Here is a 72089-nt window from a genome sequence, read left to right as displayed (position 1 = left end):
TTTGTATCTGTATCTCTTGTCTGTCTGTCTGTCTCTTTGTATCTGTATCTCTTGTCTCTCTCCCTCAGACTCCCACTCTGCTACTGACACCCAGTCCTCTGCTGTCGAACATCCACTTCTGGAGCACGCTCAGTCCAGTGGCCCCTCTCAGTCCTGCCACCCGGCGCCAAGCTGCACACCTGTTCCAGGTCAGAACGCACCTTATTTTCATTTCTATCAGCCTGTGCTTGTTTTCTTCTTTAGATTGGTCTTCAGATAGTTGTGAATATTCCACCAATTACAGAGAAATGTTTTAAACATAAATAAATAAATACATAAAATACAATGTAAAATTGGTTAGGAGACCAAGCAACCTTATGCATTATCCAAAATCCACAGTGTGGCCTTGACTGTCGTACATAAGAAACCCAGTTTGACCACCAAATCTGTAAATCTTTTAGCAAAAAAGTGTTTTCCCCCCATTATTTATATTTCATTAAAGGTGCTATAGATAACATTCAGCCACTAGATGTCGCACACTAGAGCACCAACATGTCACTTATCCAGTCAGGTTTATTCCACTTGGGAATGGGAAGTAGGGAGGGGAATGGGATACATGCCTACAACAAGTAAACAACAACATTATTTTTGTTGTTCATGAATCAATCATTTTTTGGAGGGAAAGGCAATATTTTCTATTCTGCACCTTTTCTAAAAGCTCTGTGGATGTATTATTTAAAAGATTTAAAAATATTATTACATACAAATGTTATCTATAGCACTGTAGAGTCGGAAAGCAGCCAGTGCCTAGTGATGATTTATTTTGAGCAGATATCAGAATACCAAACAAATGTTAATTGAAGTGCTCTGGATGAAAGTCAACTTTACCTAAAAAATAAAAGTGTAATAAAAAAGGTATTTTCATATTAAATCCAGGGTTTTGTACATCTCTTACCAGAAATGTCTTATTACTGGATATGCCAGTGATTGGCTTCCTGGTTCCCACACATTCTCCAGCACTTTGCTCAAGCACTTTGCTTTCTGCTTTGGGGTAAAACAAAAAAAATCATCCTGAAATGTAAATGAAATGTATCTTGCAATTATTTTTGTTGGTGTGTAGTTTAATGTCAAAATCTGGGTTTTCTGAACATTACGTTAATATCCTGCTATTTACCAAAAGTGACGGTTCAGGAAATTAATTGAGTGTTCACTCAAATATACCAAAACGTCTTCTTCATACAACATAATCTTAATGTTATTCCCCATTGATGGGGATGTCTTTAATGCAGTCTGTCTGCCTTATCTACTGGGCGAGGGCTTCTATATAAAGCACAAGTAGCAGTGGCGACAATCCGCAACCTTGTCTTGTGCTTCATTCTAATTTAATAGTGTCCGTCAAGTACCCATACATTTTTTATTCTTTTTGACAAAAACCTCCAACTTACGGAATCGAAGACCGTCTCCACATCTTGACTGACCAATAAGGCTTGTAATACACATTTTCGGATATGACTCGATGTGCAATGAACGTCTGATAGTATCATGGGTTTGTCTCTGCAAGATAAACCCGTCTGGTCAGTGTGGATAAGCTGGGGAAGGACCATATCGACTTTCTTGGCAAGAATTGATGTGTATAGATTGTAAGTGTTAAGAACCAAAATTGGTCTAAATGCAGTCTTTTCCCTCCTTGGGGATAACACGGATCGTAATCCCTCTCCATGATGGTGAGATTTTCCCATCTTTTAAAGATGTGTTAAATGTCTTCTAACAATTGTTAAATTTGTTGTTCATCTTCCAAAGGTGGCCATGTATATAGTAATTTATTAGGGTTAGGGTTCAACAATTTTCTATTACGGTAGTATTTAAATAGATTAGTATTTGAATAGTTCCCAGTGACTAGTAATTTTGTGAGTTTTGCCCATCCCTGATATAACCCCAAACTAATGGTTGAAGGCTGCACTGGTCATGGATCAGTACTGTCAGTATAGACCACTGCACTTCCGCGTTACATTGCGTTCATGGGAGAGAGAGCGGGGGGAGAAAATGAATGAATGTGGATGAGAGCCTTGACATTAAGTGGTTGTAGCTAAGGCTGTGGGGGTGCTGGAGACATGATCCAATAAACTTTTATATACGCCGCGGCCCGAGTCTCCTGAATACAGAGAGACCAGTCCCAAGTCGAACGGCACTTTCTCGGCTGAGCTATAGTCACTTTTAGGAGTTCAGGAGACTCTGGCGTATAAAAGTTTATTGGATCATGTCTCCAGCACCCCCACAGCCGTAGCTACAACCACTTAATGTCAAGGCTCTCATCCACATTCATTCATTTTCTCCCCCCGCTCTCTCCCATGATTTCAGAATACCGGAAGTGTTGCGGTGGTCTATGGGTTCTAGTGCCCTCCTGTTTAAATGTGCTTTCTAATCTTTTCCAGTTCCCGTCGGTGCTCACACCCCAGTTTCACATCCCTGTGCACAGTCTGGAGGGGATCAACACCCCTGGGCCGATCTCTCCAGATCCCCAGAAGACATAGAACTAACCACCACCTCACCCCGACCCCCGCTCCTCACATCCCTGACACAGAGACACTGACTTGGGACTGGAGGGCGTCTCTTCCATTCCCCGGTACACTGGTGGTCCCAGGTTTAGGATGTTAAAGACTCAAACTACTACATAAATCACACTACAGCCTGATGTATTGAGGGAAAGTCTATAGATATCTTTTTTGGCGTATGTTGAAGATGAGATTAACACTTTTAATGGTAGTTTCATGCCATTTTAACTGACAGTAACAATGATGCTATTTTCAACACACACACACACACACACACACACACACACACACACACACACACACACACACACACACACACACACACACACACACACACACACACACACACGCACACCTTAATTCCTCACATACATTTGTATTATTTTTCTTTGACTTTTGGGGTTCTTCATTCATGTCTCTTGGGAAGAGGAAGGGATTTCCATGGCAACTGTTGCTGTGCAGCCAGGAATGCCTGTTGTGAATGAACAAATCACAATCCTTTTGCGACTCTGCATCAATGCCCTAAATTCAGTAGTTAATTTTCTAACTCCAGTTTTCTGGGTTTTGAATGTATTATCTTCCCTGGCATTGTTTAAACCCCATAACAGTTAGTAAATGCTACTGTTTAACTTTAGACCATATAACAGTTAGTAAATGCTACTGTTTAAACCCTATAACCAGGTCTTGCTCGAAAAAGAGATCTTTGATCTCAAGTGACTACCTGGTAAAATAAAGGTAAAATAAAATAACAGTTAGTAAATGCTACTGACTCGGTTTTTAACCGTGAAGTGAAACAAAAACACTTGTTGGTATTATACAGTGAACTAGTGTTAAATTTATTTTTATAATAATGTAAATCACAATGTATTGAATCCAGAAATTGTGATAATCGTTTGATATTGAATCATAGCCCTAATAATCATCATTGAACCGCGAGGTCCCTTTGGTGACTCCCAGCCTATAATGGCGGACATTCATAAAGCTACCGTGATGTCATTCAGGTTTCTCTGGGAGTCCACCGGGCGATCTTCTAGCCCCCCCTTTGGAGAGCGCGGTGATTGATTGAATGAAAACTTTATTAACAGATTGCAGAATGGGTACAATGCAGTACGGCTCAATACACACAATTGTTAAGGGGATGCAGACCAGAGAAAGACTTTCGTCTTGTTTACATCAGGGTCCCCCATTTTCAATTCATAATGAATTGTAAGTAAGGGTGCAACTAGCACCGTGCAATCCATTCTTTGTGGATCTAGCCCCTAGAATAATTTATATTTCAACTTGTAAGACCCTCATGAGGTTACCCTCATTTACAGCGACGACGAGCTTACAAAGCAAGACAATCAGCAATTTCATACATATAGGCACGATATATAAGAATAAACAATGGAAAATCAGCTAAGACGGTTACAAGTCGACACACGGTGGTCGGAGATCATACTTTTAAATGCAGCAAGAGAAGGAAGAACTTCCGGCTTCAGAGTCAGTTGGGGAATACTTCTTATTCTAGGCCCAAGGCAGGAGGGTACTGACTAAAAGGCAGCCTACCTGAGACAGAAGAACTTCTGAACAGAAGAGCGCTTTGTGCACGTTTCCTTGTGGACTACCTGAATTTCCCCAAGGGGATCAGTAAAGGAATATCTTATCTTACTCGAAAAACCTAAACAGACATCTCGGCAACTTTACGAATGACTGTCTGCCGTTGGATTACAGAAAACTGAATCTGAATATTTTCAGGATTTCCTTTTTCTTGTGCAAGCACGTTACCGCTAAAAGGTAAGAACTTTATATGAAACTATTAAATTCCTTCCAAGTTTTGTTTTTAAGGAGATTAATTTTATTCTCGCTTTTGTGTGCTTTTAAATGTTTTAAGCAGCCGACCTTCGTTTCCCCCGTTTGCTCTTTAATGAAGGGCAACACGTTATCTTGTTTACCTCAACTACTCTTTTAACATGGCTCCCTACCTGAAGTTGAATATCAAACCCACACCTCACCTGCACCAATTAGTAATGTTGCGTTCTTTGTAACGTAATGAGTTGCCCAACTATAGCCATAATAACCAATGAAACCCTTACCATAGCTGTCTTTTTGAGACACGCGATCAGATCTAAACCTTGAACCTTAACCTCCCACGTGTGTAAATGCTCCTAGCTCCTACTGTATCAAGTAGAGGAGCACCGAAGGTCCGTCTCCAGCCAGTAGGTTCTCAGGTATTAAGCAGAGCCGGTGAAGCCATAACCCCCTACCTTCATCCAAACCATACCTCTTCAGCTAGTGGCTAGATTCTGAGAGTCCAGCCTTAACCGCATCCATAAAAACAACCCTGAACCCTAACCTGACGACTGTAGACATGGTGACAGAGGTGTTCAGCGCCGTCTTGATTTTGCCATACAAACCCTAATTCTGAGAGGTTTAGTCGTGAAACATTGATGTCCCTCATTACAAATAATATGTAAATGATAAATGTCTTGGAAGCCATAGGTCTGAGACGCAGACCCCGAGAGCTAGATCCCACATATCTGCTGTCGACGCCTAATAGTAGAACGTGGACGTTGGACTCTTGTTTACATGCGATACTTGGACAGAATGATGACACCTCATGATCGCCACAGTATCTGTTTACCCGAGTGTCACTCTCTAACCCAGGGATTGACGGCCAGTGATTTTTTTATAGGGGGCATTATGATCATTTATACTCTTAACCAATAGACAATTGACCCGTTAGCTCACTATCAGTCATGCTAATATGGTGCCTTAACACAGCCTAGCCCAATTCAAAGATTAGCTGTCGGTAATTTAATAGGTAGGTAGTAAAATAGTGTTCCGCCTGTCTTTTCTCCAGAGCGCATCCGTCCGTCCGTCGTCGTGTTTTCCGTGCCATATCTTTGCCTTGACCAAAACCGGAGCTCCAGAAATTAGGAGTTGAGCTTCAGAGGTATGTTTTTACGTGACAGGCGTTGTCCAGTGTGATTTCTGTTATTGCTAATGTTGTCAGCGGTTCCTTTTATTTTTTATAGAGCTTTGGTTTCCTTTTGGTATACACCGTACTGTAAGTGAAGATGGCAAAATAGATCGGTAGTGCAGTGAAGACTTTGTTCTAGGCCATTATTTTCCACCCGCAAGCTAAAATATAGGCCTGTAGGACGTGCACAAGCTCCCCACTCCGGGCCCCGTTTCTGTCATACCTGCTTGTATGTTTGTGGTGACAAATCTACTCGGAATAGCATATAGGAATTGTTTTTACGGATGTGTTTTGATTTAATCCCCTTTTTATTTCCCTGTGACACCCATAGAATTCTAAGATTACTTTCTATTTTTGTAAAGGCCAGATACGTGACATCTCTGCTACGTTGTGTTTTCCTGTCGTTAGCCTACGTTTGATCTTAATGTTCTGTTCAATGATGTGTTTTTTTTTTGTATATATACACTTAGTATATCTGCGGGAGTGGCGGCGACCACTGACTATTTTCGGTAATCGAAGCCTTATGAGGAGAAACTAAAAATCCATGTCTATATGTATAGTGTTTTGTTTTGATAGTGTTGTTATTGTAAATGCAGATGTTGTGGTTGAACGTTTGCACTTAAAAACTTTCGGGGTTCCTGTAGGATTGGATTCTAAAGCATCAGGTTTCGGTGGCTCAGAGGACCATCTTCTTTGAAGATGCTATGTTGATCTTAGTATATTGATTACAAAAAATTTACATTATTTTCCCAATCAAAAGGATACTACATCTATGCACTAAGTACTTTATACTGCAAATCCAAGATTAAAACTTTTGTATATTGAATGATAGAGATAAAAAAAATTATAAAACTTGTTTATTTCGGCCCTACAAGTTGCCTATTTTATCTAAATAGATGAATTTATACACCAATATAGGCTATATTGTATTTTTGATAACATCTTAAACCCAGTGATGATCATATGTTTTCTCAACAATAGATCTTTTGAACCCAAGATCAAGTGCTTATTACGTCATTTGTATGTTTTCGATAACGTATTTTCTTGAAATGTAAATTTGTGTTTTGAAAATGAATGACAAACTGACCGTTTGCTTGATCCTGTCCAGTTCTGTATCTGTTGATGCTTTTTCAAATGTTTACAAGCTACTTGTCCCAAGTGGCGTATTTGATGTGTGAGAGAACTAGAGGAATCATTTATATCTAAGAGATGAGACCAATAATAATAATAATAAAAAGAAAAGAAACACTCTGATCTCTCTAACCAGCTGTGTCTGTGTGCACTTATTGGGAGTTGTCCAGTATACTTTACCTGCTTGAGGTCAAGGTCTTAAAGGACCATGCCAGTCTAATTTAGACTTTTCGCCATTATTTTATCCATAGTGCTCTACAATTTGTTCCTCGCATTTTACGCATTCACACACCGACGGCAGAGGCAACCATGCAAGGTGCCAACCTGCTCATCGGGAGCAATTAGGGGTTAAGTGTCTTGCTCAAGGACACTTCGACACGATTCCCGGGAGGAGTGGGAATCGAACTGGGAACCTCTGTATTACCAGACGACTGCTCTACCTCCAGAGCCACTGTTGCCTTATCAAAGATTGCCCGTCTTTAACAAATATTAACCACCTTAGCTTGGTTCTCCAACTATTTGTCTGGTTAAATCGGAACACCATTTGTCGCAACCCTTGTCACTAAAGGTGTACCCCAAGGCTCCATTCTTGCTCCCACATTGTTCTCTATACATAAATAACATTGTTAGTATACTGTAGTATAACATTCAAGTATTAATTTGTTTGCAGATGACAGTTTTGTATTCAGTTCGACCTTCTGATGCTGTTCTGCACTCTCAATAGTATACAGGCTGCCTTCTCTAGTCTTCTCATTTTGAACACATCTAAAACAAAGGTTATGTGGTTTGGAAAAAGGTCTGTTGTCCCTCCTGCTCAAAGGCTGAAAAGGGCATTCTACTTGTCTGCGAGCGCGCACAAGGAGCTCACTTATCCTTGAAAGACACTTTTATCACTGACTTAAAAGGCCCATACATCTGACTTACTAACGCAGAAGGTCATTCATTTAACGTTGAATATTGATTGATTGATTGAAAATTTTATTAAGATTGCAGAATGGGTACAATACAGTACGGCTCAATACACACAATTGTTAAGGGGATACAGACCAGAGAGACTTTAGTCTTGTTTACATCAGGGTCCCCCATATCAAGCTTGTATTGCCACATTTAGATGATGAATAAAACGCTGAAGCTTGTAAAGGCATGACGATTAATTAACAACTGCGCACTCTAGTCTACACTGGACTGTTTCTCCCCTCCTCCCATCCCCCTTACTACAGTTGTGCCTGAAACAAAACCATGATGAATATGTTTGTAACACAGCAGAGTACAATAGGCTGAACATTTTCATTGTTTTCTTGTTCGCCTAATAATGATAACCAATGAAAAGACACGCACACACACACACCAACGTTCTTCCGCGCAACTTTCCCCTCACCGAGAAACGAAACGATGCAAATGCACTTTTGCTGATCTGGACCTAAGCTCCTCTCCAGTCGAGCTGCGGTGTTTAAATCCAAAATATTGATAAATCCTCTGCCGTTTTTGTGTAATATGGCACCTCTTCTCCTTCTTTCTCTGCCTCACATGAAGTTAAATCTACGACTAGAAGTGAAAGTGAAACTATACACCGGTGGGGGCAATTAATTTACTCAAGTGGATTCCTGAACACAATGACACCGTTATCACTGACTGACTACCGCGGCAAGCCTAGGTGGAACTAAGTATAACTTAATAAAAAAAAAAATTATATTTAAAAATAATTATAAAAAGGGCACTTTTTTTATGATGGACAAAGGGGCAGGTGCTCGAGCACCCCTTGGGCTCTGTGTGCACGTGCATGCAACTACTAATGGCTCAATTCTGGATACAGTCACCTCTTATAAATACCTGGGTATCTGGTTAGATAATACACTTTCTCAGCATGTGTTACATCTTCAATAAAAAATAAAGACTCAGCTTCTTGTACAGGAATCGCTCCTGCTTTACTCACTCTGCTAAACCCTCCCTAGTCCAAATGTCCATTCTCCCGTTGTCTGACTATGGCGGTGTCATTACATTGGAGGTGTGGGGGGGGGGGTTGGGTAGGGGACACTGTACATTGGAATACTGACAAAGCCATACTTGGTCATTTACTGTACAACTGGGTTAGGACATTTGTAGGGGCCAGTTTCGAATTGCAGTCTCCAACCTCTGCATCGTCAAGGATACTCAGTTGTTTTTTCATTGTCTAGACGTGTGTGTGTGTGGGGGGGGGGGGGGGGGATCCTTGGGGGACATAGGTCCTAATCCTTCAAATGTCTAAATGGGGGAAGATGGGGATTGATTGATTTTTATTGTGGAGTAAAAGACCGCATCCAAGGGATAAAAACATGAGAAAGTGCAAGCACTTATTTCCATCATGGTCCCTGATTTTGGACATGGACAGACATCATAAAAACATAGAGCATCATAATAAAACAGAGCATCATAATAAAACATATAGCAACCCCATAAAACACGCCCTACCCTCTCCTTCCTAGACGTGGCTATTTTATACTTCACTGGCTAGCCATTTCTTTGTGGCATGTCTAAAGCTGCAGAGCTGGCATCCATTTTCCAACACCTGCTGCTTTATGAATGTCACAGTCAGATATTAAAGGCAATACAAAATGAGTTTCATTTAATACAGAGGAGGCCACAATTATTTCCTCAGTCCATCTGGCAAAGACGGTCATGTCTTAATACCCAATGGTGGGTGCAGATCCAATGAACCTTCATGCCAAATTTGGTGTTGGTAGGCAATTGTGAGCGACTTTCCTCTGCTTGGCCGACGGCCAAAGCGTTCCCACAGCTCCCGTGCCGCTAGGAGCTTCATTTAGAAAAAGCCACCTGTTTTCTACCCAGAAGACCACACTGCTTCCTCCTCATTTGAGGCAAGGCTAATAAATGTAGGCTAAGTCACCAGTCGGCTGTCCAATGGAAGATGGATGCTCAGATTGCGCTGGTGGAGTGTTGGGAGGACAGAATGGATGGAAATGTGCAGGGCTTTCCCTAAACCAATGGTATAGGCCATAGGGGCACTGTGCCACCATGGAGCCAGCTTAGGAACAGACACATCATTGTCTAATGTGTGATTCCTCTGTTCCACTGCGTGTGTGTTTTTGTTATTCTTCTATAACTTATTTGGAACTTACCCTTGTGTTTGTTATTCTATTGAAATTATGTATTTTTCATGTTTTTTTTTCATGCTTCTTTATTCAAATGTATTTTGCCTCAGCCCCCCTCTGGACCACCCCCTACTTGAGAGACTAGGTACCATCTTGTTTGAAAGCCCTGCGTGTGTCATACACCCCGATGGCGGTAGGAACACTGAACTTTACTGCCACATTGTAGAAGAAGATCGTCCGACTCAACTGGCATGAAGTGTGCTGTGAAGAACAAGATACTTTATAAAGTGTGTTGAGATCAGAAGCTCTGTGTAGGATTGTTAGTAACTGTCTAACTGTACATATGGCTGTTTACACTAGTAACTGTTTACCTGCATATATAATTGTCTCCACCAGTGACTGTCTCCTCTCCTGGAACCATCACCTTATCGTGGTGGAGAGGTTTGCGTGTCTTTATGATCCTGAGAGCTATGTTGTCTGGAGCCTAGTGCTCCTAGTAGGGTCACCCATGACAAACTGGTCTCGGGTGAGGGAACAGACAAAGAATGGTTCAACCACTGCCCGGTGGGCCTGAGAGGGCAAAGGGCTAAGGGAGCAATACCCTGACAAAAAAGCACCTCTAGGTGGGCCAATCACCCGCTTAGCGGAACAAAATGATTACAGAAACATTCATGGAAAATACACAGCGAAGTTTGGACGTGGAAGGTGTCTCTCCCCAGACAAGTATGGTGCTGGACAACTCAAGCCGAAAGGACGTTGCCCAGCTGATCCCCCTTCTCACAACTAAACACATTACAAAGATCGGCTCCTGGAACATTCGAACAATGTACCAAGCCGGTAAAGCCGCCCAGATAGCGTCGGAAATGAAACAGTACAACCTTTCTTTAATAGGACTCAGTGAAACAAGATGGACTCAATCAGGAAAAGCACAACTTTCAAGTGGAGAAACAATAATATACTCAGGTCATGAGCAAGACAATGCCCCACACACAGAGGGAGTAGGACTCATGCTCTCAAGAGAAGCAGCTAGGTCCCTCATGGAGTGGGAGGCAATAAATGCATGCATCATCACAGCTAGATTTTTCACCAAAAGCAAAAAAATCACAATCATACAATGCTATGCACCCACTAACGAGGCAGAACAGCAAGCAAAAGATAATTTCTACGATATACTACAGCAAGTCATCAACCGGCAGAAAAAGAAAGACATCATCATCCTGACAGGAGACTTCAACGCAAAAATAGGACAAGACAACACAGGAAAAGAGCAAATAATGGGCAAACATGGTCTAGGGGAAATGAACAACAATGGTGAACAATTCACAGACTTCTGCGCATTCCATAACCTGGTCATAGGAGGCAGCGTCTTTCCGCACAAAAGAGTTCATAAAGCCACATGGATTTCACCGGACCACAAAACAGAGAACCAGATTGACCATATATGCATCAGACAGAAATTCAGGAGATCCCTCCAAGACGTCAGAGTGAAAAGAGGAGCCGATGCAGCTACAGATCACCACCTCCTGATAGGAACTCTCCGGTTAAAACTCAAGAAATTCACCAACACTGCAAAAAAAGTCAGTACAAGGTACAATGTCATCCTCCTCCAAGATCAGAACACCAGAGAGAAATTTAAAATCAGTCTCTCAAACCGGTTCCACCCCCTGAGCCAACTGGAAGAACATCAATCCATCGATGAACGTTGGCAGAACATGAAGAGGGCATGGACGGAGACATGTGAGGACACATGTGGGAGGAAGACAAGGCACCACAAGGAGTGGATGACAGGAGAAACACTACAGAAAATTCAGACTCGCAAACAAGCCAAAGACACTCAACAATAGTCGCACAAGAGCTGCAAAAGTAAAAGCACAACAAGACTACACCACGGCAGACAAGCGGGTAAAAAGGAGCATCAAGAACGACAAAAAACAATTCATCAACAACCTGGCAACTCAAGCAGAAGAAGCAGCAGCTCAACACAACATGAAGGAACTCTACGACATCACAAGGAAACTGGCTAATAAACGCAAAACTCCGGACAGACCAATATTAGACAAAGAAGGAACAACACTCACAAAGCAAGAGGCTCAGCTGAAGAGATGGGCAGAACATTTCAGAGACATACTGAACAGACCCAAACCGACAGCGCTAGCCAACATCCATCCAGCGGTACACTCCCTACCGGTCAACACCAACAAGCCCAATAAACAAGAAATAAAAAAGGCCATTCAAAAACTGAAAAACAATAAAGCACCAGGACCTGACGGAATACCCCCAGAGGCCATAAAAGCAGACCCAGAAATGGCAACAACACTACTCCACAAACTCTTTGGACAGATCTGGGATGAAGAAAAGGTGCCAAACGACTGGGCAGAGGGATACCTGGTGAACCTCCCCAAAAAAGGCAACCTGAAGGACTGTAACAACTACAGGGGCATCATGCTCACATCTGTGCCAGGGAAGATTTTGAGCAGGATCATCCTGGAAAGACTGTCCAAAGAAGTGGACAAAGAATTCCGAGAAGAACAAGCAGGTTTCCGACAGGACAGATCATGTACAGATCACATTGCCACCCTCCGCATTATCATAGAACAGACCCTGGAACACATCTCTCCACCTCACATTCATCGACTTCCACAAAGCATTCGACAGTCTAGACAGAGACACTATATGGAAACTCATGGCACATTACGGTATCCCAACGAAGTTCATAACCATCATCCAACACCTGTACCTACAATCATCCTGCAGAGTAATACACAACGGCCAGCTCACAGACAGCTTTACAGTAGAGACAGGAGTCAGACAGGGCTGCCTACTGTCCCCTTTCCTCTTTCTTCTGGCAGTCGACTGGATCATGAAACAAACCACAGCCGAACAAAATCTGGGCATTCAGTGGACAATGTGGTCTCAATTAGAGGATTTAGACTTTGCCGACGACATAGTCCTCCTCTCACACACACAAACACAAATGCAGACCAAACTCACAAAACTTGCCACAATTGCAGCTACCACAGGACTACACATCAATAAAGCAAAAACAAAGGAGATGAAGATGAACCACAATTTAGAAGAGGCCGTACAACTGGACGGAGAAGCACTGGACGAGGTGGACACCTTCACATACCTGGGAAGCATCGTGGGGAAGGACGGAGGTAGCGACAAAGACATCAAAGCAAGAATAGGGAAGGCAAGAACAGCATTTTTAATACTGAAGCAAACATGGAATTCAAACCACATCTCCACAAAGACCAAACTCCGCATCTTCAACACCAATGTCAAATCAGTTCTATTATACGGAGCAGAAACATGGAGAACAACAAAAGCAACCTCAAACAAACTGCAAACCTTCATAAACAGATGTTTACGACAGATCCTGGGAATCTACTGGCCAAACACCATCACAAACGAACAGCTCTGGCAAACCACTCAACAAGAACCACTTGAAACCCTAATCAAACGCAGGAAATGGGGCTGGATTGGACACACTCTGAGAAAACCATCCTCCAACACAACCAGGCAGGCCTTAACCTGGAACCCACAGGGGAAGAGAAAGCCAGGAAGACCCAGAAACAGTTGGAGAAGGTCTGTCGAGGCGGATCTCAAGGAAGAAAGAACATCATGGAAGGAAGCAAAGAAAATCGCCCAACACCGAACCAGCTGGAGAGATTTGAATTTCATGAATGACCTATGCTCCCCAAAGAGCAAAAGGGTTTAAGTCAAGTCACCAGTGACTGTCTAGTTGCATATATATCTGTTCCCACTAGAGGGCGCTCTAGGCGGAGCCACCCAGGTACTCCACCTCGTGGCGAGTATAAAAGCAAAGGTATACTCCCATTTCGTTCTCTCCCCCAATGTCTCTCAGTGAGAGAAGAACATGTATGTTACTGCTGCTCTTTCCATGTGAATAAAAAGAAACCACGCCAGTTCAGGCTCAAGATAGAAACCATGCCTCTTGACCACATTATTGTCGCCCTATAGCCAAATTCTGTTAACAAAGTGCACATTCATCTCTGTTGGTGGAGATCCACTTGGGAGCTTTACGCACGAAACCCACCAGGCACGGGCGCACGCACTCGCGGGTTTCGTGCAAGAACAGCGCGCGTTGCCATCCACACCGAGTCCGACTTCAAAGTGCACAGAGGAAGGCACATTTACATTGGAACAGTTGTCTATATGCGAAGTCAGTCCCCGTTTGAAGATATTTTTTTAAGATTTCCAGTTCCAGTGTTCCATTGTCCATTTGGCATGTATAAACCAGTTATTATATAATTAATTAGTTATTAATAAATTTATTTTAGAATGATGAAATCAGTGTGACTGTACTCCTGAAAAAGTATAGTATGGTTTATTGGGAAATATACAGACACATGAGCTGGTTGAACAACATCTCTATGTGTGGTAATAATGCAGATATTGAGTGTATTTCTGTGAAAATGCGCGTGGCGCACACCTCTGAATCCAACCAAAGCGATTAAATTCGCTTCCCGCCCCGTACGCGGCCGGTGTGAACAGCGACGCCTGTTAACATGGGAGCGAAAGTGAATCACTGATCGCCCTCACGTCTTGCGCCCGCGCCTGGTGGGTTTTGTGCGTTAGACGGAACTGTGTTTCCTGAGAGCTTCATGTTCCCTTTCATCCAGCCAGCAGTAGCAAAACAACACAGTCCTTCTCTCCGTGACCTCTGGCCTCCCTCTCAGTCCCCGGGCTCCCTTCTATCCCGGCGCTCTTGGCTTCTCTGTCATCGGCACGTCTTTTGATGTGTCTGAGAGGGGAAAACACAACGTTATTAGTGAATCTCATTCGGCAAAGGTAGAGAGGTATCCACGCACCCGCCTCGACAAATCTCACAATACCCGCGCCCTGTGTAAAGGACAGCGTGTATCTTTTTCGGTATGGAGGTGTTGACGACTGTTAGAAAATGTGCAACAGTAATATACAATGTACAGGTGAATAAACTGGGTACAAAATATACAAATTAGTACTACTGAATGTAGTGCTAAGCAGATGTATGTACAGAACTGTAGTATAATATGTACATTTTATTTTATTCATCTATTTATTTAATCAATTAATCTATTAATTTAACCTATATGCAACTATGTGACATCTGTGTTGTCTCACTACCCACACCCATTATTGTAAAGTGACTGAGTTCTAGTAAAGTGTTTAAGAAGCTTTTATTATTATTAAAGGTGTATGTGGTATTTCTTTTTTTTAATAAGTGTTAAATAGCTCTACACCCCAACAACCATCACTGATATAGGGTGTGGTCAGTAACATGGGTCTCCCAGTCCCTCTGCTCTGCAGTAAACACAAAATACATTCCCATTCCCACTTTAGCCAATCAGGAGAGAGAACCCTAGATATTTATTTGACTTATTTCAAGAAATCTTGCCAAGCCAAATTTGTTTTTATTTCTTTTTTTTGTCAGACCATTTCTGGTTAGTTCTCTCTCCTGATTGGATAAAGTGAGAATGGGATAGCAGAACATTATTTTCTGTTTACCGTTAGAGTAGACAGACTGGGAGACCCATGTTACTGACCAACACACTCTATACATCAGTGATGGCTGTCGGAATGTAGAGCTATTATTTGAACACAGAAAATACCACTTATAAGTGCGTACCTGATTGGCCATCCCTGTGTATGCGCTGGACGTAGAGGAGGAGCAAGAACAGAGAGAAGGCGATGAAGGCTGCTATGACCCCACACAACAGGAAGGAGTAACTACCCTGACGGTGGATCACCTGGAGAGAGAGAGAAGACGTACGCACTAATTACAGTACATATACAGGTATATATATATATTTATTTGTCTATAGTACTCATTACCTTATTTCTTAAGCATTAGCATTGTATTGTATTTGATTAGTGTGGGTGACCTGGCAAAGCCAGTCACACACTTTTAAAATCTATATTATTATTATTATTCTGTAGATTTTTGTCCGACTACTCCTCCCAGAGCTTTCGCACCTCACACAAGTGTAAGGTATCAAAACGACCGGCTTGGTCCAACTCAAGTTGCCATTACTTTTTGGATAGATTCGCCACAGGGTTTGGGTCATCACACACTTCTACAGGTGCACCATGGAGAGCTTGCTGACGTGCTTCAGCACAGCCTGGCACAGGAACTGTTCTTCCCACAGCCGCAAGTCACTTGAAGGAATCAACCATCAAATTCCTGTCATACCCTTTTGATAAGGTGATAGAATTAAGATGTGATAGAATTAAGATCTTACATTGTGTTCTATGTCTGTTTTCTCCTCTCCTGCATTTGGTTTGACCCGTGGTGCAGGCTAGGGCCCAGTCTGTTTTACACACACAGCTTGGTTTGACCTGCCGACCGTTTGGCTCTGGACCCCTCTCCCCACACACACACACACACGTGCACCCATGCGCACATCTCCTCTTGCTGCTTGCGTCTGACGCCTGGCCATCTCACATGCACGCACACACTCACGTACACATTGATAGACAGTTCGTTTCACACACACTTACACACAGATAAACACACATAGGATTTATGGCCACCACTTGGTTGCTTAAGTATCAGAAAAAATTCATGAATAGCACAAAGTAAAAGAGTGATGATCAAAACTGAGGACATGAACTCAGTCTAGCCTCACACACACTCACTCAAACCCATACACACAGATACACAATCCGCCCAAATGCGGGGGACCCCAGGGACCAATTATCGTTCGGCCCCCACCCTTAGTGAGGGGCACGTGCTGAAGGGACCCCTCCCTCTACCTTCTCTTCCCGCGTGTTTCTCTTTGTCCTTAGACTATGATGGTGACAACTATCAATCATTAGGCCAGGAGGAGGGGTGTCCAACGACAAATGTATAAATGAGCTGACTTCTGTATTATCGGGGCTCCTGTGCGACTGTGCTCTCCCTGCGTGGATGTACATATGCCTGGAGTCCAGATTATGATCTATGCTTATTGTCCTGTGTCTGAGAAGTTCAGTAAACTGTATACTGCCATCTGACTCGTCATCTCTGCTCATCAAGCCGACATTCAATTAAAAGAACCCAGGGTTAATTTACATTATAAGTGGAAGATCCAAGAGTATTATCTTGATCCTTTTACACTACAGAGAGAAGTGGAGGCAGAACGACACATCGCTGGCAACAGACTCCCAGCCACCCGGGATATCAGTGGTGCCTGCGGAAGGCACCGCGCAGCATCATTAAGGACCACAGCCACCCAGCAAGCAGACTGTTCTCCCCGGTACCGTCTGGCAGACGATACAGGAGCAGGGCTGCACGCACCACCAGACTCAGTTTTTACCACCTGGCCATCAGGCTTCTCAACTCATACACCTAAATATTCCACTTTGCAAATTTGCTTACCCGCTGTCTACACTGTTAATAATAATAATTAATAATAATTCATTTTAGGCGGCTGAGTGGCGCAGTGGGCAAGGCGCTCGCCACTAACGCAGAAGATGCTGGTATCGAGCCCAGCTCTCGGCGTTGCTATCGGCTTGGCCGGCCGTCATACTAACACAATTGGCAAGTGTTAGAGGGTGGGAAAGCTGGTGGGTGGGGATTGGACATTGTGGACAGCGACTCCTACAGGTCGGTTTGGTGACGCCGGAAGCAGGAAGTAGCGGGGGCAGCGTGAGCCTCCCACGCGTTACTCCTCGCCACAGAGTTCGAGCTGCTGCGGTGAAAAGATGCGACAGGCTGCCTCCTCGTGTACCGGAGGGGACACGTGATGCAAGGCTTCTATCCTCACTACAGCCGACCAGTGGGAGGCATAGTCTAGCAACGTTCAAGACAGGGGAGGGAAGAATTGGAAATACGAAATTGGGATGGGAGAAAAATTGAAAAAATGGGGAGAAAAAGTGGATACAAAATAAATAATAATTCATTTTATTTATATAGCGCTTCTCAAGGACCCGAAGTTGCTGACAGTAGGCAGAGGAACATAGTAAAACAAAGAAACAAAAAAGAAACATAGGACCACGGGGGAAAGCAGAGCATGAGATAACACAAAAACATAGAGCGACAGGAACAAACATCAATCACGTTGGAGGGGGGGGGGGGGGGGTTGAAGGCTAGGGAGAACAGGTGGGTTTTGAGGCGGGATTTGAAGGTGGAGAGTGTGGGGGAGTCTCTGATTGACTGAGGGAGGGAATTCCAGAGTCGGGGTGCAGTGCGAGAGAAGGCCGGGGTGCGTCTATTCGAAAGGCAACCGGTTCATGCGTTTTGCGAATCTGATTGGCCACTGACGTTTCTGGTCATGTGACATGTGCGCCCAATCGCGTGACGCGCCCATTTCCGCCTCGACCAGCAGCAAACTACCTAACGCCTAGTTTATCACTGGTTAAGCTTAGGCGACTCTTTGAAGTTGGTTAAGGTTAGAGTTTGGTATCAGGGCTGGCGTTCCATCGCCATGCTCTAAGACAAACTCTAACCTTAACCAACTTCGAAAGAGTGCCTAAGCTTAACCGGCGAAAGAACTTGCCGTCACACGATTGGTGCGACCAGAAACAGCAGTGGCCAATCAGAGCGCAAAATGCGAACGCGGAAGCATGAACCGGTTGCCTTTCGAATAGACGCGGCCCGATCACCAAAGTTTTTAAGTTTGGATGTCGGGACAGTGAGGGAGGCAGTGGAGGAGGACCGGAGGGAACGGGTGGGGCGGTAGGGTTAGAAGGAGATCAGTCAGGTAGGGGGGGGGGGGGGGCAGGCTATGGAAGGCTTTGAAGGTGAGGAGTAGTGTTTTAAAGTGTATGCGTTCTTTGATCGGGAGCCAGTGGAGAGAGTGGAGGACAGGAGTGATGTGGTCACAGGACCGGGTGTTGGTGAGGAGGCGGGCGGCTGAGTTCTGGACCATTTGCAGTTTATGGAGGGAGCGGGAGGTGATGCCAGTGAGGAGGGAGTTGCAATAGTCAAGGCGGGAGGAGATGAAGGCGTGTGTTGACATAAAGATGCACCATCAAAAAAAGGTTGGACTGCTACATACCCAATGTGCAATACTTTTGCATTATGCTTGTCACCCTTACACACAAATCCTCATTTTCATATACAGTATGTATAGGGTTATATATTTTACATATTATTCCATGTTTATTTACTCACTTACTCATCTAACACATTTCATTGTACCGTCGACATACTATGACCAATAAACACACACACTTGAATGATTTACTTACATTCACAAACGGTACAGACAAACTTTGTAAATGCATAAACCAAATAATGCTAATTAGTCAGATGGCACGGCAACTTGTTTCAAGGATATAAAAAGCCACATCTGTTACATGCAGACACACGTTCTGCACCGATGTGTGCCTTTTCTGCATCAATTTATGATGGAAATGTTTTATTCATGTAAAAGGAAAAGACATGAACACAAACGGGATCAGTCAATAATAGTGCTGAGAGTAGGGCTGGCAGGTATACAGAATATGAAGGTATACCGTCCGTCATGGATCCTTGCAGAGGTATGGATTCATACAGTCTGCAATATATTAAATGTTGTAAAAATTCTATATTTTTAAATGAATAAAAAAGAAGACCATGTGTAACGGGGAAGCCCGTGGGTATGTCCACAGTCACGGAAACAGGTGTGTTGACGAGTGACTGTGGCAGTGCGGGCTGGTAAATTAAACTCACTTCCCCATAACAGGGTTAACAGACGCATAGGTACGGTAGTTAGGAGTGAATTCACTTCTTAGTGCAGCGGCCTGTGTTGTCGCCCGCGGACGCGGGAGCCCCCTGTTCGACTCCCCCTCGGGACATTCTCATTTAACATCAAACACAACGCAGACCAGTATGATCCGTCACAGTGGTGCCCAGTGACCCGGATGTCCTGAGGGGCGTGAGTTTAGGGAGGTGAGTGTAACGGGGAAGCCCGTGGGTATGTCCACAGTCACGGAAACAGGTGTGTTGACGAGTGACTGTGGCAGTGCGGGCTGGTAAATTAAACTCACTTCCCCATAACAGGGTTAACAGACGCATAGGTACGGTAGTTAGGAGTGAATTCACTTCTTAGTGCAGCGGCCTGTGTTGTCGCCCGCGGACGCGGGAGCCCCCTGTTCGACTCCCCCTCGGGACATTCTCATTTAACATCAAACACAACGCAGACCAGTATGATCCGTCACACATGCAAGTGCTGGACCTGGCCATGACACCTCACGCAGGCGTGCACGGTGGTGCAGTGATTAACACTGTCGCCTCACAGCAAGAAGGTCCTGTGTTCGAATCCCGCTTGGGGACCAGGTTACCGGGTTGCCAGGTACCCAGGTGGGGTATCTCCCGGGCCTTTCTGTGTGGAGTTTGCATGTTCTCCCCATGCTCGCAAGGGTTCCCCCTCCGGGAAAAGAGATAAACCCAAGGGAGGGAAGGGTGACTGGGAAAGGTCAAGTGCAGAGATAAAATTTCATTGGCAATCCAAAAAAAGTAAGTGAGTCAGCCAGCCAGTCAATTAGGGAAATGTTCTATTGCAAAAGTGTCCTTGCAGTAGTATTAAAAAAAGAAAAGCTTTTTCTTTTTAAGGAAACAGCACCTTTATATTTGTATTACAAGATACGTTCATGAAGATTCGCTATGCCCGGCCGCCTGTCTGTGCGCTCCGTCGAGACTGTGCTTACTTTTGCTAATATTTATAGTTTTAAGAGTTTTGTCTGTACCAACAGTAGGTGCATTTAATGTGTATGACCGTCAGTCACTTATAGACATCGGATTACGGGAAACTTACCGACTAGATTACTCCCTGGATCAGCTTTCTGAACCGCAGCAATGGCCTGTTGAGATCCTGAGAACACCAGGACCAGGTCTTGACCCCAGGAACAAAGGAAACATCAGACGGCGTGGGAAGAGAGCTGGGATCCGTAACAGACTGAGAACCAGACGACACCGAACGCCACTACCCAGTATATTGCTAGCCAATGTACAATCGATTGACAATAAATTAGACGACATCCGAGCAAGGATTAAATTCCAGAGAGACGTTAGAGATTGTAATGTTCTCTGCTTCACTGAAACGTGGCTGTCGCCAGAAACCCCGGACCACGCCATCCAACCGGCCGATCACTTCTTCATCCACCGCAAGGATAGAACAGCTGAATCAGGCAAACAGCGCGGAGGTGGGATCGCCTTCATGGTAAACAACAATTGGAGCGATCCAGCTAACGTGAAGGAATTATCAAACCACTGCTGCACCAACCTGGAATATATAACAATCAAGTGTCGTCCTTTCTTCCTTCCGAGAGAGTTAACGGCGATCATCCTTGTAGGAGTGTAAATTTCCACCGCAAGCCAGCGATAGTGTCGCGCTCTCCAGACTTCACGATGAGGTAAACAAACTCCAAGCCGCGAACGTTAACGCAGCCATTGTAGTAGTGGGTGATTTCAATAGCGCCAATCTGAGAAAGGTTTTGCCCGACTTCTATCAGCATGTGACTTGTAACACCAGAGGCGGTAACATTTTAGATCACTGTTACTTGCAATTCAAGGGTGGCTACAAGGCTCATTCTGCTAGTGGCTTTGGTAAGTCTGATCACGCGGCCATTTTCCTTTCACCAAAGTACAAACAGAGAATCAAGAGCACTCCTGTAGTCTCGCGAGAGGTGCAGAAATGGGATGTGACGTCAGAGGAGACGCTCCAGGCTGCGTATGAGTGCACAGACTGGAGCGTGTTCCACGACACAGATAACATTAATGTCTACACGGAGACAGTGCTGGACTATGTTCGTACTTTGGTGGAAGAAACAATCCCCACTACCACAATTAGAGTTTACCCAAATCAAAAATCCTGGGTAGACAAATACGTCCGTGAAGCTCTGAAAGCGCGCACCAAAGCATACAACGACGGCCTGGTGGCAGGCAACATGAATGACCACAAGGTGGCGCGATACAACGTAAGGAGGACAGTGACAGAGGCCAAACGGCGCTACAGAGATAAAATTGAACTCCAGTTTGAACAGGCTGACTCCAGAGCTATGTGGCAGGGGCTCAAAACGATGACAGACTACAAAGGCACCTCCCTCAAACTGAACAGTGACATCTCCCTAGCAAATGACCTCAATACCTTCTATGCAAGGTTTGATGCTGGTAATAACAACACCAGCCCACAAGCCACGGCAATGGGGGGGGGGGGGGTCTGCTGCTGATGGAGACTCAGTGTTCAGGGTAACAGAGCATGAGGTGAGGCGGACCTTTAAAAAAGTGAATATCAGGAAGGCAGCAGGACCGGACGGCATCCCCGGCCGCGTCCTAAAAGTCTGTGCCGACCAACTGGCCCCGGTATTCACTGACATATTTAACCTGTCCTTAGAACAGGCTGTCATCCCCACCTGCCTGAAGAAGTCCACTATTATCCCTGTACCCAAAAAATCCAAGCCTGCTTGCCTCAACGACTACCGCCCTGTAGCTCTCACCTCCATAGCTATGAAGTGCTTTGAGAAGCTAGTAAAGGGCTACATCTGCTCCTCCCTCCCCATCAACATGGACCCCCTGCAATTTGCATACCGCCCCAACAGGTCCACGGAGGACGCCATAGCCCATGTGCTGCACACAGCAGCATCACACCTGGACAAGAGGCAGGGGAACTATGTGAGAATGCTATTCATCGACTACAGCTCGGCATTCAATACCATAGTCCCCTCCAAACTCATAGCCAAGCTCAGGGACCTGGGCTTGAACTATGACCTCTGCCAGTGGGTCTTGGACTTCCTGACGGGCAGACCCCAGGTGGTGAGAGCAGGCAACTGCACCTCCTCATCCATCACCCTCAACATAGGGGCCCCCCAGGGCTGTGTTCTGAGTCCCCTCCTCTACTCCCTGTACACACACATCTGTGTGGCTCAGCGGAGTAGCAACACAATCATCAAATTTGCCGACGACACAGTGGTGGTGGGCCTGATCTCTGCCAACGATGAGAGGGCCTACCTGGAAGAGGTCAAGGTCCTGGCGGGATGGTGCCAGGAAAACAGCCTCTCCCTGAACGTCAGCAAAACAAAGGAGATGATTGTGGACTTCAGGAGGTCGGGGGTCAAGGACTACAGCCCCCTCAGCATCGACGGGGCACCGGTTGAGAGAGTCAACAGCTTTAAGTACCTCGGAGCCTACATATCCGAGGACTTGACATGGACCACACACATCGACAGTGTTGTGAAGAAGGCACGACAACGCCTCTACTTCCTCAGGCGCCTAAGGAAGTTCAGAAGATCCTTACGAACTTCTACTCATGTACAATAGAGAGCATCCTGACTGGCAACATCACCTCCTGGTTTGGGAATAGCACTGCACAAGACCGAAGCAGACTACAAAGAGTGACACGTTCAGCCGAACGCACAATCGGAGGGGGGCTCCCCACCCTCCAGAACATTTACAACAAGCGGTGCAGGGGGAAGGCTAAGAGAATTATTAAGGACTCGAGCCACCCGAACAACTGCCTCTTTGAACTGCTGCGGTCAGGCAAGCGATACCGGAGTCTCAAGGCGAGCACAGAAAGACTCAGAAGAAGCTTCTATCCCCAGGCCATCAGGCTGCTTAACGAACAATGAACACTACACAACAACAACCATCAAACGCACATAGCACACACATCCACATGCACACACTCACTTTAAACAAACACACTGTAGCACCCACTCTCCACACTTTATAGCACACACTCACTTTAAACAAACACACTGTAGCACACACTCCCCACACTTTATATTTATTGATGAAGGATTGCACTACAACTCGTACACCTACACTGTAAATTGTACCTAAATTGTACCTCATCCCATTTCTGCATTTCTGCTCTGCACTATATAATATTGTACATTAGTACACTGCATAGTATTGTATATTATATGGTAACTCAGTTACGTCTATTCTGCATCGAACATTGTACATATGTCTATACTGAACACTGTGACCTCATTTTCTACTTCTAATTTACATGCTATACTATGTTATTTGATACTATCTTGTCTAGCACAGTCTCTGGAGCGTAACAGTAAGAAGCATTTTGTATGAAAGTATTCTGTACTTCTGTATGACAACTATTAAAGAAACTTGAAACTTGAAAGGTCATCATATCACATTGTACTGAAATTGGAAAACAAAACCTTCAAATACCATTAAAACATTAAGACACATATGGTGATATGATATTTTAGCTGTATGGTCAAATACTAGCTGAGCTGCAACAGCTGGTCTGTCATCCACACACACAACACCACACCCTCATCCACACAACACCACACCCTCATCCACACACAACACCCTCATCCACACAACACCACACCCTCATCCACACACAACACCACACCCTCATCCACACACACAACACCACACCCTCATCCACACAACACCACACCCTCATCCACACACAACACCCTCATCCACACAACACCACACCCTCATCCATACAACACCACACCCTCATCCACACACAACACCACACCCTCATCCACACACAACACCACACCCTATCCACACACTATCCACACACAACACCACACCCTCATCCACACACACTACACACCCTCCATCCACACACTACACACCCTCCATCCACACCTACACACCCTCCAGTCACACACTACACACCCTCCATCCACACCACCTACACACCCTCCAGTCACACACTACACACCCTCCATCCACACCTACACACCCTCCAGTCACACACTACACACCCTCCATCCACACCTACACACCCTCCATCCACACACTACACACCCTCTATCCTCACACCTACACACCCTCCATCCACACACACTACACACCCTCCATCCACACACACTACACACCCTCCATCCACACACAACACCACACCCTCCATCTACACACAACACCACACCCTCCATCCACACACAACACCACACCCATACAAACCCTCCATCCAACTCACTCAAAACTCTGCAGCTAGGCTATTAAAAGGAACTAAGAGGAGCGAGCTCATTAGTCCAGTGTTAGCTACTCTGCACTGGCTTCCGGTAACATTTAGAATTGATGTTAAGGTCCTCCTCCTTATATACAAAGCACTAATGAGGCACTAATGGAACAGGACCGAGCTACATTTCCAATTCTCTTGTCAACTATGTGCCCCCAAGAACATTATGATCTTGATCAATAAACTACTGGTTTAATGAAGGTTCCCAACCACAGCCAAAAGAAAATCGGGGATGCAGCCGTTGCTAATTATAATTACACACATTAGGGGGCGAACTCATTAAATCTGTTCAAAAGTAAGCTAAAAACGTATCTCTTCACCTTAGCCTTTTAATGCACTCTGCCATTTAGACTATTATACTGTCTATTTGTATGTCTGCACCTTGTGCATTGCTTTTATTCCGATTATTGTCTATTTTATATTTTATAGGAAAAGAGATAAACCCAATGGAAAAACATGCAGAACAGAGCGCTGACGCTGTCACGTCCCTGACAAAGACGGACAGGAGCACTTGGATTGGTCCCCGGGGCGCGGCCCCACGCCCCAACCCATGTCTGCTCCCGGCTGCCCTTGTGGGGGGAAGGGTGACGGGAAGCGTGAATACTTTCGGCAACCAACATGCCCTTCCGCGTTGCTCTGATTGGCCAGCGTTGGCCAGCGCTCTCCTGCGTGAATACCAGCGCTCTACGCTCGTTTACCCCCTACGCCGCGCATGAGGCTCCCCCCAGGTGCTCGTTTACACGCTACGCCGCGCATGAGGCTCCCCCAGGTGCTCGTTTACCCCCTACGCCGTGCATGAGGCTCCCCCAGGTGCTCGTTTACACGCTACGCCGCGCATGAGGCTCCCCCCAGGTGCTCGTTTACACGCTACGCCGCGCATGAGGCTCCCCCAGGTGCTCGTTTACACGCTACGCCGCGCATGAGGCTCCCCCCAGGTGCTCGTTTACACGCTACGCCGCGCATGAGGCTCCCCCCAGGTGCTCGTTTACACGCTACGCCGCGCATGAGGCTCCCCCCAGGTGCTCGTTTACACGCTACGCCGCGCATGAGGCTCCCCCAGGTGCTCGTTTACACGCTACGCCGCGCATGAGGCTCCCCCAGGTTAATACGCGACGCGATAATCCCCCTGGTTAATAATAATAAATGGGCATCACAGAACACGCCATATTAGCAACGCTGGTTAATAATAATAAGCGGGTATAGCATGATAATACCTAGCTGCATCAGATAATACCTACCTGCATCAATATACGCCGCGCTAATATATACTATATACTCCAACGCCTAACTAAGCAAGATGGACGCCGCGGGCGATCACTGCTATTCAGCCAACGCAGCCAATTCAGCCGCGCCGCAGGCAGCAGATACAGTAATGATGCTACTGACAGCAGATACAGTAATAATATGATGCTACTGACAGCAGATACAGTAATAATATGATGCTACTGACAGCAGATACAGTAATAACATGATGCTACTGACAGCAGATACAGTAATAACATGATGCTACTGACAGCAGATACAGTAATAATATGATGCTACTAACAGCAGATACAGTAATAACATGATGCTACTGACAGCAGATACAGTAATAATATGATGCTACTAACAGCAGATACAGTAATAACATGATGCTACTGACAGCAGATACAGTAATAACATGATGCTACTGACAGCAGATACAGTAATAATATGATGCTACTAACAGCAGATACAGTAATAACATGATGCTACTGACAGCAGATACAGTAATAATATGATGCTACTAACAAGAGATACAGTAATAACATGATGCTACTGACAAGAGCTACAGTAATAACATGATGCTACTAACAAGAGCTACAGTAATAACATGATGCTACTGACAGCAGCTACAGTAATAACATGATGCTACTGACAGCAGATACAGTAATAACATGATGCTACTAACAGCAGCTACAGTAATAACATGATGCTACTGACAGCAGATACAGTAATAATATGATGCTACTAACAGCAGATACAGTAATAATATGATGCTACCAACAGCAGATACAGTAATAATATGATGCTACTGACAGCAGATACAGTAATATGCTACTGACAGCAGATACAGTAATAACATGATGCTACTAACATGACGAATGCATAATGCCGCGGCGGCAAAACCTATTAATATTACGTGTTGATGGAATCGCATCAATATAGAGAGAGTAGTGACGAATGCATAATGCCGCAGCGGCAAAACCTATTAATATTACCTATGTGTTGATATAGAGAGAGTAGTGACAAATGCATAATTTACACTTGTGCCAATTGCGTGCGTTTGTCTAAGTATTATTATTCTAAGTATTGCTATTATTATTATCTACCGCCGCTGCGGAAAAACCTATTAAAGCCTGCTATTAAAACATGCACAGCTTGCGGCTGTGTGGCGAAAACCTGCTTGGCGTGCGAGTGCCGTCAAAAAGAAAATGCGCATGCGCGCGTTACCGGCGTAGGGGGAAAACGAGCATAGAGGGCTGGCCGATCGCTGGCCAATCAGAGCAACGCGGTTACCGAAAGTATTCACGCTGACGGGAATGGTCAAGTGCAGAGAGGACATTTTATCGGCAATCCAAAAAAAGTAAGTCAGCCAGCCAGTCAATTAGCGACATTTTCTATTGCAAAAGTGTCCTTGCAGTAGTATTAAAAAAAGAAAAGCTTTTTCTTCTTAACACTTTGAGTGCCAGCCACGAGAAATCTCGTTAGTTCATGCCATGCGTTGAGTGCCAAGAACGAGAAATCTCGTTATTTAATTGTTATTTTTTTTATTATCGATTTCCATACGTTTTTCATCAATCTAGCCTCACGTTATTAGTGGGGATCTGTCTGAGCTCGAACAGGGAAAATACCGCCCCCTATCGTCTCTCCGGATGGTATTGCACCCATATGGATTGGACTGAATGAAATGGATGGGAAAAAAATTGTCCGGAATCCACATTTTACTTGTCAGGCATGTAACTGGAGACGATCCCAGTCATTGCCCACCCACAGAACAGCTTGGAATATGTGTTACCAGTACCCAGCGTTGGATCAATAAACGCGATCGATATTTGGAATGGCAACCAGGAATTGGAATAATCTTTTTGGAAAACATCTGATCTGAGGTAAGGAATGTATTTTACCAGTCTTGGGATAATCAGAGCTCTTTTAACCATCAGCGTGTCCCATATGTGTGTGTGTGTGGCTGTGAGTGTGTGTGTGCTGATCAGGAAATAAGAGAATCGATTTTTCAGCCCGCTTCTCTATAGCGTGCATAAGTACACACCCTCATCCACACACAACACCACACCCTCATCCACACACACAACACCACACCCTCATCTGCACACAACACCACACCCTCATCCACACACACAACACCACACCCTCATCCACACACAACACCACACCCTCATCCACACACACAACACCACACCCTCATCCACACACAACACCACACCCTCATCCACACACAACACCACACCCTCATCCACACACACAACACCACACCATCATCCACACACAACACCCTTCCTCCACACACTACACACCTACACACCCTCCATCCACACCTACACACCCTACATCCACACACCCTACATCCACACCTACACACCCTCCATCCACACCTACACACCCTCCATCCACACACTACACACCTACACACCCTCCATCCACACCTACACACTCTCCATCCACACACTACACACCTACACACCCTACATCCACACCTACACACCCTCCATCCACAACATCACACCCCTCATCCACACACAAACCCTTACAAACCACCTTTGTGCATTGCTTTTATTCCGATTATTGTCTATTTTATTAAAAAAATTATGTCTGCACTTTATGCAATGCTTTTATTTGGTCAATTATATGCTAATTTTATGTAAATTCTCTGATAATTTTATACCTGTCTATATTTATGCCAATCTTATGCTAATTGTATGTCCATTATGTCTGCATTACTGCTGTGAAGCACTTTGGGCTGCAATTCTTGTATGAAAGTGCAAATAAAGTTTATTATTATTATTATTATTATTATTATTATTATTATTATTATTATTATTATTATTATTATTATTATATATATATTTTTTTTTAAACTTTGACCAGTCAGCTGGTTCTTTTTAGCGTTTATCGCTTTTTCATCGCATTCATACTTGGTCAAGTTCGACCGACAGAAGCAGGCTGAAAGGGTTCAGATGGGGGGGAAGACACTCTGGGAAAGGCACGGCTGCCGTCCGGGATTCGAACGCGCTCAGCCCCAGATCCGTGACGAGCACGGTTGTCCACGGCGCTGAAATAGCACTCGCGGTACGTGGTGAGCTACTGGAGCTCCCCTATTATTATTATTATTATTATTATTATTATTATTATTATTATTATTATTATTATTATTATTATTATTATATTACCCACACACTCCACACCTAGGAGCCCTTCATCCACACACTCCACACCTGCACTCCCTACAGTATAGGCTGCCTTGCAAGTGTACTTGTTGTAAATGGGACTGCAGTGGGCATACAGACACACACACATTTACATTTACATTTAGTCATTTAGCTGACGCTTTTATCCAAAGCGACTTACAAGTTCTGTACGACAAGCCATCAGGAAGGGCACAACTCTATCAGCTGAGCAACAATGTTCATCAAAGTGTTGAGTGCTACAGTGTAGGTTAGTTTATTAGGACAAGTGCATGACAGTACGGTTAGTTAGGGTTAGATTTTTTTTTTTTTTTTTTTTTTTTTAATTCAGATAATGGTTGAAGAAGTGCGTCTTTAGTCGACGGCGAAAGATTGGACGTGATTCGGCTGTCCTAACTGGGGTGGGTAGTTCATTCCACCATTGTGGGGGCAAGGACTGAGAATAGGCGACTTCTCTTTGATGACCCTCCCGGAGCTTGGATAGGAGTAGGTCTGAGGCGGCCAGAAGATGCAGAGCGTAGGGGTCTTGAGGGTGTGTAGTTAGAGACCATTGACCGGAGGTAGGCGGGAGCGGTTCCCTTTGCCGCACGGTATGCTAGGTCGAGGGCCTTGAAGCGGATTCGTGCAGCAATGGGGAGCCAGTGCAGGTCCCTAAGAAGTGGGGTGACATGGGCCGACTTCGGTAGGTTTGAGATCAGGCGGGCCGCTGCGTTCTGAATGAGTTGAAGACGCTTAGTGGCAGTGGCCGGGAGGCCAGCGAGCAGTGCATTGCAGTAGTCGAGGCGGGAGATGACTGTTGATTGGACGAGGGAGTTGGGTGGCTTCTTTTGTCAGGAAGGGGCGTATCCTTCTGACGTTGCTCAGGAGGAATCGGCAGGTTCTGGTCGTCGCTGCGATGTGAGCAGAGAAGTTCAACTGGTCGTCGAGGACAACACCAAGGTTCTTGGCGTCGGGACGCAGTCACAGCTGCATTCTCGACTGTGATTGAAAGGTTGGTTAGGGGGGAGGATTTGGCCGGCAGGTGGAGCAATTCTGTTTTGCTTAGGTTCAGTTTGAGGTGGTTGGACGTCATCCAGGCTGAGATGTCGGACAGACAGGCCGAGATCCGCTCAGAGACGTGGATATCTGAGGGAGGGAAGGAGAGGAAGAGTTGAGTATCGTCGGCATAACAATGGTAGGAGAAGCATGAGACGTGATAATGTTACCCAGTGATTTAGTGTAGAGGGAGAAGAGAAGGGGTCCTAAAACCGAGCCCTGGGGGACACCCGTCCGCAGGGGGCGGGGTGGCCGACAGGGTCCCTCTCCAGACACTTGGTAGGAGCGGTCATTGAGGTATGATGACAGCCATGTCAGCGCAGAGCCAGCCACTCCCATTCCTGCGAGGGCCGCAAGGAGGATCTGGTGGTTGACTGTGTCGAAGGCTGCAGATAGATCTAGGAGAATCAGGACAGAGGAGAGGCCTTTCGCTTTTGCTAAGTGAAGTGCCTCTGTGACCGCAATGAGGGCTGTCTCTGTGGAGTGACCAGTCCTGAAGCCTGACTGATTAGGGTCTAGGAGGTCATTCTGTAAGAGATAAGCAGTAAGTTGGTTGGATACAGCACGTTCAAGTGTTTTAGAAAGGAAGAGAGAAGAGAGACAGGACGGTAGTTGCCTATGACGGTAGGGTTCAGGGTTGGTTTTTTTATGAGCGGCGTGACTCTGGGCTTGTCACACACACATACATACGCACACACACTCAAATTTCTTACCGATCCTACAATCACTTGCAGCAGCATCTCCCCTGCGCGGGCACTGGTCACCAGAACCATCGTGGCACAACCTTTAGATACAGACTGGATGAGCATTTTGTTCTTTTAAATAGATCACACTGTAATGGCCTACCTACCAGTAGTGTGTGTGTGTGTGTGTGTGTGTGTGTGTGTGTGTGTGTGTGTGTGTGTTGTGTGTGTGTGTGTGTGTGTGTGTGTGTGTGTGTGTGTGTGTGTGTGTGTGTGTGTGTGTGTGTGGTGTGTGTGTGTGTGTGTGTGTGTGTGTGTGTCCGAGTGCGTGTCCTTTCATGTGATGAAGACAAAATATTTTGTATCCATGTGGGAACATTCCAAGGGCATATTTCAGAGTGAATGTAAGACAGTGGAATGTCCCCACAAGTGATGAAAACAGTGTGTGTGTGTGTGTGTGTAAGATATACCTTTATATTCCAGCATGTCTTCTGTAAAGGCCAGCATGCAGGGAAACACGCCGCTGATAGAAAGACCCAACACACTCGCTCCAATGAACAGAAACACAGTGCTGGTGTAGAAGATCAACAACAAACACTGCACCACTATCACACCCATCTGAGAGAGAGGGGAGAGAGAGAGAGAGAGAGAGAGAGAGAGAGAGAGAGAGAGATGAGAGAGAGAGAGAGAGAGAGAGAGAGAGAGAGAGAGAAGAGAGAGAGGAGAGAGAGAGAGAGAGAGAGAGAGAGAGATAGGGGGGAGAGGGAGAGGGACAGAGAGATAGAGAGAGAGAGGGACAGTGAGAGAGAGAGGGACAGAGAGAGAGAGGGACAGAGAGAGAGAGAGGGACAGAGAGAGAGAGGGGGGGGAGAGAGAGAGAGATAGATAGGGGGAGAGGGACAGAGAGAGGGGGGGGGGGAGAGGGACAGAGAGAGGGGGGAGAGAGAGAGGGACAGAGAGAGAGGGGGGGAGGGAGAGAGAAATAGATAGGGGAGAGGGGGAGAGAGAGGGGGGGGAGGGAGAGAGAGAGAGAGAAAGAGATAGGGGAGGGGGACAGAGAGAGAGAGGGGGGGAGAGAGAGAGGGACAGAGAGAGAGAGAGGGGACAGAGATAGAGAGGGAGGGAGAGAGAGAGAGGGGGGAGATGAGAGAGAGAGAGAGAGAGAGAGATATGGGGGAGAGGGACAGAGAGAGAGGAACAGAGAGGGGGAGAGAGGGACAGAGAGAGGAGATACAGAGAGAGGGGGGAGAGAGAGATAGATGGACAGAGAGAGAGAGAAACAGACAGGGAGAGAGAGAGAGAGAGAAACAGACAGGGAGAGAGAGCGAGAGAGAGAGACACAGAGAGAGATGGAAAACACAGACAGGGAGAGAGAGAGAGAGAGAGAGAGAGAGAGAGAGGGGGAGGTGAGAGAGAGCGAGATAAACAGAGAGAGAAGGAAACAGATGGACAGGGGAGAGAGAGAGGGAGGGAGTGAGAGAGAGAGGGAGGGAGAGAGGTGGAATGAACGTGCAATTCTGCTTTGGCTAAGTTCATATTTCCAATCTCTCTTGCTGCGTGTTCAGCATCCGATCCGAGCTCTTATTTACTTACTGGCTCAGACATCCTGCTTGTTTTATGCATATTGCCAACCTGGTCATAATTCATCTGCCAACTGACCAGTATAATTTATATCCACACACCCACGTCAAATATTTGTTTTCCTTTCTCATGGTCAACCATGTCACCTCATCATCATACCTACGGGTATGGGCAGGGTAATAGTAGAAAGACATACATATAGGCAATCAAATAAAAATCTGAATATAAAAATGAGAAAGATAAAACAGTGTAGAGTAGACAATATCAATGAGTCATGTGTGAAACATGACTGTAACATCAGTGTGTGTTAGGGGGATGTTCGATATTGGATTTTTTACCGATATCCGATATACCGATATTGTCCAACTCTTAATTTCCGATACAGATATCAACCGATACCGATATATGCAGGGTCCCCCCCCCCCCCCCCCGCCCAAAAAACTTAATCATTTCAGCTAATTAACATTACATATCTCTTGTCGTGGAATCAACACAACATTATGCATACTTTTGACAATAAATAAAATAAGAATTTGTTCTTACTTGCTTGCCTGGGTAAATAAAGGTTAAATAAATGTAATTTTTTTTTTTTAATTTCAATTTCAATTTTTAATTTTTATTAAACCGATACCGATCATTTCCGATATTACATTTTAATCCCAATATCGGTAGGCCGATAATATTGGGCATCCCTAGTGTGCGTGTGCGTGTGTGTGCGCGCGTGCGTGCGTGTGTGTGTGTGTGTGTTGGTACCAGACTGAGCAGGAGGAGCCTGCTCTCAGTGCACTTGCAGGACAGGTAGATACAGGCCAGTCTGCCTGCTGTGATGGAGGCCCAGAACACACTGTTCAGGTAGCCGGCCGTCCGGTGCCCCATCAACAGAGGAGGGGACACTGCATAGGTGTAGATGAAACCTGCATAGGAACCCTGGAGCAAAACACACAGGTAGCCATGTTAATGTGTGTGTGCATACATGCGTGTATGGGTGGGTGGGTGTGTGTGTGTGTGTGTGTGTCCGCAGCTAATCTCACAAACCACATGGCTAATTTGGATGAAACGTCGCACAAAGGCTGACAGCAGGCCAAGGACCTGAATTGTTGAATATCTTTCAGATCGGTCAACGACAAGTATATTATTTGAATGAATATGTCCATTGAAATATTATTATTCAGTATAAAGTTACACCTTTTGAACACAAGAGGGTGATACTACAGAGTTTCGCTGCTCAGAGCCTCCGGTAAAGCAGCTCTCTGGCCCCTGTTTACAACAAAGACATACCATAGTGAACCTATTGTTGTTGATATACCTATGTATTAAAAACATTCATGAATTCATTCATTTTCATCATTGTCCATTGAAATAAACCCCACCCCTTTTTATAGCTTATGGGAGGTGTCAATCAACGCAGACCAGACTACTACTTCTTTTCCCCTTTTGACCATTTCCTCCAATCACCCAATTTAGTTGTTATGCCAATTCCCTCCTGGTCAATGTGCTACCCTACTGTCGGTCTGGGGAGGGTGTAGACTACCTACCACATGCTGCCCTACGGTCTGTCTGGGGATGGTGTAGACTACCACATGCTGCCCTACTGTCGTTCTGGGGAGAGTATAGAGTAGACCAGGGGTTCCCAAAGTTTTCAGGCCGCGACCCCCGAAATAACAGTGTCAGAGAGCTGCGACCCCCACTATTATAGGAGACATACATTTAAAAAAAAAATGTAAATTAAAAAAAAAAAAATTATAAATGGTAGCAGCATGTGAACATGCAAACGTTCAAACGCACACACACTAATAAGCATTGGAGGCTTTTAACCAGGGCCAGACTGGGGAAATCATTCAGGCCAGGAAATATAGTGCGAAATATAGCCCCAGTCAGGCCACCTTTTACAAAGACTTCATTTCCTGCATTCTGGTGCAGGAATTGTTTTATTTGTACCCTTTAAATGCCAGTGTTTGTGATGACATGAATGCATAAAAAAAAAAGAAAAAAATGTAATTTATTTTTATTTTTTTTATCATCTGGCCTCTAGGGGTCGCGACCCCCACTTTGGGAACCCCTGGTGTAGAGTACCACATGCTGCCCTACTGTCGGTCTGGGGATGGTGTAGACTACCACATGCTGCCCTACTGTCGGTCTGGGGAGGGTGTAGACTAGACTACCACATGCTGCCCTACTGTCGGTCTGGTGAGGGTGTAGACTACCACATGCTGCCCTACTGTCGGTCTGGGGAGGGTGTAGACTACCACATGCTGCCCTATGTCGGTCTGGTGAGGGTGTAGACTACCACATGCTGCCCTACTGTCGGTCTGGTGAGGGTGTAGACTACCACATGCTGCCCTACTGTCGGTCTGGGGAGGGTGTAGACTACCACATGCTGCCCTACTGTCGGTCTGGGGAGGGTGTAGACTACCACATGCTGCCCTACTGTCTGTCTGGGGAGGGTGTAGAGTAGACTACCACATGCTGCCCTACTGTCGGTCTGGGGAGGGTGTAGAGTAGACTACCACATGCTGCCCTACTGTCGGTCTGGGGAGGGTGTAGAGTAGGCTACCACATGCTGCCCTACTGTCGGTCTGGGGAGGGTGTAGACTACCACATGCTGCCCTACTGTCGGTCTGGGGAGGGTGTAGACTACCACATGCTGCCCTACTGTCGGTCTGGGGAGGGTGTAGACTACCACACGCTGCCCTACTGTCGGTCTGGGGAGGGTGTAGACTACAACATGCTGCCCTACTGTCTGTCTGGGGAGGGTGTAGACTACCACATGCCTCCTCCGATACATGTGGAGTCACCAGCAGCTTCTTTTCACCGGACAGCGAGGAGTTTCACTGGGAGAGCACAGCGCGTGCGGAGATTCACGCTATGTCCCCCAGACCCCCTCCCTGCTGAACAGGAGCCCTGACCGACCAGTAGGAGTCGCCCGACCAGGACCACACTCACTCGGGTAAATAAATAGTGTAAGTGTGTAATTGTCTAATAGTGTGCCATAGTGTATTAGTGTAAGTGTAATAGTGTGTCATGGTTTAATAGTGTGTAATAGTTTCATAGTGTGCAAGTGTGCTAGTGTAAGTGTGTCATAGTGTGTGCTAGTGTAATAGTGCAATAGTGTGTAATAGTGTGTAATAGTGTGACAGTGTAATAGTGTGTAATAGTGTGTAATAGTCTGATGGTGTGTAATAGTGTGATAATGTAATAGTATCGTTTGTAATATAATATAATACTTTATTTGTATAACACTTTTCATACAGAAGTTGCAGTTCAAAGTGCTTCACAACAGTAAAAATATAGGCATAAGCGAGCATGAGCAAGCTAAATCACAGTGTTTCACATTAGGACCTAGTATCCCAATAGGTTCTCCGTTTACAGTTTCATTCAGTAATACAAATGACAAAAATAGTTTTAAATGATTCGGTTTAGAAATAGTCTAAGAATTATAAAATGGAACAGACATACAACAAGGTATTTAACATAGAACAGTGATAAAATAGTTCAATTTTGGATTACAACAGAGCAGTGCTCTTCATTATAGTAATATTCAATATTCAAGGGGCTTTCACAATTATTACATTTGGTAGTAATAATGGCACAGGCACACAGTCAAAAATTCATCAACATGCGCATTTGTTATCAGCAGTGCCAACGCGGAAGAGAGGGGGGTGGGGGATGGGACTGCGACTGGAGGGGCCGGGGGTGAGTGCAACGAGCGTAGGAGGAACGCTATGTTCTGTTCTTATCGCCCGACTCCCCGACATGACCTTGTGAGTTCCAAAGGCTCCAGCACACTTGAGTGTGGGGGGGGGGGGGGGGGGGGGGGTGCATCGGGCAGTGTCGGATTGATGGGCAGCAAGTCTCTTTACAAGTTCCATGTGGAGGGCTTCCAGTCTGTCTATAGCTATCTCCATACGGTTATCGTGTTTCCGAATTATTCTTGCACAGATCCAGATCCTGATAGCGATTGCTACAATGCCGATCAACATGAATGTGAGGATGTACAAATCCTCCACATCTTCAATCTCAAGAGAGTAAAGGCAGATTGATCCCCATTTATTCCATCTGTCAATCGCAAAGCCCGCTTGAAATGTCCCAACTGGACACAGCGGATCAGCTGCGCTCTGCTTCCTTGAAGAAAAAATACGATCAATCGCTGCAAATGACCAGCTTACTAGTTGGTCCATATTGTAGTTTGAGTAGGGAGTCAAGTTCGTTGAAGAAGGTAGAATCGACACGTCTAAACCGGTTATAGGGAGGCAGTGAGGGCTGGTGATAGGACGACCTCGACAGTCTGGGGAGTGGAGATAAGATAAGATAAGATATTCCTTTATTGATCCCCTTGGGGAAATTCAGGCATCATAGCAGCATGGGGGAAGGGGGGGGGGGGGGTACAGGTAGTAAAAACAACACAAGCAGTGTAAACAAATGTCAATATAATTTACTATCTAACTAACTGACAAATATATTCACAGTATTCACAGTGTCACCTAAGGTGCAGTATGCATAAGGTAGTGTTATAATTGACTATCTACTGAAATATACATTATTCACAGTATCACAGTATCCGCTGAAATATACATTATTCACAGTATCACAGTATCCACATAAGGTGCAGTATGCCTAAGGTAGTGTTATTGTCCTCCTTGGGTTCCTATTAGTCCTAGGTCAATGTCTGGCAGCAGTCGCTGCCCCCTGTTGTGGAGCCTGGAGGCCGCTAGTTGCTGCCCACTGTTGTGGAGCCTGATGGCCGCTGGTATGAAGGACTGTCCGAGGCGGTTAGTTGAGTGTCGGGGGGGTATGAGTCTGTGGCTGAACGAGCTTCTCATCCTGACCAGCTCGTCGTAGAGGGGGTGGTAGGGGTTCTCCATGATGGCAGCCAGCTTCCTTCTCATCCCCCTCTCTGCCATCACCTCTAGTCTAGGTAGCTCGACTCCCACCACGGAGCTAGCCTTCCTCACCAGCTTGTTGAGCTTGTTGGTGTCCCTTGAGTTGATGTAGCCTCCCCAGCATGCCACAGCATAGAAGAGGACGCTGGCCACTACAGACTGGTAAAATGACTGCAGTAGTCTATTGCACACGTGGACCTGAGTCTCCTCAGGAAGAACAGCCTGCTCTGTCCCTTCCTGTAGAGGGCCTCTGTGTTATCCGACCAGTCCAGTTTATTGTTCAGGTGTAACCCAAGGAACTTATATGAGTCCACCACCTCCACCTCCACCCCTCGGATGGTGATGGGAATCGGGGGGGCCTCTTCTCGCCCCTCCGGAAGTCCATCACCAGCTCCTTGGTCTTACTGGTGTTGAGTTGGAGGTGGTTGCTGGCGCTCCACCCCACAAAGCTCTCCACCAGGGCTCTGTACTCCTCCTCATCATCGTCGGTGATGTAGCTTACGATGGAGGAGTTGTCTGAGAACTTCTGCAGGTGGCACCCGCTTGAGTTGCGGCAGAAGTCTGAGGTATAGAGGGTGAAGAGGAAGGGTGATAGCACAGTTCCTTGGGGGGCGCCGGTGTTGCTCACCAGTACGTCAGACTGACTGTCCTTTAGTCTGACGTACTGCAGTCTCTCAGTGAGGTAGTCCTTGATACAGGCCACCAAGCCGTGCTCCAGCTGCATCGCAGAGAGCTTCTCCGCTAGCAGTGACGGCTGGATGGTGTTGAAGGCTCTGGAGAAATCAAAGAACATAATCCTCACTGAGCTGCGCGGCTTCTCCAGGTGCGTGTACGCTCTGTGGAGCATGTAGATGATGGCGTCCTCCACCCCGATGTTGGCCTGGTATGCAAACTGCAGGGGGTCGAGGGAGTCACACACCAGGGGCTTGAGGTGTTGTCTCGGCAGAGAGGAGATAGCGAGATAAAATTTGCATAGAACCGACACATGAATTTGATAGGAATTTTCATTTAAATGCCTGAGCAAAGAAGTAGGTTTTAAGCTGTCTTTTGAAGATATCTAGTGAGTTTGCTTCTCTGATGTTTTGGGGTAGTTTATTCCTTAGTTTTGGGGCATAGTTGATAAAGGCTGCATTACTGATCCTTTTTTGACTGTTTCTTCATGTTTCTTCATTTTCGCATGTTTGCGGCAAGAAGCCCCGATCCTAAGCGATTTGGGAAGAAGCCATTTCTTTGAAAGCGTTCTGGATTATTCCAGAAGACATTGAAATTATCAATGAATTTCAGTCCGTGTATAAGACAGGCAGACCCTAACCATGAATAAAAATTTAGGAGTCGACTAAAGGCTTCTTGTCCTCTGCGAAAGCATGCAATTGGTCCACTGATGGACACATCAGTGTCCATGTACACGGACTGATATTTGTCTAGTGTGTTCATTAAACATGTGAAATCCTCTTTCAGTGTCTCTGTGCCCGTTTTCTTTCGCAGGATGTCAAACGATCCAGAGTGAATGACAATTTTTGTTATGCCTGGTCTGATGAGTGTTGGAAGTATTTCGGACAGCTCTTTCACAGATGTGTTGTCTAGACATAGATTTTCTGTGTTTGCCATTTCCACATACCTTGTAATAGTGCGATAGGAACACAATTTGTAAGTTGCTTTGGATAAAAAATTACTAAATGTAAACAAGACATTATATACTGTACATAAAAAGGATAACAGAAGAATATTTACATTACATCGTAACAAAAGGAAGCAGAAAGTGTGTGTATGTAAATATGCATGTGCATGCCTACATATATGTGTGTGTTATAAAGCTGTCATAGCAACAGATGGTCTTACTATAATGCCATCAGTGAGGAAGAGGATGGCCCCGCCCAGAATGTGAAGGATGAAGAAGGAAGGGGGGCGGTCCCGCAGGCTGCCATGGTTACAGCAGCCAAACAAACTCCAAAGACCTGCAGAGACAGAGGGTGTTATCTATCCATATCTATCTGATAATCAGAAGGTTCCCAGTTCCATTCTGGCTGCTCCTGGCAAATGGATTGCATTTATAAAGTGCTTTTATCCATTTATATTTATATAACTTATGCCTCACATTCACTCATTCGCTCACACATTCACACACCGATGGCGGAGGCAACCGTGCAAGGTGCCAACCTGCTCATCGGGAGTGTTTTAAGTGTCTTGCATGGTTTCCTCTGCTGTTGGTGTGTGTGAGAAAGTGAGGCATAAGTTGTAAAGCGCTTTGGATAAAAAGTGCAGTCCGTTTACCATTCACTCTCTAAATGGTAGAAACCAGCGAAGTGAGACTCATCATGTGATGTCATCAGGTAATCCGTCTCAATATACCTGCATAATAATCCTTCTATATATTTACTTATACACCTGCATATAACCCATATAACTCGGTATGATAGCATGTACAATAATGCTGTATATATTGTATACAGCATACAGTATACCTTTGGAGTTACAGTTAAGCCATCAAACATGTCCTCATTTTGAGTGTGCCCTAAACACGCACACACACACACAGAAGACTTACCCCGGTCTGCATCGGCGGTCTCTGAGGGCGTCCAGGAGGACTGAGATTCTCTGTCCAGGAGACGAGGACTGGGTCTGCAGCCGGGGAGCAGGCCCTCAGAGTACATCAACACACACACTGCCACCGGGACAGGAAGCTGAGGACACACAGTTCAGTTCAGTTCAGTTATCTTTTATTTCGGGCTTTGGACACATACCAACGGTCATTCCATAAATCGCCAAAGTTTTACCAGCTGCTATTGCCCGAAAAGGGCTAGGGAGAAGCACTAGGCTCGTCGTGGCCCTACCCCTGAAGACTTTCGTTTAGTTTTAATTTTTTAAATTTTATTTACATACATACATAGTACATACATATAGTACACATTACAGTACACACATATAGTACACATTACAGTACACATTACAGTATAGTATACCTGCAGTATATAATATAATAGTATATAGTACATAATAGTGTATACAGCACATATATAATGTGATATGAGATATAGTACATGATATATACGATATAATATAGTACCATAATAGTATCTATCTAGGTCGTCCTCGGACGGGCCCTCCATCGGTGCTTCCAGTCATCCCGATCCTCCATGCATCTGGCTAGCTCGCCGGTGCTTTCTGTTCCCACATCTCTCCTGAGTACGTCCACGTAGGTTAACGTGGGACGTCCTCGTGATCGATGCCCGTGTGTTGGTTCCCACAGCACAAGTTTGCTGGTTGGCATCTCATGGTGTCTCTGGCAGTGACCTGCCAGCCTCATTCTCCTGACTGCCACTTTATCGCTCACCTTTAGCACCCCCCCATACAAGTTTGCATTAGTGACATGCTCATCCCTGTTGATGTTGAGCACCACACGCATCATTCTGGTGTAGCACCCATCCAAGGACTTCTGCAGGGTGGGCTTCAAGGTCCAGCATTCACTGCCATACAAAAGGACAGACTCAACTGTTGCATGAAAGAAGTTGAGCTTGATTTGACAGGGGAGGTTGGATTTCCATACACTGGTCATGCCGTTCAGATGGGCGGTGGCTAGTTCTAGCGAAAGCCGAACTAGAATGGAGAAGTAAGACAACTCCTTCCCTCCACTAGTCTGAGGGTTCACCTTGGGCAAGTGTTAGTACCCTCTCTAGCCTCCCTACCTAGGGATACAGGGTGCATAGGGCAGATGGGGCTCATAGCCATGCAAGGCAACCCATCTAGGAGAAGGACACTCCGAACAAAAACCACAGGTGCTGCTTGCACCTGGCTCCGAGCCGTCTACCACCTGGAGGCATTGGAGTGAAGGGCGAATAAGGGATCATGCCTAAAACGGCCAAAGTAGGACTACGAGGAGTTGCGCCCCACAGTCTTTAAATTGCGCATTGTAAGGCCTAAAATATGGAGAACAAAGTCATAATAGTATATACTGCAAATATAGTTCAATATAATATACAAATTAATTATAATAGGATTATATAATGTAATATGATATAACGTGCAATACAGTATCATACATATATATATTTTTTTTTTATTACTATGCAATTAAAGCTCTTCTTCCCTTCTGTACCTATCAAAAATACACACACCGTTTTCTTTTACGCAATGGAGGTTCATTTTGGTTAATTCTGAGGTGAGAAAGCTTTAGGGATTCATTTCTAGTGGAGATAGAGGACAAGCCAGCAAGGTGGGCAGGTTTTTAATTAAAAACTAGACACAACAAGCAATGGAATGAACACAACACCATTTCATTGTTAAACAAGATTGTCCCCAAAATTATCCATAGTGGAATTAGATAAATTGGCAAAAAAAAGCTCTTTAGATTAAATTATTTCCTTCCAGCCAGGCAGCCCTCTGCACACTGGCATGTATGTGTGCCACACACACACACACACACACACACACACACACACACACACACACACACGTCGGGGCCGAGATTCGATTTTAATTCGAAGCTTCGAGATAAAAAAAAAAAAAAAAAAAAAAATTATAAATAATATTTTAAATTTTTTTATGTTGTGGGACTTGTACAGCGCTTCGTTCAACTTCGTCAGTGCTGTAAAGTTTAAACCTTTTTAAATCTTAGACAAACGAAACACTTTGCTTTCATGAAATATTGTAAGCAGTCATTTGAGGCTTTATAAAAGCAGCACAATGAACACAAATCTGTCAGTGCCGAGTCCGACCTCATCTTAAATAACAAACAGCATTGTTGTTGTAATTAACAAAGAGAGGCAGAGTTGATTTTGCACACATCTTTATTTAATTTTTTTTTAATATATTCAAATTTTATTTTCATATTCAAATCCCATGCCCATCGAACGAAGCTTCGAAGCTTCAACGTATTTAAGACAGCCTGTCCTCATGCAAAGCGGCTCTGCCAGGATCCTCCATCTTCAGCAACAATCCACTACCTGTCCTGCTATTCAAATGACACAAACCACAAGGCCTGATATCTAGTGACCCTCAGGCACCAACGGACTAACCCAGGCCTGCCTGTGGGCCAACATTAGCCTGCTGTAACATTTCCGGTTGGCCTTCCAAATGGTATGGTATTATTTATTATAATACAATATTCTAGGTCCTATAGGGAGGTGTAAGTGGTTACGTCATTGTTGTTTCCAGCCGGTCCACCTCGCTTGAAAACGCAATGTATTTCCCTCATTGCCCATTTCTAAATCGTCTCGTTCAAAACAAACAAAGCATGAACATTTGCATGGTGTACCTTTCTGTGCGTATTCATCCACAATCTATAGCTCAACATGAAAATATTCACAATTAATCATAAAATAATTACATAAAATTGTATTTCAACCAAAAATGCTTAAACAATAATGTTAGTGATAGAAGGGAACTCATTTTGTGCAAAAATGGAACGCTTGCCAATGTTCATGAGGCAGAATTATTACAATAGCCGATAATCCATTTTCCCAATGATAAATCCCTAAACGGGTGGACCATGCGGTCAGACTACACCTCCCTATAGATCACTAGAACATATAATTTTTTTTCTCCCTCTTCCTCTCTCTCCCTCTTACACACTTATAATCAACACTGCACAGACTCTGGTGCAGTGTGTTACTACGGTTTGGACCATGTATACCATCATCACTACTACTACTGTCTGATTGAAGCCTGCCACTCACTACTACTGCTATCACTATTATCATTATTACTTTGCACTATGTTCTATGCTTTAGTATCTATGTACTTACCCTACCTGTAGCCCCCCCCCCCCCCCTACATGCTGCTATGACACACACACACACTCACATTGATGAGAGCCATGATCCAGAATGCGTAGGAGACCTCTGTGGTGATGGCTCCTTCAGTGTGGAGAGGGTAGTGGGACATGTTGTGCGCGGCCCCTTTCCCAGCCAGGCTTCTGCGCAGGTGCTGCATGTCTGGGGAGAGGGGGATGCTGGAGGTGGAGGAGGCGTTGGTGGTCCCGTTTGATCCCAGAACACAGCCTTCTTCAGCCAGGAAAGGGTCGGCCACGAGGGGGCTGACCAGCGCTCCCAGGCCGATGAAGAGGTGGAGGACCTAGGGGGGGGGGGGGGGGGGGGGGCAATCATTAATTCTCTCCTTTCTCTAAAAGGGTCAACGTATATCGATCTCATCCTCATTTTCATATCGACACTATAGGGGTGTAACGGTTCGGTACGTACCTCGGTTTTTGAAGTCACGGTTCGGTACGGGTTTTTGGTACAGTGGAGGAAAGTTTGGCTTTCCATGTTCCACTCAGGGGTGATGTAGTGTGCAGTAACTAATTGTACTTGTAGGGCTGTCAACAAATATTCTATATTGAAATTAATAATCGACTTAATATATTTCTTTAATAATAATTAAATTGTGAAAAAAAACAGCCCCCGATGGGCATGGCCCTGAATGTGCTGCATGACGGATAGGAGACACGTGACGTCATTGAGCTGAACAACGTGCAAGTTTAATGAACAACAACAACAACCGTGACCATCGGTCGCAAAGACAGTGATTTGCACTCTGAGCATCTCAAGCCCCGGTTGGAAATACTTCGTATTTTTTTATTTTTTTTATCCTCTCTTTCTCAGATTTTTCTCCGTTTTCTCCCCGTCCCAATTTAGTCGTTATGCCAATTCCCCCCCTCCCCTACCTGGTGTTTGTGCGCATGTTCTCCTACAAGGGACAAGGGTCGGTACAAGGGAACCCTGAAGTCATCCGCACTCTTCCTCCGACACGCGCGCCGACAGCCAGTGACTCTTTTTTCACCAGGCAGCGAGGACTCATTGGTGAAGTGTAACGCGTGGGAGGGCATGCTGCTTTCATCAAGTCCTGCCTCCGCTGAGCAAGCGCCCAGACCTGACTGTAGGCACCGCTGTCCACAATGCCAGATTCCAACCCATGACTTGCCCTCCCCCTAACCCAGCCAAATGGGTTAGTATAGCAATCAGCCCAAGCCCCAAGCAATGCTGACTCCGGGAGTCGAGACCGCAGCCTCTTGCAAAATACTTTGGATTTTGATGAACTTGTGGAACCTCGAGACAGTTTTATGCAAGCTATATAACAACTACAGCTGGCATACCTTCTTTTTTATGCTAACACTATTTTGGGAGTTCTAGCGTCAATAATGTAAGTAGCCTATAGCACTTTATTGTAAATCATCCCTCAGGGTAAAACGTTATTGAATAGAGAAAAAAGTGCCATGCAGGTCCTGTTTCAGATCATTAATTTGATCTCTGAGAGACGGCCCTCAACGCACAGAGAGAGAGGGTGTGTGTGTGTTCGCCACACTATCAGGCTATGTTAAATTACAGGTAATCTCTCAGTGTTGTGTGTGGGTTGAACGACCACCCGGCCCTTTGCGCACATTTTATTTTGGGACGGGATGAATTTGGAGTTTTGAATAAAATTCTGCATGCAAAAGAAAAAAGTTCTGCACGTGCGTTCGTTAGTGGTTAATGTACCGTTGCAATCATTCGGTACACAGCCGTACTGAACCAAAGGTCCAGTACTGAAACGGTTCAGTACGGATACGTGTACCGTTACACCCCTAATCGACACCCATGTATTTTTCAGAGTTCTACATTGGGGTTTTGAATGGGTTTCATTAATACTCTGACTGTCCAACCAGAAGTTGGAACATTTCAAATAATACTCACACTCTTGGTTAAAACACAAAAATAATTGTAACTGGGTTTAAACACACTATATAACATAGAAAGAGACAATAAACCACACAATTATAACATTTGCAACACTTAACAGCTATTTGACATCTTATAAAACGACTTTTTGCTGCAACCGCAAAGCATGCTGGGATGGGGGGAGTGGCCAACTGTCTGAAGTGTTGCACTGTCTCTGTGCTGACCCCCTTGCTTCTATACTTTAAAGGGGAACTATCTTATAAATGGCCTTTTTGAGTGTTTAGCATTGTTTCCTAGCTATGTGAACTTATATTAATATGATCTATGTCTCAAAATTCTCATATTGGCGCATTTTTCCAATTCTCCTCTCACAATATTCACCCTCACTGAACTGAGTCGTTTGAAAATGTGCCTATATGTGATGTCATGTAGTCACCGCTGCATGTTAATGTTCAGGCGAACACGGCCACACACAGTGGTTTAGGAGCCCAGGCTCAAAACAGCTCGAGATCTTGAGGTAGAAAAATGCTGTTTTTGAGGACTTGATTAGAAATACAAAACAATGAATAAAAAAAATATATATATTACAGAGGTGTTCCATAGACTCAGAGGAATTGTGTAAAAGTGCCCAAATAGTGAAAGAAATAGTAAAATAGTTCCCCTTTAAGCAAGTGGCTTGTCCTTCCACGTTCCCGTTTTGCGCTCTGATTGGCCACGCACGTTTCTGGTCATGTGACATGTGCGCCAATCGTGGGACGGCAAGTTTTTGCATGGTTAAGCTTAGGCACTCTTTCGAAGTTGGTTAAGGTTAGAGTTTGTCTTACTTAGAGCATGGCGATAGAACGCCAGGTAGTTTGCAGGCTGTTCGACGCGGAAATGGGCAAAGACACAGCTCGTCGCGCTATTGGGCGCACATGTCACATGACCAGAAACGTGCGTGGCCAATCAGAGCGCAAAACGGGAACGCGGAAGGACAAGCCACTTGCTTAAAGCATAGACGCGACCCCCTTCAATAGTCTGTGTGGCAGCATTTGAAGCCGTTGTAATTGCCCTCTGGTGGTAAAAGGGTGTACTACACCAACGACATGAAACATGAAAGTCAAGGAGAATGCAGGAAATTAATTCCCCAAAAATACTTTTCATCTCCTCCCACCCCGGTCTCTCTCTCCGTCCCCTCTCTTCTCTGACCTGTAGGAAGACGGCGGAGTCCTTCTGGTACAGCCTCACCAGCCGTTGGTTAGCGGTAGTGTCAATCACCCCCATCGCCGTGCCGGCGATCGCCATGGCGACGGCCAACGTAATCACGCGGTGACACACCGGGATGAGAGCGAACACCAGGGAGATGACGAGGGTGCAGACGAAGAGCGCAGAGAGGGAGAAGAGCTGCCTGGAGAGGAAGAGGAGCGAGGGAGGAAGGAAGAAGAAGAAAATAATGTTATTTGTCAAAAGAAAAATGTTAATACTTGAAACAAACTTGTCAGGTTATATTCAGATTGTTTGATAAGAGAAAGTTCAGTACTGTATGGTCTATTGGATCCTATTGGATAGTCTTAAGACTGTATTGACTATTCACCCCTCATTCTATTCTATTAATCTCAGTTTAACTGGTGCTATGGTACGACTACTGCTAGTAGCATAATGTTTAAGACCTCAGTTTAACTGGTGGTATGGTACGACTACTGCTAGCATAATGTTTAAGACCTCAGTTTAACTGGTGGTATGGTACGACTACTGCTAGTAGCATAATGTTTAAGACCTCAGTTTAACTGGTGGTATGGTACGACTACTGCTAGTAGCATAATGTTTAAGACCTCAGTTTAACTGCTGCTATGGTACGACTACTGCTAGCATAATGTTTAAGACCCCAGTTTAACTGGTGGTATGGTACGAATACTGCTAGTAGCATAATATTTAAGACCTCAGTTTAACTCAGTGGTTCTCAACTGGTCTAGCCTCGGGACCCAACATTTTCCTTAGTCATTAAAAGTCGCGACCCAAATTTCTTAACCACTATTATTTTTTATTTTTCTTGCAGTAATACACAATCTTTCATGCATTGTTAAAAACATGAAATAAACTCAAAGTGCAACAAAAGTGCAACTAGGGCTAAAAACCCAATGAAATAAAATAATAATAAATAATATATGCTTCTTAGCAGATTTCTTAGCTTAACATAACAGACCTAAGTTTGGGGGAACTAATGGGATAACTGGGGTTGCAACAAAAGTGCAACTAGGGCTAAAAACACAATGAAATAAAATAATAATAATAATAATAATAATAATAATAATAATAATAATAATAATAATAATAATAATAATAATAATAATAATAAATAATATATCCTTCTTAGCAGTCTGGGGTGATGGTAGACAAAGCAACTCTGAGGTCATGCTCAATGTCCAATCTGTTCCTCTGCTTTGTCTTAAGCCACTTCCACAAAGATAGGTAGCAAAAAAAAAGCATAATGTTTAAGACCTCAGTTTAACTGGTGGTATGGTACGACTACTGCTAGTAGCATAATATTTAAGACCTCAGTTTAACTGGTGGTATGGTACGGCTACTGCTTGTAGCATAATGTTTAAGACCTCAGTTTAACTGGTGGTATGGCATGGCTACCACTAGTAGCATAATGCACATTTTCATTGTTTATAACTTTGAAATTAAGTTAGTATTTTTCAGAGGCAAACGAAACAGTGTAGTGTATATATAACATATAATTAGAGGTCTGTAGTATGAATACAGTATTCTGAAATACTGTAATTGAATTGTGACATCAAAATCCAAATTGCATCTGAAAATGTGTATGTCATTACATCCCTACGTACATACAAGTCCTGACTATTCACCAATAATAATAAGTCTAATAACTTAAGTTGATAAATCTACGTTTTTAGATTAGATTCAAATGTATTGTCTTTATACAGCACAAGTACAATACAACACAAAAAGAGGTTCGTCATCCAACCAGAGTGCAAATGTAACAGTAAAGTGCAATAGTAATATACAATGTACAGGTGATTAAACTGGGTATAAGATATATAAATGACCGGACTATTCGATCTATCATTAGAGCCTTTAGCACAATATATAAGACAATCCCAATCCATAGAACCAATCGTAATCAAGGGCACACAACACAAAATTAGTTTATATGCGGACGACGTAATACTGTTCATGCAAAACCCCAACACCGCATTGCCTCATCTTCTCAAGTTGATTGAGGACTTTGGAGATTTATCGGGATTTAGGATAAATTGGCCGAAGTCGGCCTTCCTCCCACTTAACGCCCCTGCAAAAAGAAATATAACCCTCCCAGAAGAGATACCGATGGTAAAACACTTTAGATGTTTGGGAGTTGAAATATTCCTTACCATAAGCCAAACGGTGAAGCACAATTACATAAAAATCCAAAACAAAATCAAATACGACCTTGTCAGGTGGTCAAAACTTAAAAACTCAGTACAAGCACGGATATCAATAATTAAGATGGACGTCCTACCTAGAATCAACTTCTTCAGCTCAATGCTACCGTTACCCCCTCCAAAGGGTTACTGGAAAGAATTACACTCCTCCACATACAAATTTATTTGGAATAACAAACCACCACGTATAAAAAGATCCACCGCACAGAGAAACAAAGCAGACGGTGGTATGGCATTTCCAGATTTCCACCACTATTTTAAGGCATACACTTTAAGACCACTGACAACATGGTTTGATCCCCAAGCATCAGTATCCTGGAGAAATTTAGAAGAAAATATAGTAGCTCCACATAGGCTGAAGGACATAGTGTACACCAAATTATCAATTAAGCAATGCGAACGAAAATTTGGCCCCATAATCACTCATGCAATCCGGATATGGCGTGAAACACAAAAAAAAGACTCTATCCCACATAAATGGCATAATCATACTCCCTTATTCAATAACAATGCACTCTTGATTGGAAAACAACCTATAAGATTCCCTAGATGGGAAAAGCAAGGCATACACACATTAGGAGACGTTTTCAACAAACAGGGTTTTTGTAGTTTTGATGAGATATGCAAACATTTTTATCTCACCAAGTCCTCATATTATTTTTACGCACAGTTATTGGCATGTTTGAAGGCTCACGGTGTTCCATTAAGGATACCAATTGTACACCACAGATACCACAAATTCTTCTATGAAAGAGAGACATCGAGAGGTTTTGTTTCAGATTTTTATCATCAATTACTAACGGCCTCGTATGAAACCCTACATATAGACTCAGTCTGGAGGAGGGATATACCAGACCTGGAGATAGACTTTGACTGGCAAGAAGCCTGGGCAAATGTACGCCTTGCATCAAGGAACCCGGACCATCAACAAATCAATCTTAACTATATTCACAGGACATACTTAACTCCTATAAGACTGAACAAAATGGGTCTTAAACAAGACTCCAAATGCTCCTTATGTACAAATGGGGACGAAGGGACATTTATGCACATGTACTGGGACTGCCCACCAGTTAAGATATTTTGGAAAGAAGTGACCCAGCAATTGTCAAATCTCTTAACTCTGGATATACCTGTACACCCCTCTGTATTACTGCTGAATGATGTCTTTGAGCATGCAGTACCTCCACAGCTAAAGAGATTGGTTTTATCCGGTATCACAGTGGCTAAAAAGCTGATAGCATCACGATGGTTTCAACCGGAAAAAATGTGCCGTAAGGTCTGGATTCTTACATATCTCGATGTGATTTATCAAGAAATATCAACAGCTAGAATTTTGGGTCTCAATGAATCCAAAATGGCAATGTGGTTAGAAGTGGTGGAAAGAATAAAAGCCAGCATATAATGGTAGTGTCTGGTTAGGAACAAATTATAATGGTTGGATTATCCAATGGGGGGTCCGGGAGAGGGGGGTACGAGCTGGAGCATATGTGTATTTGTATATCCTATTGTGTGTTGTCATGTTTGTTTATGTGTTTGTTTAAAAAATAATAAAAAAATAAAATACAAAAAAAAAAGATATATAAATGAGTACTACGGAGTAATAGTGCTAAACAGATGTATGCACATATGTCAGTGATATAGGTTATAGGTATAACACTATGGTAGTAAGTCATACTGGTCAGCAGCGTAACTAAGTAAGAGTAGGTAAGGAATATGTACAGATAGATATTATCTACAGATATGTAAAAAGGATTATATGCAGGATTATATACACAGTGCCTTCCGGTGACCCACTTCCATGTTGTCGTTCCAAACTTTGTGTCCTTGAAGTCACCTTGACCACTGGTGGTTTTTATTTACCCAGTCACATTATCAAACCCCCCCCCCCCCCCCCCCTCAAGCACAAACTAACACTTCCCTTATCTCGCCATTTCTCTTTGCCAACTTTCCACCCTCCGCCGTGTCCTACAACCGTCGAGACACTCAACCTTCCGCCAGGTGGGTTTATTCATTAAAAAGGTTGTTTCACGTGAGGACCAAAGTCAAAAGAGAACCGTGGGGGGTGAAAGGCAAGAGACTCAGCCTCACTACCATGTGACTCTGACGTCGTCCTTCCTCCTAATCGCTCACCAATTAAAACTGCCGCAGGAAATTGTTTAGCGCCGTCCGGTTTTTCTGTCTACATTCTTCTCCTTGTCCCTCTCCTTTCAAGTCAAGTCAGGTGTACATGGTATTTTCTTTTGTTAAAACAAGTGTTAAGTAGTCCTACATTCCGACAGCCGTCGCTGATATAGAGTGTCAGTCCCTCCGCTCTGCAGTGAACAGAAAATTACATTTCCCACTTCATCCAATCAGGAGAAAGAACCCTAGATATTTTGAGTAGAGAGTCAGAGGAGACCCAGGTTACTGACCAAAACACCATATCAGTGATGGCTGTCGGAAGGTAGAGCTATTATTTCAGCAAAGAAACCACTTACCAGCACCTTTAATGCCCTTGGGAAAAGTGTCATAGCATCATGGGGGAGGGGAGGGTACATAGGGTAGGTACATACTTAGATAATAGAACATAGGACAAAGTGCAAGTAATAATGACAATAGTGATAACAGTAGTAGTAGTGAACAGTAGTGGGTGGCAGGATTCAATCAGACAGTAGTAATACAATAGAATGTGAATCCCTACCCTCCTTTAAAACCGCTCTCAGAGAGCACCTACGGGTGGCTGCAATTAGAAACTGGCCCTGGTAAATGTCCAAACCCCCCCCCACCCAACCCCCTCCAATGTAGTTTATTCCCCTTCAAATGTATATTTATTTTCTTTCTAAACAAGACGAAAGTCTTTTTCTGGTCTGCATCCTCTTAACAATTGTTTGTATTGAGCCGTACTGTATTGTACCCATTCTGCAATCTGTTAATAAAGTTTTTAATCAATCAATCAATAGTGATGATGGGTATATATGGTCCAAACCGTAGTAACACACTGTGCCAGAGTATGTGCAGTGTTTATTATTAAGAGTCAGATTAATAATAAGGACTATCTGACTCTTATTAATAATAAACACTGATAGGACTATCTGACTCTTAATAATAAACACTGTTAGGACTGTCTGGCTCTTAATAATAAACACTGTTAGGACTATCTGACTCTTATTAATAATAAGGACTAACAGTGTTTATTATTAAGAGCCAGACAGTCCTAACAGTGTTTATTATTAAGAGTCAGATAGTCCTAACAGTGTTTATTATTAAGAGCCAGACAGTCCTAACAGTGTTATTATTAAGAGTCAGATAGTCCTAACAGTCCTAACAGTGTTTATTATTAAGAGCCAGACAGTCCTAACAGCGTTTATTATTAAGAGTCAGATAGTCCTAAAAGTTCTCACGTTCACCAGCCGTTAGCTCTCCCAACAGTACTGGACCTCTGTACTCTACTCACCGTTATCATACATCATTACATCATGAAAACACAGCGGGGGAGATCTCAGTCATACATCATGAAAAGAGTCAGATAATCCTAGCAGTTGTCAAGTTCACCAGCTGTTAGTTCCCCAGCAATTGGCAGCAGTCCGTGCCCACGTACTGGCACAAAAGACTGGCCGAGGCGGTTTGTGGTGTGTCGTGGGAGGATAAAGTCTATGGCTGAATGTGCTCCTCATCTTGGCTAGCTCCTCATCTTGGCTAGCTCCTCATAAAGGGGGTGGGAGGGGGTTTTCAGGATAGCGTCCAGCTTTTTCCTCGTCCTCCACCTCTAGTTTGACCAGTTCGACTCCCACTACGGATCTAGCCTTCCTCTTCCTCACCAGCTTTCCTGATGAATCCACATTACGCGCTAGGATCTCATATCTCGTATCACAGCAGGCTTCCCTCACGGGTGGGATTTTAAGAGAGCCAGACAAAAGGGGTTCAAAATCTCACTCTGCTTGGAGCAACAGTGGATGCCTCCTGTAGCTACAGGCATTCCCCACAGAATGAGATATAATAGGAAGAGTGTTAGTGGAGGTGCCAAGTCTCCCAGAGGGAGGAAGTGAGCAGCGGTGCGATGCGTGCAGTGGCGTCGCGTGGGTAAAATAACAGGGGAAGCCAAAAAAAATTATTAAAAAAAATTTATTAAATATTTTTATTAATTTTTTTTTTTTTTTTTTTTTTTTTTAAGTCAAGTAGTCACCATGTACACTACAGTATGGCTCGGCGGCCAGTCAAACTTTCTTAACAGATTGCAGAATGGGTACAATACATTACGGCTCAATACACACTATTGTATAAGGGGATGCAGACCAGAGAAAGACGTTTGTCTTGTTTACATCAGGGTCCCCCATTTTCAATTCATACTAGTGACATTTATGACATACAAGACATCATGACATCAAATATACAGTACTGTTACCCCTAGATCCTGACAGAGTATATACATATGATGGGGAGGGGACTGTACATTAGGAGGGGGTGGGTGGGTGGGAGAGAAATATACATACGGCCGGTGTTGTTTTCGAGGAGGGAGTAGGATTCCGCAGAACACCGGGAGAGAATATGACTGTCTATTAGACAAACGTGACAAGACAAACGTATTTCTCTGGTCTGCATCCCCTTAACAATTGTGTGTATTGAGCCGTACTGTATTGTACCCATTCTGCAATCTGTTAAATAAAGTTTTCATTCATTCATTCATTCATTCATTCACGTGTCTGTTGCGCCGCGCGCCCAGCCATCAGAGCGCTCCTACTGTAAAATGCGGAAGCAGTCATTTCAGCCTCAGTTTTACTCGTTTATAAAAATGATTTAAAATGTTTATTAGCAACGCCGAGCTTTCAAACCCCGCCGCATCTGTGTGTGAAACCCTAATGGAACGCTGGGTACCTTTGACATTTATATCCGATATATTTTGGACCCACCGCTAGCTTTTAAGCAGTGCTTGATGGTGCACATTAACCTGGCTACTACGGAGGAATAAGTTACTGCGTATTCCAGCCCCTGGCTTGCATTGCAGTCATGAAAGGGTATACAAGCTTGCCTGATAACGTTAGTTAGTCCTTAGTCAGGCTGCTCAGTTCTTACCTGGTCAATAATGTGGTCCTCCTCTTGCCAGATAGATTTGTTAAATCATAATATCCACAGTGGTGTGCTCTGCTGGTCCTCAGTACTAATGGGATGTCACGTTAGGTAGTCAGGTGGAAACGTGAACTTCTGACCTGCCCCGCCTCCAGGTGGAAAATATGCTGAACGTCTTCCTCCCAGCTCCGTTTTAAACTTTTAGGGTGTGGCACAGTGGCAGTCAGCTCGAATCTGATTGGCTAGGATCGGATTTGGAGTTTGGACTCACTCTATAATGCTGGAAGCCTGGAGAAAGAGACCTACCCACTGCCTCTCTCCTATACTAGCTGCAGTAGTGAGCACAGTCTGACAGTGTGTTAGAGGGAGTGAGAAGGAGAAGAGGGAGACATTAAAAAAAAAAAAAAAAAAAAAAAAAAACAGATGCACAGATGAAAAAGAATGTAAACTATATTAAAAAAAAATTATATATTTTTTTTTTTTTTTTTTTTTCATATTTCATAATTTGATATGAATTTATAGGGAGGCATGGCTTCCGTTGGCTTCCACAAGGATTCGCCACTGGTCTAGAGCTGATCCGGTGGCTTTCAGAAGTGCTCTTGCGGAACTGCGATATAGCATCCATCATTAGTGCATTCAAGAAGACGCATTACACTGTGTACGCTCATCCGTTCCTGGTAATAGCAGTTCTGGCTGAATCAGAGATCTCATTGAATACAAACTTCCCTTACAAAAAAAGGATTATGGTAGAATTTCAGTTCTACCATGGTACCAGCTATTGTACAGCCTAAATCCGCCGTAGACTAAAAACACACCTCTTCAAACAATATATGAAGAAAACATACTAACCCTCTAACCTTACTAGTATGTACCCTAATACTATGCTACTATACACTACTACCTATCTTGCTAATATGTCTATACTACTATGCACTCAGAGTGTAACACTCAAGTTTGACACTATTTGATGAACAACGCCACTGACCCTTAGCTGCCAGAGATGTACCCCACCTGCTGACTTGTTGTTCACAATCTGTAAGTCGCTTTGGATAAAAGAGTCAGCTAAATGACTAAATTGTAAATAATTGACCATGCTACTGCCATGGTAAAAGTCATGTATTGCCATGGTACCATGTTTGTACGTAATAATATGATATTGGTTCTCTACCATTTGGTAATCGTAGTGACCAAAAATTATGTAAATACCTTGATTATTTTTGTAAAGTAATGGTCTGTCCGATGATGCTCTAGAACAGTGGTTCTCAACAAGGGGTCCGGTGACCGCCAGTGGTCCTTGAAGGGGTTCCAGGGGGTCCCCGAATGAAAGGAATAGTTCATTTTCACTACTTCATTCACTATAGTAGTGATCCCAATGGAAGTCTTAAGACTATTCCGATCATAGGTCTCACTTCTTCCACTCGTATCTCCTCAACTATAGTACACAACTAGAATTCCATCTAGAGTCATATCTAACAACCAAAATCTTCTCAGACAAAAGCCCCCAAAAACAAAACCTATGTGCGTGGCCCTTGTAAATGTCCTAACACAACCCCCTCCAATGTACAGTAAATGACCAAGTATGGTCTTGTCAATATTCCAATGTACAGTTTTGCTTGTACAGTTGTACAGTGTCCCCCACCCACCCCTCCTACCCAACCTCCCCCCCCACCCACCCAACCAACCACCTCCAATGTACAGTCCCCCCCCCCCCCCCCCCCCCCCCACCTACCCAACCTCCTCCAATGTACAGTTTCTACGTCAAATATATACTCTCTTTTCTGGACTCTTTTCGTATCACAAACAGTACTGTATTTACAAATCTGGTATGTCATAAATGTATAGATGTAGCAGTACTGTCTGTACATCTGTATGTCATGTATGTCATATATGTTATGATGAATTGAAAATGGGGGACCCTGATGTAAACAAGACGAAAGTCTTTCTCTGGTCTGCATCCCCTTAACAATTGTATGTATTGAGCTGTACTGTACTGTACCCATTTTGCAATCTGTTAATAAAGTTTTCAATCAATTCAATCAATCAATCCGTATCAATTTAGGGGTTGTTGACACAAAAGAAGGTTGAGAACCACTGTTCTAGAACACTGGTTCTCAAGGGGGTTCCCCCAAAATGGAAATTGCCTAATTTCTTCCCAGTTGTCAGGACAGCTGAAACCGGCCAAATCTTCCACCGTTGACTAAAAACACACTTCTTCAATCAATATCTGAAAAAATATACTAACCTTCGTACTGTCTTTTACTATTATGCACTTTGCTACTAAGTAATCTAATTTGCCTATATTACTACCTACTATGCTAATATGGCTGTACTAGGGCTAGGGATGGGTACCGAATTCGGTACTTTTGAGGTACCGAACCGAAACACGTCGGTACTACCGAGTATCGAATCAAGTGAGAAACCGAAAAAAAAATAAAAATAAAATAAAATTTTTTTTTTTTTTTTTTTTTTTTTTTCATGTCAACGTTCACACGCACAATATATGCTTACCTAGGATTTGACTTGATTCAACAACAAAGCAGTCGGAGCAATGACAAGCCGAAAACTGTCAAAATTGTAGTTATTTGATGTTTGGATTTTTTTTTTTACGACTGAGGTAGGTAAATTAAATTTCTTGAGACTAAAGTACAGAAAAAAGGCACCGTTGGGTACCGGTATCGATTCACAGGTACCAGTACCGGTACCGGTATCGGTTCAAATGTGAAAGGTACCCATCCCTAACTAGGGCTGACCCCTATTAGTCGACTAATCGGTCGAAAGGAGCCGTAGTCGACTGGCCAACCTCTTAGTCAAATATAATTAAAAAAAAATATATATATGGTATATTTATAATAAAAAATAATAAAAAAGATTATCATTCTTTCCAAAAGAAAAGAGGCCTAGAAGCGTGGCTAACGCTAATGGCACGCATACCAGAGGCTAACTGCCTACGAAAACAGGCACAGATGCACTGAAAGAGGATTTCACCCATCTGATGAACACACTAGACTCAGTGGACCAATTGCATGCTTTTGCAGAGGACAAGAAGCCTTCAGTCGACTCCTTCAGACATTAAGCACCCCCACAGCCCAAATGGAAAGATAAGAAATAATAAAAAAAATAAAAATATTACAAAAATTACAAATATTATAATATTTTTTTTGGTCGACCAATAGTCGACTTAACGGCAAATTTTCCAATTTTCCTGTATTACTACAGTAGTATGTTTATACTACTATGCACTCAAGACTGTAGCACTCAAGTTCAACACTGTATGGCAAGCAATCTTACTGACTAAGACTTACTTACTTACTGCTGACTTGTTGTACAGAACTTGTAAGTATTTTTGGATAAAAGCATCAGCTATATGACTACATTTAAATGTAATTTCACTGTATCAATCACACAGGTTAGGCCAGTGATAAAATACACAACTATTGAAGATACAGTAGGTTTCAATGTCACCACTGATGTCTCCGCTATAGAATTGAAACAAACCATTAATCTTATCAGATAAGGGTCCCTGAGAAAAAATTTCCAAATGTTCAACAATTCGGGGGGCTTTGACATGACAAGGTACTTAGATAACTTGTTGATTTAACAGCTATGAATTCAGCTGGAGGGTCAGTGTGGTCAACCTGCATTCACGAGTGTTACTCTAAAATTAAGTAACAAAAAAACTAAACTAAAGATTTATTTATTACTAACTTAATTGTTAGTCCGTTTGATCTTGTAACAAAGGCTTTGATCTTGTGATCAAAGGCTGTAAGAGCAGGACCCTTGACCTTGAATATATAGGGCTGACCCTCTGGTCAGGTATTTTTAGGAAGATACATTTTGCAAGAATTTGAGGAACAACAACTCGCGAGATCATAAAACAGTTGCACTATGAGGAACAACGAACTAGACTTTTCATGTGTCTTGACCTGCGTCTGAACTCTGAACCTCTGCTGACAGCATGAGTCTGTTTTGAACGATTTTCCATTACATAACGGCAGTGTTGTAGTCCTCGAGTCAGAGTCCTGGACTGATTTTCAGGACTTGTGACTCGACTTGGACTTGAGCACTGATGACTCGGACGGTGCAGACAAGGAGTCGGACTTGTTAATTGATAAATCATATTTTTTTTTAAATATATATATGTAACGGATGGTATCGTGAAGCACAGTCAAGAAGGGCTGGGGTGAGTAGCGGTGCTATGGGTTAAACTCACTCTCACATCCTCAAAAGACGCATAGACCCAGTACTTAGAAGTGAATTCACCTCTTGGTATAGCGGTCTGTGTTGCTGCCCGCGGTGTGGGAGACCGAGGTTCAACTCCCACTCGGGGCATCGAAGTTTGAGGGGACGTTGTCACAACCGTTACATATAGGCCCTAATTATTTGGCATAAGATATGGATGGCTAGTGCATTTGTTTGGCTATTGTGTCACAAAGTAAATAAACTCCCTTTGAAATGGTGAGCTGTGTCATTTATGTTTAATAGACCTTTTTTTTGTGGAGGTGACTCAACCTTGATGACTTGGACTCTGACTTGGACTAGGTAATGGAGACTCGACTCTGGCTCTTCTTCGGTGACTCGGACTTGGACTCGAACACTGGGGACTCGAGACCCGACTCGGACTAGACATTTACTGACTCGACTACAACACTGCATAACAGTCATTGACTGCATGCATTTTCACTTTTAGAAAGTTTGCATTTTGTACTTAATTTAGTACTTTAGGTTGTACTTTAGTTTGTATATTGTATATTGTATAGTGCTTGGACTTTATAATTATTATTTTTTACTTTTTTACTGTATGAAGCACATTCTCAGGGGGGCTCATACAGAACCAAGCATTCCACTGTAATAATGTACAGTACATGTACCTTATCATGTGACAAATAAAACAAAACTTAGAAGTTGAACTTGAACTATAATAGCCGCACTCACGTTTTCTTGAAGAGCCCACCCACGGTGCTGCCCAGCAGCAGGAAGAACTGCTGGAAGAAGAACACCCAGGTGATCTGCGGCAGAGTGGACTGGGTCTGACATCTCAGGTCCAGGATGGTGGGCCCGAGGAAGGCGATGCACAGACCGAAGCTGAAGAACACGCTCCAGTATGTGAGCGTGTGTCGCCAGTGGCGCTTGAATAAATCCCAAACCCGCTTGTTGTCTATCAGCATCGCGTCGCCGGGTCACCGCCGAGAGGAGAAACCAGACAAGTGGAGGAGCGCCGCTCTCCCACCGACCTTCATTTGAGAGCAATGTGTGCGGCTGCTACTTGACAAGCGTCAAAACAAAAGAACCGATAGACGTCCTTGAGAAGGTGCGTCGGACTCGCCTCTACACTGATGCTCACCGGCTAATTAAAATGTGTATAGACCGGTGTGTGGCTGATGACCCGCCCCTTGGCTTTCAGACTGTCTGTCAGCAGGGACATTTCTCACGTCGCTGTTGGGTAGGCGGCAGGCCTCGATAGTAGAACCAAGTTCAAGTTTTGTTTTATTTGTCACACAACATAAGGTACATGATGCACATTACAGTGAAATGCTTGGTTCATATGAGCCCCCCTGAGATTGTGCTTCATACAGTAAGAAGTAAAAAGAATAAGGCCAAACAATATACAAAATATACAAACTAAAGTACAACCTAAAGTACTAAATTACAGATAAAAAGTACAGAATGCATTTTCTTTTTATGCAATTTTCTTTTTTTAATGGTGTAGTGTTAAGCGTGTTTAATTAACGTGTCTAAGTGAATGTTAAGGTAAGGTGAGTGTTTAAAGTGAGTGTGTGTATGTGTGGCTGTGTGTGCAATGAATGTAGATGGATGGGTTGTGTCGTATTCGATTTATATAGAATAATCTTCAGGACGAGGAGATTGCATTTAGATATTTATTCAAAGGTAAGTACTCGTTAAGCTTGAGTGTAACTCCATCCACGGCTGGCAGCCAACTGACTGTCAGGACCCCTTGTCCGGTATACATAATAGGAAGGTGCGCCTGGCGCGCCTGTCGTAAATGATATATTCAAAGCATGAATATTACATCCTCCTTCTTTTAAAGAAAGCTTTATAAGCTATGAACAAAATTGAAATAAAGAAAGGTTGTGCAATACTCTGTAAGAGTTTCTTTGTAAACAATAACAAGTGCGTTACCTGTGTCAGGACCAGGCAATGTAAACAGGTAGGATTAATATGTTAAACATAAAAGATTCATGTATCAAGGTATTACAGTTCGTATTGTGTGCCCTCTTATTCTGGAAAGTCTGCTTTAATATTTGAATACTTCAGCTGTGAAAAGGTATGTATTCATGGCTTATTTGGTCGTGTGTCTCAACACTCTTACCATATGCAGTTCTTATTTGTAGAATTAGCTTGCTAACAAAATGGGAAAATATCGACAATTAAGCAAGGTAAGTAGGTCATAGATTCAACACATATAGTAAGTCATCATTTCAGCATACATTAATATTTTGTTACATTTCACCACCCCTTTTTTTTTTTTTTTTTTTTTTCATTGGGGTAAATGGTGTTATAATAGGGCAGCGATCCGCCTGCACCCTGTACATTTATAGGTCTAAAATGTCCCGAGGCTTCACTGCTCGGCCGGATCTGGTGTAGTATGAAGCTGAGTTCTCTTCTGAGTCCTCTGACAGTTCAGGGTTGTTGGTCTCCGGCGGTTGATCGACGCTCTCTGGACTTGGCATACCGTCGCTGTCCTGGAAGTGTTCCTCTTTTGTGTCCCTCAGGCAGTGGCGGACTGGGACACAAATTCAGCCCGGGACATTCAGACGCACCAGCCCACACACCGGCCCACGCACCGGCCCACGCACCGGCCCCGAAACCGGCCCACACAACGGCCGTTATGAAACACTTGTCCAGTATTAAACAACCCAAGGCTGTGGCTAAGGAGTCAACATCAGGGAGACCAAATCTACACACCGCCCCTAGATGTGCACTCATGCACAGTGCACACACACACACACAGAGACACACACATACATATACCGTTACTTCCTGTCATTGGCATATGTTTTTTTTTTACTAACATCTTAGTGCCTCATTAGCCTAGGGATTAAGGATACATGAAGTATTAACTACACCATAATAATATTGAGGTTTTGATCCATAGAAAAGGTCTGTGCTACACAATTTCAGTTAGATTGGATTTATTGTCCTTTAATTTGGCACTCATGACATTAGTTGCTTGCCGTTTAATCAACATCGAAAGACCCCCCACTTCCTCCCAGACACCCATTCCAAGAGCTTGTTTTCTCTCTCTCTCTCTCTCTCTCTCTCTCTCTCTCTCTCTCTCTCTCTCTCTCTCTCTCTCTCTCTCTCTCTCTCTCTCTCTCTCTCTCTCTCTCTCTCTCTCTCTCTCTCTCTCTCTCTCTCTCTCTCTCTCTCTCTCTCTCTCTCTCTCTCTCTCTCTCTCTCTCTCTGTGTGTGTGTGTGTGTGTCTCTCTCTGTGTCTCTCCCTCTCTCTGTGTGTCTCTCTCTGTGTCTCTCTCTCTGTGTCTCTCTCTCTCTCTTTCTCTCTCTGTGTGTCTGTCTGTCTGTCTGGACTGGGCTCTCTCTCTCCCCTCAGGGTCAGCTGTGCTGGACTGGGCACTCTCTCTCCCCTCAGGGTCAGCTGTGCTGGACTGGGCTCTCTCTCTTCCCTCAGGGTCAGCTGTGCTGGACTGGGCTCTCTCTCTCCCCTCAGGGTCAGCTGTGCTGGACTGGGCGCTCTCTCTCCCCTCAGGGTCAGCTGTGCTGGACTGGGCTCTCTCTCTCCCCTCAGGGTCAGCTGTGCTGGACTGGGCTCTCTCTCTCCCCTCAGGGTCAGCTGTGCTGGACTGGGCTCTCTCTCTCCCCTCAGGGTCAGCTGTGCTGGACTGGGCTCTCTCTCTCCCCTCAGGGTCAGCTGTGCTGGACTGGGCGCTCTCTCTCCCCTCAGGGTCAGCTGTGCTGGACTGGGCGCACTCTCTTTCCTCATAGTCAACTGCATAAGAAGAACATCAGCAATCAATAATAATGGCTTGAATTCATACAGCGTTTTTCAGCCTTTTGAAAACACCCAAAGTAGTAGTAGTAGTAGTAGTAGTAGTAGTAGTAGTAGTAGTAGTAGTAGTAGTAGTAGTAGTAGTAGTAGTAGTAGTAGTAGTAGTAGTAGTAGTAGTAGTAGTAGTTTATTCAGTCATCATCTCACACAATACAATATACACCATCATTTAACAATATTTGATTTTACAGTGACTGAGAAGGTACAGACTGAAGCAATGCTTATATAGCCTATGCCTGTCCTATATTCTTAACAAAAAAAAATTAAGACTCCAAAACAGCATTATAAAAGAAAATAGCAAAAAAAAACAGTATTATTCACCCTTGTAGTTTTCAAAAATAGCTTTACAAACCATTTTCTTAAAAACCAAAAGCGAATTACTCATTCTTAACTGTATATCAGCATTGTTCCACAAAGCGCTTCACAGAAACCATCAAGCATTCACACTCACACAGTCATACGCTACTGGTGGTCGTGAGCAGCATCAGCAAACACAGCTTCCCTGTGGCAGACTGACGGAATCATGTCTGCTATTCAGCGCCAACCACCATCAACAACCTTCATAAATACATTCAACATTAATGGAATAGGCTAACTACCAACTTAGCTGTAGCAGTTAGCTGTTATATGCAATCACATTTGTTTAACTACGGGGTAGTAGTTGACCTAGTTGTTAGCTTAAGCTAGTTAGCTGTGGTTATCTACAAACATGTAGATGAGACTAATCGAGAACATGGCTAACTGTTGGGAATTCTAAGGTACATCTTATTTAAGCATGTAAAATGGCAACTAATCAATTCAATCAATTAGATTACCAATATTATATCAACATGAAAATTTGAAAGGGAACATAATAGTATTTTATTTGAGTATTTACTATTATAATATTAGTAGCCAATTAATTTGCAGCCCGTCCTAGGTTCTGATTGGCTCTCTAGGTTCGCACTTTAGCTTCTGATGCTGTGGTGGGCACTAGTCCTAACATTGCTAACTAAACTTTTAGTCAGAGAAAAAACTTCACGAGTCACGACTATTTACGTCCACGTGCTGTAAGGAATCAGGAATACGGAAAGCACATTGTCTTGTAATAGAATGACTGAAATCACTGCAAGAACTAGTATAGGCTAGCTAGCCCTCATGAACCGGCACACACCAACAGTAGAATATGCACTAGGCTACTGCACGCACCTGTCATGTTACTGTTGGTTCCTTCCACTTGAACTTCATCATCATTAGCAGCAGCAGCTACTCTAACGCCAGCCCTTCCTCTACTAAACATGTCTGTAATTTTAGAACATTGTTCTGCGTCTTTTACTAGCAATTCTAGCTTTTTCAGCTCCACCCTTTCTTTTTTTGCATTCTCCATTTCTGCGCTTCTAGGCCTACTCGCGGTTGGGAGGAAACGTGAATCTCATTCACTGATGTCTCATGTCTCATTCAAGACTGGCTAACAAAAGCATGTCTTTCACTTAACACCAATAAAACAGTGTGTATGATGTTCACAAAGTCACCAGTAGAGGTCACTCACTCTAATGTGTTTCTGGGAGAGGCGGAGCTGGACATTGTACATTAATTCAAGTATCTTGGGGTCACATTGGACTCTACATTGACCTTCAAAAAGTAATGTGAAGAAAGTGACAAACACAGTCAAGTTTAACATCGAAAACTTCAGGCAGATCAGGCCCTGCCTGCCAGTTAATGCTGCAAGGATGTTTCTGCATTCAATGATTTTATCACACATCGAGTACTGTTTTATCAACTGGTCTCTTTCATATGTCACTACTCTTACACCAATAGAATTACTCTACAAAAAAGCCATAAAAGTATTTGATAGGAAACCAATTTCATTTCATCACTGTAATGTTTTAGAAAAACATAACATGCTAAGTTTCGAGAATTTCCAAGTTTTCAAATATACTTGCTTCATGTACAAGGTTCTGCATGGACTTGCCCCTCCCCCATTGAATGAGTTCATCCAACAGAAAGGAGACACTGGCATTACCACCAGGGCCATCAGTAGAGGGGACTGTAAGGTGCCTTTTCGGTATACTACCATTGCAAAAACTGTGTTCTCTGTTAAAAGTGGTAACTACTGGAATAGCCTACCAGTTGTGATTAGAGAGTGCCCTACATACTCCATGTTCAAGACCCATCTTAAACTGCATCTTAAGGCAAACCAGAACTGTGATCATTTTTAATCTGATTTAGTTTATGCAACTTGTTTATTGTTTTATTGCCGGCCCACACACTGGCCCACACACCGGCCCACATAATGGCCCACACACCGGCCCACATACGGCCCACACACTGGCCCACACACTACACCGGCCCACACACTACACCGGCCCACACACTGGCCCACACACTGGCCCACACACCGGCCCACACACCGGCCCACACACCGGCCCACACACTGGCCCACACACTGGCCCACACACCGGCTCACACACCGGCCCACATACTGGCCCACACACTGGCCCACACACCGGCACACACACTGGCCCACAGACTGGCCCACATACTGGCCCACACACCGGCCCACATACTGGCCCACACACCGGCCCACAGACTGGCCCACATACTGGCCCACACACCGGCCCACATACTGGCCCACACACCGGCCCACATACTGGCCCACACACTGGCCCACACACCGGCACACACACTGGCCCACATTAGTGGCCCACACACCGGCCCACAGACTGGCCCACATACTGGCCCACACACCGGCCCACACACCGACTCACACACTGGCCCACACACCGGCACACACACTGGCCCACATACTGGCCCACACACCGGCCCACACACCGACTCACACACTGGCCCACATTAGTGGCCCACACACCGACTCACACACTGGCCCACACACTGGCCCACACACTGGCCCACACACCGGCCCACATTAGTGGCCCACACACTGGCCCACACACTGGCACAAAAAAAAAAAAAAAAAAAAAAAAAAAGTAAAAAAAAAAAGTTTTTTTTTTTTTTTTTTTGGACCAGCCCACTTTGGTTCCGGCCCATCGGGATTCGTCCCGAACGTCCCGATGGCCAGTCCGCCACTGCCCTCAGGTGCCTGCGGTTGCGGCGGTATTCGCGTCCATCTTGGGTGCGAACGTGGTATGACCGCGCAGTGTCGGCTGGTTGTATGACTACTGCTGGCCTCCAGCGTCCATGTTCTTGTAGCCTGACAGATTCACCACAATGTAGTGGGGGCAGCGGTCTAGCTGACCTGTCATAGTATTTCTTCTGGTGCTGTTGTCTCTGCACTCGCTTGTCATGTCCATCTTTGGGGCTTACTACCCCTGGCCGCAGCTGTTGGTTGGTGCTCGGGAGGGTTGAGCGTAGCCTGCGGCTCATCAACAGCTGTGCCGGCGATTTGAAGTTGTCGACTGGGGTGTTACGATATTCCAGGAGGCTTAGGTACGGGTCTCTTCCGTCTGCCTTAGCCTTGTCCATGAGTGATTTTGCCGTCTTCACAGTTCTCTCCGCTAGTCCGTTGCTTTGCGGATAGTGTGGGCTTGACGTGACGTGTGTAAACTCCCACGACTTGGCGAATGCCTCGAACTCTTTAGACTTGTATTGTGGTCCGTTGTCTGAGACTATGGTCTCTGGGACGCCATGCCTGGCACAGGCTGCCTTTAGCTTGTGGACAACAGCTGCCGATGTGGTGCTGTGAAGTCTGTCTAGTTCGAAGAATCTGCTGTAGTAGTCGACGGTCACAACATAGTCCTGGTTGTTCCAGTTAAAGAGATCTGTCCCTACAACCTGCCAGGGGCGGTCTGGGATACGATGAGGCATCATGGGCTCCTTGGTGTTTGATGGGCGGCGCTCTTGGCATATTGAGCACTTCTCCACGACTTGCTCTATATGTCTACCCATTCCAGGCCAGAACATGATGTCTCGTGCTCTCAGTTTGCATTTTTCCATTCCCATGTGGCCTGCATGGATCTTGATCAGCATCTCTCCTCTGAGGCTGGTAGGGATGACTATTTTCTCCCCTTTGAAAATTATTCCATTCGTTTTGGATAGTTCATCTCGGTGATTCCAGTATTCGGTGATGTTCTGGGGGCATTGTTTTCTTTCCTCAGGCCATCCCTCCAGGATAGCCTGGCTGAGCAGCTTTAGCTGTGTGTCATTGTCTGTTGTTTCTCTGATCTCCTGTAGCCTGTCGTCGTGTACAGGTAAGCTGTTGTATACCATGTGTACCTGAAGGTCCATCCCTTCACTGAGACCGTCGTCGTGAGAGGTGAGTGATTTCCTGGACAGCATGTCGGCTACTGGGATGTCTTTCCCAGGGCGGTGCACGATCGTGAAGTTGTACTTGTGTAGTTGCAGTATCATCCTCTGTAACCGCGGTGGGGCTGCGGCGATCGGCTTCTTCATGATCGACTCCAGGGGCTTGTGGTCAGATTGCACCATAACATGGCGACCGTAGGCATATTGGTGGAAGCGTTTGAATCCATAAAGGACTGCGTACATCTCCTTTTCGATTTGTGCGTAGTTGACCTCGCTGTCCGTGAGTGATCTGGATGCGTAGCTAATGGGCCTTCCTTCCTGCATCAGCACAGCACCCAGGCCATACTTTGATGCGTCCACTTGTAAGCTGAGCTCCTTATCTGGGTCAAAGTAGATGAGGACTGGCCCAGGTTCACTGGTAAGTATGTCTTTCATCTTTTGGAATGCAGCGTCGTGCTGCGCGTCCCACAGGAACTCATTCGATTGTTTAAGCAGCTGTTTCATGGGTGCGTTGATCTCGGAGAGGCTCGGGGCGAACTTCGCCAGATAGTTGACCATACCTAGCACGGTCTCCAGTTCTGCACGGCTCTTTGGCGCCTCCATCTCCTTGATGGCAGCTATCTTGCCTGGGTCAGGCTTCATGCCGTCAGCTGAAACGATGTGCCCGAAGTAGCTCACTTCGGTGGCTCCGATGGTGCACTTGTCTGCGTTGAGCCGAACGCCTCTCTCCCGTGATCTCACCAACATTGCATGTAGGTTCTTATCGTGTTCTTCTCTGGTCGCGCCATATACAAGGATGTCGTCTACTATAGCTGCTACTCCGTTCAGTCCCTCGTATGTCTCGTCGATTTTTCGTTGGAACTCGTCCTGGGCAGAAGCGAGCCCAAATGGTAATCGTAGGAATCTGTATCGTCCAAACGGTGTGTTGAACGTCGTCAGCTTCGATGATTCTGTGGAGAGCTTGATGGACCAGTATCCCGACCTTGCATCCAGTACGCTGAAATAGCGTGCGCCTGTTAGTCTGGGTGTGATGTCCTCTAGTGTCGGCAGAGGGTAGTGCGGGCGCTTGATAGCCTTGTTTAGCTCCTTAGGATCCAAACATAGTCTGAGCTTGCCTGTGCGTGGTTTCTCAACAATGACCAGTGCACTGACCCACTCCGTTGGTTCGATGACTCTCGCGATGATCTGTGTGTCTTCCATACTCTGTAGCTCCTTCTTTAGTCGGCCACGCAGGGCGATCGGTGTCCTTCTCAGTGGGCAGACTACTGGCGTGGCGTCTGGGTCTATATGGATGTGACACTCTCCTGGGAATAGTCCTATCCCTTTAAACACGTCGTGGTATTCTTCCATGATGGTCTGTTTATCTGTGTGTGCATTTACTGACAACACTAGTTTAATGAGGTCCATATTCAGGCATGCCTGTAAACCTAGAACTGGGGGTGCCTGAGTGTCTACTATGTAAAAGTCTAACAACATGCCACGCTCTTTGTATTTACACTTTAATGTGCATGTGCCCTTTACCACTAGCTTCTCTCCACCATATCCTGTCAGTCTGCGTGAAGTAGGCTGTATTTTGCGTTTATCTTGTAAACTGTGATACTCTCTCAAAGGAATTACATTTACTTGTGCACCTGTGTCTAGCTTAAATTTAAGCTCTGTGCCCTGTTTTCCTACTTGTATGTCTGCGAACGCTTGTTCTGTTGCATCAAATCGTCTGTCTGTCACGGTGTCTACATACAGTTCGTCTGACTCTTCTCCTGACTCAGAGCGCATGCTAATCTCGTGTACTGACTTTTTCTGGAAACTACCGGCCCTGCAGACTTTGGCAAAGTGGTTCCATTTTCCACACTTTGTGCACTGTTTCCCCCTAGCTACACAGTTATCCCCTTCCTTGTGAGCTCTACCCCCACAGTATCCACAGTTCCTACGTGTGTCTGTGTCGCTCGCTCTGTTCGCTCTCTCTGTCCACTCTGCTCTGGGGCGATATCTCTGTGCGCTATACTTCTGTTCATGTCTGTGTACCTCGTGCACGAGCTGCTCCTGCGCGCTGCTCGTGGCGCCAGTAAAGCTCTTTATCTGTGATTGTGCTAGCTCGTGGGCTCTAGCTATATCTACCGCTTTGTCTAACGACAAGTCTGATCCAACGTTTAATAGTTTCTCTCTTACTTTTGCTGAGTGTATGCCAAACACAATGCGGTCTCTAACCATCTCATCATTGTTCACATATGCACAGTCCTTCACGAGTAGTTTCAATGCAGTGACAAATTGTTCAAATGACTCGCTAGGTTGCTGGGTTTTCTCATGGAATTTGTACCTAGCGAAAATCGTGTTCCTCCTTGGAAGTACATATGCTTCGAAATTGTCATAGTAGCTCTTCAATACCTTTGCTTCATCTGCACTGAGAGTCCATGTGTTGTGAATGTCTCTCCCTCTTTCTCCGCTCCACAGTAGCAGGTAGCTACATTTCTCGTCCTCTCCTTTCTTCTTGAGTGGGCCCGAAAACATTAGCTCTGCATGCTGCCTGAACTTCTTCCATTCTCCCGGTAAGTCCAGAGAATCCCAATTCATCCGTGGCGACGGGACTCCGTTGATATCCATGTTCACCCCGCTTCTGACACCATGTCGTATTCGATTTATATAGAATAATCTTCAGGACGAGGAGATTGCATTTAGATATTTATTCAAAGGTAAGTACTCGTTAAGCTTGAGTGTAACTCCATCCACGGCTGGCAGCCAACTGACTGTCAGGACCCCTTGTCCGGTATACATAATAGGAAGGTGCGCCTGGCGCGCCTGTCGTAAATGATATATTCAAAGCATGAATATTACAGGTTGATGATGTTACATAAAGTCATCGATAAGCTCCTTCTCAGTCTCTCTGTACTGGCCATGAGACTCCGGTAGCGCTTGCCTGACCGCAGCAGTGCAAAGAGGCAGTTGTTTGGGTGACTAGAGTCTTTGACTATTCTCTTATAGCCTTGGCCCTGCAATGCCTGGTGTAAATGTCCTGGAGAGTGGGAATCCCACCTCCAATCTTCTGACTCACTTTGCACTTCCTTAGGCGCCTAAGGAAGTAGAGGCGTTGCCGTGCCTTCTTCACTTCACTGTCTATGTGTGTGGTGAGGTTCGTCCATGTCAAGTCCTCAGATATGTGGACTCCGAGGTACTTAAAACTGTTCACTCTCTCGACCCGTCGATGCTGAGGGGGCTGTAGTCCCCTAGACCCAGACCTCCTAAAATCAATCAGTTCTTTGGTTTTTCTGACGTTCAGGAAGAGGCTGTTCTCCTCATGGCACCACCTCTCCCGGGTAGGCTCTCTCGTCGTTTACAGAGATCAGGCCCACCACAGAGAGCTGTGTCATCAGCAAACATGACGAATGTGTTGCTGTTGTGCTTTGCCACACAGTCATCATGCGTGTAAAGCGAGTAGAGGAGGGAGCTCAGTCACAACACAGCCCTGGGGGGCACCTGTGTTGAGAGTGATGGATGAGGAGATGCATTTACCTGCTCTCACCACTTGGTGTTTTCCTGTTAGGAAGTCCAAGACCCACTGGCAGACGTCGTAGTTCAAGCAGGGTAGTCAAATGCTGAGGGCCTGAGGCTGATATACACCACCAACAACTCAGTATAGATTTATTGCAAACTTGCAACATTTTATTTAACTAATTATTCATTTATTTGTATCTATGAACTGAAATGGCTTTACCTCCTGCCATGGGGGTAGTTGGACTAGTTCTATTAGACCTTCAAAGTGAGTTCACATGATGCCTGTGATTCCCTAAAAGCTAAAAGCAATTGGTTTTGATAGTCTATCAGTGAGCTGGATACAATCCTACCTGGAGGGGAGAGAACAGATGGTGGAGGTAAACGGTACTCTATCCCCCCCCCCCCCCCTCCCAGTGAGCTGTGGTCTTCCACAAGGAAGCATACTAGGACCGCTACTGGTCCTAATTTATGCAAATTACATGTCGTCAGCTTGTGACTGCAACTTGTTCCTGTTTGCGGACGACTCAGCCCTGCTGGTCTCTGACAAGAACAAGTTACAGGTTGAAAAAACCCTCAGCTCAGAACTAGGCAAAATCTGCATATGGCTCGCCAATAACAAACTATCATTACACATGGGCAAAACAGAGTCCATTCTCTTCGGTTCAAATAACAAACTCAGCAAGACCGACGGCTTCTCAGTTACAGTGGGTGACAATATTGTCACAAGGAAAGATGAAAAGAAAGAGGCTAATCTTTCCTGTGACAAAATGGCATCCAATGTAATAAAAAAAAGTCAACCAACAAACTCGATTCTTGTACCGGATCTCCTCTCTGGTAAACAAGAATACCCTGAAGACTCTGGCAGGAGCACTCATTCAAGGGTACTACGACTATGCTTGCACCTCATGGTACCAAAGCACCTCAAAGGCACTAAAAACAAAATTACAAACATCTCAAAACAAACTGGTCAGACTACTGCTTGACCTGACTCCTAGAACCCACCTCACCCCTGCCCACTTTGCCAACCTAGGATGGCTTAGAGTAGACGACAGAGTACAGCAACTTGCAATGGGCCTGGTCTACAAGATACACTACACGACCAAGGTACCCATGTACATGTCAAAATACTTCCCAAAGGTGAGTGAATACCACGATCACAACACCAGAGGGAGCTCCACAAATCATGTAAAACCCAGTTTTGGCTCAAACAAGGGACTAAACTAGTTTAGCAATTATGCCACATCAATGTGGAATGCCCTACCCAAAGCTGTAAAGGAATGTGAATCACTACCCACTTTCAAAAACACTCTCAAAGAACACCTACGGGAGACTGCAATTCGAAACTGGCCCCTGCAAATGTCATAACCCAACCCCCTCCAATGTACAGTAAATGACCAAGTATGGCTTTGTCAATATTCCAATGTACAGTTCTCTTCTCTCCTCTTCATCTCCTCTTCTCCTGTCCTCTCCTCTTCTCTTCTCCTGTCCTCTTCTCTCCTCCTGTCCTATTCTCTCATCTTCTCTTCTCTTCTCTTCTCTCCTCTTCTCTTCTCCTGTCCTCTCCTCTTCTCCTGTCCTCTTTTCTCATCCTGTCCTCTCCTCTCATCTTCTATTCTCTTCTCATGTCCTCTTATCTTCTCTTCTCTCCTCTTCTCCTGTCATCTCATCTTTTCTTCTCCTGTCTTCTCCTCTTCTCTTATATTCTCTTCTCTCCTCCTGTCCTCTCCTATTATCTTCTCTTGTCCTGTCCTCTTCTCTCCTCCTGTCCTGTCTTCTCTTCATCTCCTTTTCTCTTCTCTTCTCCTGTCCTCTCCTCTTCTCTCTTCTCTTCTCTCTTCATCTCTCCTCCTCTCCTCTTATCGCGTCCTCTCTTCTCTCCTTTCATCTTCTCTCCTCTTCTCTTCTCTCCTCCTCGCCTCGCCTCTTCTCCTCCCCTCTCCTCGCCTCTCTCCTCCATGCTGTTCTCCAGAATGAAGATGCGGAGACAGAATCAAGAATCAAGAGGTTTATTTGTCACATACATACCAGGGCATACAGTGAAATGCGGGTGGTCATGCCCGCATTGATTGTGCAAAATACAATAATAAAAATAGGCATAGAAAAAATTAAATAGGTAAGACACAAAATATGCATGGTAAAAAAAGACATGCTAAGTTCCTGACAGTGTTGAGAAGCTGTGTTCAGTATCAGAATGCTCAGCATGAGACTGCAGACATGCCTCAGCTCAGAACACAGGCTGCCAACACTGTGACTTCAACTATATACTGTATCACTGTATGAGTCCTATGGGTCCTATATATTAACACCCATGGGTCCTATAGATTGAGACATATGGCCCGCATATAGATTGAGACATATGGGTCATATAGAGTGAGACCTATGGGTTCTATAGATTGAGTCCTTATACTACATCATTATTGGAATGGAATTGTGTTACTATGAAACCCGTTCTAGTGACTGGCTGGTCCTTAAGGTCCTCAGAGTTTGCTCGGAACAGGGTAAATCTGTATTTTGCTATGATGCCCCTCTAGCTCATGTAATGAACTCCCAACAGTCCTTCAAGTTTGAGATTCTCCCCTCTGTTGCTGAGTTTAAAACCTTGATCTCCAACCTTTGTCAATCAAGTTGTACATGTTTTAAATAAATTGATCGTTATCAACTTGTATATGGACAAATAATCATTAGAACAAGCTTATCTCATCAATCACAGTGTAATTTATACATACACAAATAGAATAATGTACATTCTATATCTATGAATTTACATCGATCAGTTCATTCAGATCGTAGACTGACAAATGCACTAGCACGTTTTCACAAACAATGGCACAGAACAACAGGAGCCTAGTATGATGTAGCCGCTGGTTATACATATATATATATTTCTATATTTCAGCAGGGACCTGGAAGTGTAGACACATTATCATTTGTCACAGTGTCAGTGACCAGTTCACTGTAAAAAT

General features: G+C 44.6%; 2 protein-coding genes across 2 annotated transcripts in view; one reads left to right on the top strand and one right to left on the bottom strand.

Moving 5' to 3' along the window:
- elk4 (ETS transcription factor ELK4) overlaps nucleotides 1-6742 on the top strand; it is a 25493-nt gene extending 18751 nt beyond the window's left edge. The window contains exons 5-6 of the mRNA XM_084316533.1: nucleotides 69-188; nucleotides 2412-6742. Of these exons, the coding sequence (XP_084172659.1) occupies nucleotides 69-188; nucleotides 2412-2510 (219 nt within the window). The 3' untranslated portion in view covers nucleotides 2511-6742. The remainder of the gene's footprint in view (nucleotides 1-68; nucleotides 189-2411) is intronic.
- A 7689-nt stretch (nucleotides 6743-14431) lies between these two features.
- Nucleotides 14432-58537, bottom strand: mfsd4aa (major facilitator superfamily domain containing 4Aa; the record flags this gene model as incomplete). Its single annotated transcript, XM_084315582.1, has 10 exons — nucleotides 14432-14481; nucleotides 15346-15466; nucleotides 30822-30892; nucleotides 31262-31409; nucleotides 33126-33299; nucleotides 39092-39207; nucleotides 39798-39933; nucleotides 43052-43321; nucleotides 46090-46288; nucleotides 58305-58537. The coding sequence occupies 10 exons, from the start codon at nucleotides 58535-58537 to the stop codon at nucleotides 14432-14434; spliced, it is 1518 nt and encodes a 505-aa protein (XP_084171708.1).
- Between the last annotated feature and the right edge of the window lie 13552 nt (nucleotides 58538-72089).

Source organism: Notolepis coatsorum (assembly GCF_963971535.1).
Source record: "Notolepis coatsorum genome assembly, chromosome: 6".
NCBI lineage: Eukaryota > Metazoa > Chordata > Actinopteri > Aulopiformes > Paralepididae > Notolepis > Notolepis coatsorum.
This window is presented reverse-complemented; position numbering and strand designations above follow the sequence as displayed.